This window comes from Cheilinus undulatus, linkage group 1 (genome assembly GCF_018320785.1).
Source record: "Cheilinus undulatus linkage group 1, ASM1832078v1, whole genome shotgun sequence".
Lineage (NCBI taxonomy): Eukaryota > Metazoa > Chordata > Actinopteri > Labriformes > Labridae > Cheilinus > Cheilinus undulatus.
In genome coordinates, this window is record NC_054865.1 from 29,839,802 (window position 1) to 29,911,890 (window position 72,089).

At 39.3% G+C, this 72,089-nt stretch overlaps 4 protein-coding genes across 4 annotated transcripts in view; 2 read left to right on the forward strand and 2 right to left on the reverse strand.

Moving 5' to 3' along the window:
* The first annotated feature begins 14,133 nt into the window (after window positions 1–14,133).
* chrnb4 (cholinergic receptor, nicotinic, beta 4 (neuronal)) lies at window positions 14,134–31,979 on the forward strand. Its single transcript, XM_041786745.1, has 7 exons — window positions 14,134–14,202; window positions 14,293–14,351; window positions 18,172–18,317; window positions 26,310–26,354; window positions 26,586–26,695; window positions 27,273–28,332; window positions 31,292–31,979. Exons 2-7 carry the CDS (start codon window positions 14,348–14,350, stop codon window positions 31,454–31,456), a joined length of 1,530 nt encoding a protein of 509 aa, XP_041642679.1. The 5' UTR covers window positions 14,134–14,202; window positions 14,293–14,347; the 3' UTR covers window positions 31,457–31,979.
* A 4,389-nt stretch (window positions 31,980–36,368) lies between these two features.
* Window positions 36,369–47,114, forward strand: chrna3 (cholinergic receptor, nicotinic, alpha 3). The gene is made up of 5 exons (XM_041787709.1): window positions 36,369–36,458; window positions 41,490–41,534; window positions 44,872–44,981; window positions 45,584–46,781; window positions 46,860–47,114. The coding sequence occupies exons 1-5, from the start codon at window positions 36,438–36,440 to the stop codon at window positions 46,986–46,988; spliced, it is 1,503 nt and encodes a 500-aa protein (XP_041643643.1). The 5' UTR covers window positions 36,369–36,437; the 3' UTR covers window positions 46,989–47,114.
* A 13,498-nt stretch (window positions 47,115–60,612) lies between these two features.
* Window positions 60,613–62,100, reverse strand: LOC121503770 (UDP-glucuronosyltransferase 2B13-like). The gene has a single exon (XM_041778358.1). It carries the CDS (start codon window positions 62,083–62,085, stop codon window positions 60,613–60,615), a length of 1,473 nt encoding a protein of 490 aa, XP_041634292.1. The 5' UTR covers window positions 62,086–62,100.
* Window positions 62,101–64,597: 2,497 nt separating this feature from the next.
* The window catches only part of chrna5 (cholinergic receptor, nicotinic, alpha 5), a 9,522-nt gene continuing 2,030 nt past the window's right edge, over window positions 64,598–72,089 (reverse strand). Inside the window, exons 4-9 of the mRNA XM_041787831.1 lie at window positions 69,797–69,948; window positions 69,593–69,637; window positions 68,318–68,427; window positions 68,022–68,199; window positions 67,240–67,935; window positions 64,598–65,823 (exon numbers count right to left, since the gene is read on the reverse strand). Of these exons, the coding sequence (XP_041643765.1) occupies window positions 65,665–65,823; window positions 67,240–67,935; window positions 68,022–68,199; window positions 68,318–68,427; window positions 69,593–69,637; window positions 69,797–69,948 (1,340 nt within the window). The 3' untranslated portion in view covers window positions 64,598–65,664. The remainder of the gene's footprint in view (window positions 65,824–67,239; window positions 67,936–68,021; window positions 68,200–68,317; window positions 68,428–69,592; window positions 69,638–69,796; window positions 69,949–72,089) is intronic.

Here is a 72,089-nt window from a genome sequence, read left to right on the forward strand (position 1 = left end):
TTTCTCATCTTACTAGATGTGAATAAAATTAATCCTTTTCCTGATTTGTAGAAATATTGTTAGACGATAGATTGGAGGGAATAGTCACAGTATTCATTTGTTACCATCTGTCTAATAAGAGCATGTATCATTTTCAGAGACAACATGTGGGTTGATTTCCTTCTTTGCACATAACTCATGTAAACAATATCTGGAGGAATATGCAAGAGAGCAACAAGATGAAAAGCATCTGTGTGCATGTGTAAACACCATTCAACTCTCCACCCCCAGTAAACAAAGTACTCACTTCACCTGGATGTGTTTGCTCTCAGCTAATTGATGAATTGTTGGATTTCCAAAGGAGGAATGTAGTCTCGTATCCAATCTGTTTCACTTATTTTGGAGTAACTACCAGCCAGGCTGCCTGTGGTTAGTTGATTATCTTTACCCAGGATCATTAGCGGCCAGTCCAGACAGACACTCAGCAATCAGTCACATCGCCATCTGAGCCCAGCCCACCATGATGAGCTCCCAGTGATAATGATGAGGGCCTCTGTGGTCTCCTGGGTACCCTAGATGACAGAAAGGCTTCATCCTCTCCATCCTTTTCCCTGGAGAGTGGGTTTAATGGTAACACAGACATAGAATTGAATCATAGAGACATAACACTGGCCAAATGTACAGATGTCATTAACTCAAGATACTGTATCCAATTCTCTGCGGTAAAAGGATTAAGTTGCATCATGAAAGATCCAGTCAGGTCTGAAACATTAATCACACAAATTGTTTTTTCTGTAATTAAATTTCAAGGTAGTCCATATGGTATTAGGTCTCTGTTTTAGGGATTATTATGAGGTTTTCAGCATAAATTCGTTGAAAGAAGAAACATTTTGTATCCAAATAAATGCATAGTTAGATTTGCTCTTATCTGACTTCATTTTACTAATACATATAACACCCTACGATGGACTTATTTTGTTCTTAAAGATACATCCTCCCACTGGGACCCTCCTCATGGTGGTGTATTTCCCATGTTACCCTGCTGCTCAGGTTCAGGCAGGTCATTTTCATGTCCAGCGTTGATAGGCATTGATAGAATCTGCACCGCTTTGACCCTGCTATGAGCCCCAGGAGAGGAGTTTAACATCAACTGTCCAATACCACCAGAGTTGCAATGTCAGTCTTATTCCATCATAATTATCCAGCCATGACCAATACCTCCTCTTCTTCATCCTGTTCAACACAAATGAGCTCAGGGGATTGAATGTAGCAAAAGGATCTTTAATGCTAAAGTGTTGATGATAGACTGGAAAATTCATATGAAAAACGAACAAAATGGTTGTGTGCAATGCATTACCAGAAAACACATTTTCCAAATGGAAAAATAGGATTATAGATTTTTATGTGAAAACTTATGTCTGTAGTGTAAAAGATAGATTTTACCATTTTTGTTGTAATATTGTAAGAAGGTTGGATTTACCTTCACAGTTAACTGATAGTAGGAGGTATGTTAATGGTGAGCAGTGAACTACCTCTGCAATTTGGGATTTTGAAGCTTGTCTGATTTTGTGCAGAAAAAAAAAGAAGAGAGCCAAAGATCTCTGTTCCACTTGGCCACGGAGTCTCCCACATGCCTTTTATCGAACTCTACTTGAGATTTAATTTGAATTTTCTTCAACAGTGGCTTTCTCTGCCACTCTCACATAAAGCTTTGACTGGTATGAGCCTGGGCAACAGTTGTTGTCATGCAGAGTCTCTCCCATCTCAGTCTCCTTCTTGCTTCAGGCTGTGAGGCTGGCCTGATCCAGGCAGATTTACACATGTGCCATATTCCTTCTATTTCTTGATGATGGATTTAACTGAACTCTGGGGGAAGTTCAGAGCCTTGGATTTTTTTGTATCCATTCTCTGACTTAAATTTTTCAATAACCTTTTCTCTGAGTTCCTTAGAGTGTTCTTTTGTCTTCATGGTGTAATGGGAGCCAGGGATACTAATTAACCAGTGACTGGAACTTCCAGACTCAGGTATCTTTATAACACAACCACTTGAGACACATTCACTGCATTCAGGTGATCCTCATTTCACTTATTGTGAGACTACTAGCACCAACTGGCTGGACCTCTATTGAATTAGGCAACAAATCAGCAACTTTAAAGGGGGTGAATATTTATGCTATCACTTATTTTACCACACATATTTTTATTTAATGGACATTAATCTGTAGAAATCTGTTTTCACTTTGACATTAATGGGGTTTTCGGCCAAAAAAAGCCAAATTAAAGGATACAACATCCATGAGGGTGAATATTTTTAGGCCCTGTATCATTGTTTTTCACCACATTTGGCCCAAACTTTGAGATTATTCTGTCTCAAGGTGTCAGGTGTCTTCTACTGTAGTGAGTTGGTGTTTAACTCCAACTGTCTGAGGACAAAGGCATTGAGTTTTTGATAAATGGAATTCATGAAGAAGTCACAGTTCCTCAGACAGCTAGGGTTAAGCAGTGGCCAGGTGGAGTCTTGAGATGCACCTGGCAAGAGCACATTTTAATCTTGACATTTTGAAATACAATGCCAAGTATACTGGCCATATTCCCCTAAGTTTCTAACTCTGTAAGACGTAACTGAGTTCAAAAACAGAGCTCTTCGGTTTTTGTTATGTTTTTGCTAGGGTGCCACATTTTTGTAACCTTGCAAAGCAGATGGATATGCCAGTTTCCTTGTTTTACACTGGTGAATCCATTTTGCAAAGCTCCCATCTGGACCGGTTGGGCCCAATTAGAAAGTGACAGGACCAAGTGGAGCCGTGACGAAAACAAGCAGCAGCACGAGGCCGGTGCAATTATGGCGGAAGAGCTTAATGTGGATGCTGCTAAAGCACCAGTTTTATCAGAACTTGACGACATTTCTTTGTTAAAAGCAGAACAAAGAACAGCAGTGAGTTGTTTTCTTTTCAAAAATGACAAAAGTCGTGTACTTAGCCTACATGTCTATAGTCGCTATGTTTCGCGTTATTCCTCGGTAGCTGCGCACGTGCAGCTCGATAGTGGCCACGTCACGTATTATGTTGCTCTGATTGGCCTGTAGAGATGTGACAGACAGAACATTCATCCAATCACACTCAGAGCTTTTTTCAAAGCCTCTGCCTTTTCCCAAACGTTTCCTATTGAAGCTTTTCCAGATGGATGTGTGAAACAAATCAATCTGGCGTGTCAGGTTAACCAGTGTCTACCATGAAACACAATTGTTGTTATTATTGTTGTTTTGAGGGGGTTTGATGTGCCTGAAAAGATATGAAGCCTATCAGAACAAAAACCAAGTCATGAGGTCAAAGGAACTGCCTGCAGAGCTCAGAGACAGGATTGTTGCAATGCACAGATATGGGGAAGGCTACAAGAATTCAGGCTGTACTAAAGGTTCCCAGGAGCATGGTGACCTTTATACTCTCACATTGAAGAAGTCTGGCACAACCAGGGTTCTTGAAAGAGCTGCTTACCTGGCCAAACTGAGCAATTTGAAGAGAAGGGCCTTAGTAGGGAGAGGTGACCATGAACCCAAGGTCACTCTGGCTGAGTTCCAGAGGTCCTGTGTGGAAATTGGGCAAAGTCCCAGAAGGACAAACATCACTGCAGCCCTTCACTGATCTGGGCTTATGGCAGAATGACTGGGTGGAAGCCTTAGGTTGGTGCAAAACACATTAAAGCCTGCTTGGTGTTTGCAAGAACCTGCATGTGAAAGCCTAGGGGGCTTTAATGTGTCTTGCACAGAGGAGAAGATTCTGTCTTGCCACCTTGCCATAAAGCCTAGATTGGTGGAGTGCTGGAAGTTTAGTGGCTACTGTATGTCCATGTGCTCCATGTACTGAGGTTGATGTACATGATCTGAAGGCTGGGTTCAAATCTGACCTGTGGTTCCTTTCCTGCAAGTCATTTACCACTCTCTTTCTTTCTCTCTCTCTCTTCAGTTTCCAACTCTATTCACTAGCTGTCTCTACAGTAAAGCATTTAAAACTCATAGTTCCCAATGAGGATATTTCATAAAATTTTCAGTCAGGTTGCAAAAATTCCCAGGGAAATTCCAAACATTTTTTACCAAATTTTTTAAAAATATATTTTTCTACCTCGATGTGAACTATTTTTAACCTCTATTAGCATCCATTTCAACACCTCTAACTCGTGTGACAAAAGCAGCACAAAAGAAGGGTAAACAGACTGACACAGTTTGAAAGGCTTTGCTGTGATCTGGCTCTTGTTATAGACACACATTTACCTAAGCACATCAGGATCTCATCTAGGGCAGAAACAATCGATTCATGTCAGATCTGATTTTATGTGAGCATGTCTACAAATAGTGCCTACGTAAGAGAGCTCACACTGGCACCAGGAAAAAAATTAAATTTGAAATATTCAAAGCAGAGTAAACATCAAGGTGTTTCATCATGAAACTCTATCTTCTTCAGTCTAATGCGTGCATCAGCTTCTTAAAACTTCACACACAGTTTGGAAAAGTCCTTTCAGTCCGCTCCAGAAAAAAGGCCTTGGTTGACTATGGACCCGAGGAGAAGGCTAGCTGTAAATCAGACTTCAGGGAGAAGAGGAGCTCTGAGAAAGCATGGACCAATCAATCTCATAAGGATTTGTGGGGCAAAACCTAAAGACAGGTGTGGTTTAATACCCCTCCTGAGCTGTAAAAAATGTCACTGTGGAGCACATTCAGGAGGTCACATTAAGTCCTGCTCTATCTGCAGGTGCCACTTAAGATAATCTGTCTTCCTCACCCTTGCTGTGTGACATACTGGGTGGTTCACCTTCCTGTCTATCATTGAGAAGCTGAATGCATTAATGAACAGGCTAATCTGTCTTCCACAGAGACTATCTATTACTGACCGCTCAGTCTAATGCAAGACATATGGACTGCTGAGATAAATCCTCATACAGGGGAATACTTCCTCATTCTTTTTCTTTCACAATTTCAACGTTTCTTTTACAACTAAAAGGTACATGAACAAGGAACAACTCATGCTGTGATCATGTGGCCAGCAACAGAAACACATTAACTTTGGAAGTTCTTCAGCATTGTTTGAAGATTATGATTCAACTCTTGACATTACATCCATACAAAACCTAATGGGATTAAGAGAAACAATGTTTATTGAACTCTAAAAATGAGCAGTCTACACACCTCCACATATAGGGAGAAAAGTTGGTATCGATACCAATAGGTCTTAATAATAAAACATCTCACATGAACCAATGGGATGGGCTTTACCTCCCTGCAGGCATGGGCAATCGATATCCTCACATGAGGCTGCGACTCCCAAGTACAGGATCCAAGCACTCCAGGTAATGAACTGCCTGCTTGATATATTTCCCTCACAGGGTTGGTTTGCAGCGGTGCAACATGGTACTGCAACAGCAGCAATTCTTTGATTAGCCATTCCTCTTCCATCACGCTTCCCTGGCACGCAGAGAAATCTCTCACTCAAACACATACGCTAAACAGTGAGTTAACATGTCAGCATGTCCACTCTGTCAAACTGTTGTGTGGTTCAATGCGACTTTCAGATTGCAGAGGAAGAGGGACGTCAAACAACTCCTTCAGAGAGGAGAGTCATTAATTTGTAGAATCATGATTTTGAGGCTGTGTATTTATAACAAAAATCTACAAGACTTTTCTGAAAACTCTTCTTCTCATTAGTTTGTCTCAGTGCTTTGTCAGCCTGCTAAATCTTTGGATCCTGGAGCTGCTTCCTCTTTTTATTGTGTCCATGGAGAGAAAAGACAGGCTCCCCTGCAGGCTAAATCATTAGGATGATTTAAAGACATGAGCTAAAGTCTGTTTAGGAAGATAACAGAACATTTTTATATCAGGAACAAAACAAAGCAGGGACACTGCAGACAGACAAAGAAGTAGCTTGATGTATGCTGACCCTTCAACTTCTTATAGCTGCATGTTGCTGAACATATTGAATTATTATCAGTTTTTTTTACAAAGTTTACTTGGGTCTGCATTACAGTCCCCTTTAAAACAGCAGGACTTTTCTGACTTTTTCTTAATTGTAAATGTCACAGAGGTATGATGGTGAAGTGAAGTTGTTTAGACAGTCAGCCTCAGAGGCTTAACAGGGCTGAAACACTTTTCCGTACGCATAAACAAATGCTATGTGAACTGGTCAAACTCTGCATTGCGGGATGGCAACAAGATGATATTCAGCTAGCTAACCTAGCAACAATGAGTGATGGGTTGACTTGGAGCAGCAAAGGAGGTCAAATATCTCATCAACATTTGAGCTGATGAGCATATTTGTCACTGTCTGTGACATTGTTTGACACCACCCACAAACATACAAAAGTTTGAACAAACTTGTGAATCAGTGCATGAACAACAGACACTTTCAGTGTTTTGGTGTTAACTAAATATCTACCATGTTATTCAAATCTGCTATTGAATGGTTTGAACAGTTTGTTTTGATGTTAGTATGAACAGTTAAAGGTATTTTGAGTGTTCTTATCAGTTTCAACATGTTTCATAATCTAAGGAGACTTGGAGGTCTTGAGGTCGCCAGTTAACATGGTAACTCTTTAAACTGTAACACCAGTAAGTGGTATATACAAAGAAACTCAGACATAACTATCATCTTGCCATACATACACAGGTGCATCTCATAAAATAAAATATCATGTTAATGTTGATTTTTCCCATGATTTACTTCAGAAAGTTACATTTCCAAAAATTCTAGATTCATCTCATACAAAGGGAAATATTTCAATATTTTTAAAATCTTGATTATTATGGCTCACAGCTCATGATAATCAGAAATCCACCATCTTAAAATATTAGAATTATATGGAAAAGTCAATTTTGCAAAGGTTTCCTGAGCCATCATTCTTGTTAAAGACAGTGAAAATCATGTGGAAGACTGCTGACTTGACGATCAACAGGGTTTCCCGCAGAAGGTCACTGGTGAAAGGGCAGGCTGTTCTCAGTGGCTTTATCAAAGCACATTCATGGAAAGTTGACTGGAAGGGAAATATGTACTTCCATCTGCTGAGAAGCTTAACAGAGATACTGATTTCCTTTTCCAACTGGACTTGGCACCTGCCCACGGTGAAGCTAAAACTGCCAGAACTGTTTTGTCAACCATAGTATTATTATTGTGTTTGATTGGCAGGCCAATTGGCCTGACCTAAATCCCATTGAGAATCTCTGGAGTATTGCCAAGAGGAAGATGAGAGACACCAGACTCAAAAATACAGACAAAAGGCTGCTATCAGAGCAACCTGGGCTTCATAGCAACCCAGCAGTGCCACAGACTGATCGCCTCCATGCCACGCTGCAAAAGGAAATGCACCTGCATATGAGTGTGCATGTGTGTGTTATTTCAGGAGATTTGTTAAGCACAACCAATCCCATCAGTTGTCTTGTATACCTCAACCCTTTGAAATATTTGGAGTAAATACTTGAAACTTGGCAGTTATTGTTTTACTTTATTTATCAACTGATTCAAAAAGTAATGAAAGAAAAGCTGAATATTGTTAATGACCTGTGACATGAGCTGTTCTCATTTGGCCTATTTAAGTAAATGAATAATTATCTATCTTTTGAAATGTCAAAGACAATACCCTGTTACTGACAGTTTCCTTGGCTAGAGTCCCAAGTCCAAACCACTCTTGTGCTCTCCAATCAGAAACGATATAGGAGATATTTACTATTTCACAGATTGTGTCCCTGTAAATGTTCATCACTGTGTGATGTGGTAAAGCAGGCAGCCATTTACAAAATGAGCTGGCAGTGGTTCATTTTTATACTGTATGGAATTCAGAACTGACTACAACTGCTGATTCTTCAGATGCCAGTGGAGACTTGCATGAGAAACCAATCAATTCACAAATTAGCTAAATTTTCCCTCTTTACATCAGAAATAATCTTGTTGAAAGCCAAACAAAGCATTTTCCCCATTTATGACAACTGTTGAGCATGTCTTTTAGTTCTCTTTTGCTGGATGGTATAGAGTATTTGCTAAATATGAAAGGCTTAATGCTGGAGGAGGCCTCTGGTAAAGTCTTTTTTTGTTCATAAGACGTCTGTTTTGCATTGATTAGCTGTGAACAGTGCAACTGCCAACACTCCCATTTCCTGGGGTTTCTTCAGTGTTTCACAGCCATCTCCTGCCCCTGTCCACTTTTTCAGTTTCTTTCATGAAATTACTATGAATTCCAGATGATACAATCCCTAATAATCCATACACATGGATCCATATGTTTTGTATGTTTGAAAATACCAAACTCACTAGAGCATCTAAAAAATCATAATATTCACAGTCTACAACAAAAAAACATTCAACCATCTGTGTTTATAACCTGGAAACCAATAATGATTCAAATGTGTGCTTTACTTTATGGACAGTGTTTCATTAAAAAAAACTTGAAGTACTTTGGCAAATTTGGGCAAAGCTGCAGTAATCAATATCAGTGTAAGACCAAAGGTCACCTGGATAGTATCCATGCATTCTGTGAAGTGTGCTTGATGGATATTAATAAAGGACATGGAGGCAAAAATGACGTCACCCAGCATATTAACTCTAATGGTTCACATGTGGTATTGTATTGAATGAAAATGCAATACAGTTTATCTTATTTATTAACTGATTTAATTTAAACATGCTCTTGCACCTTTTTGCTCCACCCACTTCCATGTTTGCTCATGTAAGACAAAGGTATCTTTTGAAGGCTTTAAATGTAGAAGGCCTCCATGTTGGTTTGCTATTTGTATGGGTCCATGTTTCTGTCCCATGTAGCTGAAAGATGCACTGTATCATTTGCTATTTTGATGCTGCCATCAGCCTGTGTGTAAAAATCCTGGATAAAATTTGGATCAGTGTGTGAACTGGTCCACAGTTCTGAAAGGATCACTTACTAGAAACTGGAGGGCTAGGAAGGATTTTGGAAGCTGCCCTTAAGACCAAAGGACTGGCAGAGGACAGGTCAGAAACTGTGATTGGGGTTGTTTCATGAACTTAAGGCAAAGAAAGAGCACTCCTTTATGTGAAGCTCACAAAATTTGCCTGCCTGAACCTGAATCTGTTGAACCTAAATTAGGGCTGAACGATTTTGGAAAATAATCAAATTTTTTTTTGTTGACTATTCTAAAAAAATGGCACTTGAATAATTGCATGATATTTCATGCATAATATCTCTGCTGCAAAAAAAAGTTAAAAATTGTATTTTAACACAAATTTCAGGTCAGGGAAATACTGCATCTTTGCAATCTAGAAATAGTAGCAGGCCATATTGCGATTTAATCTAATTTTCAATTAATTACCCAGCCCTAATCTGAATCTCTCTGAAAAAATCACTGATGTGTTTAAAAGGTTTGTAAAAACACATACAAAAATGCTGTTGAAAGTTGGGGTACCCAGAACTTTATTGTCGGATTCTTAAAAAAAAAAACTATCTCAGAGATAGCTTGGATGGGTTAAATAAGAGATGTTTCAGGATCCTGAAATGATTGCATTCAGTTATTTTGCACCAAAATAATTCTTTGGTAGAAAAACTTCCTTACAATATATTGCTTGGGTTGTTCTGAAGAGCTCAATGACTTTAAGAGTACTCACCTGTACTCAGGTGTCTGGGCTGTATTTTTTAGCTTTAGTTTGACCAGTGCTGTGAGGATCAAATCTACTGACTTGAAGTTAAAAGAAATAGCTCTCAATTTTATTCTAAATCTGCAGGAAGTTTAAAAAACATATATTTTAAAAATCATGGAGGGTTTACAAAATGTATAATGATTGTGTGTCGTTTTTGTTGTGGTACTGTGACGGATGCCATCTTTGTAATAAGACAGTTTGTTTTCATCCCTGCTTGATATTCCACAGTCAAATGTAAGTGATATTATTAGAAAGTGGAAGCGTTCAGGAACAGCAGCAACTCAGAATTCAGTCACAAAGTGGATTTGCACAGAGAGACGGAGCTATCGAAGGATGTGTTTGGCTGTAGATACAATTTTTAAGATTAAGACACCAATAAAAGTCTATGTGATTGATATAAGAACTGCATTCAGGGTATATACAGCGACTGACCTATATGCTTATTTCAATGGTTTCTAATGTTGACTTCTGTATCTGAGAGTTACCCCCTTATATGTATAGATTATTCATCACATCTTTTACATGGCTGTTACAGATACATTTACATAAAGTGCATATGCAGGTGCCGAGTCAGAAGGTTACACATCTGATGAAATGTAATAATTTATAACAATATAATTCTACAAACAAATAAGCAAACTGCACAGTCCATGGCTCTGTCCCATTCAACCTGATAAGAGACAAGCGAGGGTCAAAACCTAATCAGCTCCCATTGATCTGCTCTCAATGATCCAGAAAAGAGTTCAAATTTATAACCCTGCAGGAGTCCTTGAGGCTGCTCCTCCTGCCTGCTACAGTTCCTTTGCTGGCCATTATAATGAGGCTTTAAGCAGCATTGTGACTGTAAATCTGCTACGCTAAGATTGCACCGCTCCAGGTCTGACTGGACCTCAGCACAATAAATCTTACATCCTGGACCAAGGAATAATTTACTGTCAACTCCTCAGCACACTTGCCAAAGCAGTGTGAAGTCAGCAAATTATCACAAGTTGCCAGGAATATAAAACTAATGTTTGTTGGTGGGGAGAGAATTAGGGCCCAGATGTTTAGAAAAACATCTGTACTCAGGTGTCTGGGCTGTATTTTTTAGCTTTAGTTTGACCAGTGCTGTGAGGATCAAATCTACTGACTTGAAGTTAAAAGAAACAGCTCTCAATTTTATTCTAAATCTGCAGGAAGTTTAAAAAACATATATTTTAAAAATCATGGAGGGTTTACAAAATGTATAATGATTGTGTGTCGTTTTTGTTGTAGGGAAGATGCTGAATTACAAAGCCATTAGAGGGAATGGCTGCATTCATACAATCTGTTTAATTCTGATTTCCTCATCATAACAAGTGACACCCGTACCAGTAAAACTCTTGTTTTCTTCGCAAAACAATTTACATTAATTTCTTTTCCTGTGATCTCAGGAAATTCATTAACATGGGGGAACATTTTTGTTACCAAATGAGTCAAGATTTTGAGAAAACATCCATGAATAAATACTCATTATTACAGGAAAATGGAGTAGAGTATATTGTATCATATGTTTGCTAATTTAAAGTCATTAATGAAGCTGTGAGGGCAACAGATATGAGGGAAGAAATATGTAATGCTGGGTGCTTTGACTGCAATTAATGAGGCGTCTCCCTACCAAAACCCAAAAGTAACAAAAAAAAAAACATTTGTTTATTAAGACATTAAAATGTCCTTTTAAAAACAAAACAGCACACAAAAATGCGAACAGTGTGATTCAGCCTATATTATATTACCTACCATCATGTGCTGAGGCGGTGTAACTGTAGTTGATGTCAGTCCTAGGACCTGCATGACTTGCTGGGGGACGGGGGAGAGCAGCGCGCGCGGACAGGCTGCTGCGCGTCGTTTGTCTCGAGGACACTCTTGGGATGTTTATGGCGCGATTAGTTGTTAAGTTGCCACGCGGAGCAGGAAAAATATCTCACTAATCGGTTAGACGTTTTCTGAGTCTGGCACAGTGCTGGTCAGTGGTTAATGTCCAAACTACGAGACGTCCGGCATGTCCGAAAGGAAGCGCGCTGCTTACCGCTGCTTTGAGGCTTTATCAGCGACAACTCCTGAGGAGCAGATGGTGCTGAAACAATGACTCGGGCTTTCCCCATCCTGCTAGCTTACTTTTTTTCTTTGCTCCACGGTAAGTGTGACTTTGGAAACGTTTTCAAAACAAATTGTAGAAGTTATTTGGTTGGTTCTGTGCTTGTATCTGTGTACCTGCTCCAAATATGGGTTAAACCATCGTGTAATTAACAATTAGTCTGTGTGTTGGCGGTTAAATGTGAAATTTTAACCATGTGTGCAGCTGAACTCTCAGTGCTTTGTCCATGTGCGCGCTCATGTGAAGCCTGTGCGCGTGCAGAAGTCAACTTAAAGTTTTAAATTTACATTATTTCTTTAATAAAAAGTTAATCCCGGTTTTTAAGGGGGTGGAGGGGTTTTATTATAATTATACTTTAATATAAACTTAATTTAAGCAAAGGCATGGCCCCTTTATTTCATCTAGACTAATCTGATGGGTCAGTTCTTCCATGAAAGGGGGCCTGTTGACACCGAATTAAATGAGACTGCCTGGCTGCAGACCTGTACGCCGGGGCAGACCTCTACGCTGGGGCGACTGACGTCACACAGGGTTTGTCCAATTCTTTCAACAGTCTTTGGGCGTAACGTACATTGCCTGAGCCGTGGACCTCTACACTGGGGCGATGACGTATATTACCCAAGCTGAATTTTCTGCTCTAGCCCCTTGCCCACTGACTTACCCTAAATCTAACCACTCGGGTTTCAATGCCTAAATCTAACCACTTGGGTTTTAATAGCGTGGACCCCGTAAGGGCCGGGGTCTGCTGCTGCACGCCCAGCATACGGGGCTATGCTAAGGTCTAGTAAGAATCAGCGGTCCAGTCATGCTAACAACAGCTAACACGCTGCACGCCCCAGGTCTGCTGCTGCATGCCCCAGCATAGAGGTCTGCGGCTGAACATCCCAGCGCAGAGGTTTTGTTGAGGTCTGCAGCCAGACCCTCTTGAATTAAATGAGAGGGACCTGGATGCAGCTGAGAACCTCCACCCCATACCGGAAATCGGAAAATCGAAGCCATATCTTGTCTTATAATAGCGGAAGTCACTTGAACTGAACGTCTTCTTCGTTGTTTACTCCATGTGTCGCCGCCATATTAATATAGCCAGGTTCGCCACATAAAGAAATACAAGTAGAAGAAAAATATGTGAGTTTTCAGATGAACAAGCACAGCGATCACGTAATATTGATTTTAATAAATCGATTTATGATCCAAATTCAAAAATCACTGAGAACAGACATAACATGTGCCGGGAGATTGGCTGGCTGGCCGGACGCCAGTGTGGCTGCCATGTTGCCAGAGGCAAGTCGCCTACTTCATCCAATACAGTAGACAAGGATTGTACAAGTTTTCGGAATAAATAGCTCAAACAACGGAATTACATGGATTTGAATTAATTATTTATAATAAATGATCCATATTAAAATAGTAACTGATAGTGAAACGTAAAAGCAGAATCCACTTTCTTGTATTTTCTCAGTTAAATAAAAACATGTAATCCATGATTTAAAATGAAGTAATTTTATATATAATACAGTTTCATATATGTATTGAAACAATGAAGAAGACGTTCAGTTCAAGTGACTTCCGGTATTAGAAGGCGAGATGGCGGTGATTTTCCGACTTCCAGTATGGGGTGGAGGTCCTCGGCCGCATCCAGGTACTCTTGATTTAAATAGGCTACACAAAGGGAGGTTAAAGATATCAAATATTCAAGAACAGTTAAAATTTAGAAATGAGCTTAAAACTCTGTAAAATGATGTGAAACCTCTGAGCTGATCTTTCTTTATTTTTTCAACCAGAGAGCCAAATATTGGCTCCCCAGTTAAGAAAATGGGATTTTTTTATGAATCACAAATTAATTTAAGAAAAGAAAGTAAAGTGTGACACTCCAAATTTGAATATTTCATCAGTCAAATAAGTCATTATGTCAAAGTAACACAATACATATAACAATATGTTAAAGGTAAACTAGGAACAGAAAAATGTATTTGCAGCAGCATTCAACCTTTGCCTTGTTTTGGTTCATTCACTGACTTCATTATACTCTCAGGACTCAGACTGTATTAGTTTTTAGTAGAATCATGTTTTCAGTTTACTTCACTGAGTGACCTTATCAACTCCATAATGGCTGACTCTAGCACCGTATTAACACGCCTGACCTCAGCTTCAATCAACATAATGTCAACACACAACACTCACTTTAGTACACACACAGACACATACACACACCTACAGTGGCAGCTCAAAGCAGGCTCTGACAAATCTATATGGTTTTTAAGATGCTTTAACCCCATGTGAGCTGGCCTCACACTGTGTATGTCTGAAGAGTTGAAGGGCTTTGTGAAGATCAGATGGTGCTTGATGGGACCTCAGAGATATGACTGACAGTATTCTCTGACACAATGGGCAAAGCTGCACCCTGCAGAGCTGGAGTCTGTATGCCAACAGAGTTTGGAATTCAGTAAAAGGAGGAACACTGAGGTTAGAAGCCTTACATTGCTCTTGACTTATCATATGAAGCTGTGCTGAATGTTTATGTGCTGATTCTCAGTCATGAAAATCTCTCTGCAGAATATTGACAGCTCAGGCCCATCAGTGAGAGTCTCACTTCATTGGAGTGTTTCCCATGAGTAAGTCGACTTAGCTACTCCAGGCTATATGCAGGGGCATTAATAACCAGCTGCATGTAAGGAAAATAGAAGAGGTAGTACCACATGTATTCATTCTGCTCCAGATGAGAGGCAATGATCATCAGTTTCAATCAGGCTTGTCTTCACCTTCAACGTAGGCCTCATTTATCAGAGATGGAAGGAAGTAGGTGCAGTTTAAATGCTGGTATTTTGAGCTTCCTCTAATTTGTAACATCCAATAAGCATCCAAAAGTTAGTTCCAAAAGAAAAAAAGAGTTCCTAACGTGGTGTTTAATTATCTACCCTCCCCCAAAATGTAATTACTCTGTAATGGCTCTGCAACCTTTCAGTGTAATTTCCAGAACACAGTAAAGTCTGGCTTTCCCTAATTATACCTGCTATTCTCCAGAAGACCTTTAAAGTTATACATGAGGTTAGTAAGGGGCCATTTGTGGTGCTAGGTGAGCTGCTAAAGAAGGATTTGCCTGACTAATTTGTTCATTTCCTCTAAAAGTGTCTGAATTTTAGTCCAGAGGCAGGGACTTGGAGAGATATTATACACTCCCCTCCAAAAGTATTGGGGCAGTGAGGCCAGTTCCTTTATTTTTCTAGACTAAAAACATTTGGGTTTGACATCAAAAGATGAATATGAGACAAGAGATCAAAATTTCAGCTATTATTTCCAGGTATTTACGTCTGGATCTGACAACTGAGAAGATAGCACCTTTTGTTTGAACCTACCCACTTTTCATGTGAGTACAAGTATTAGAACATGTGACTCACAGGTGTGTTTTATTGGCCAGGTGTGTCTTATTACATTGATTATTCAAACAATCGATAGCGCTGAATGGCTGCACTCAGTTTCAGATTTGGGTTTTGCCTGTGCAGACTACATTTATAGTTAGAGGTGCAACAAACATGAAAACCAGACAGCTGTCTATGGGTGAAAAACAAGCGATTGTGAAGCTGAGAGAAAATGGAAAATCAATCAGGGCCATTGCACAAACACTGGCCATAGTCAGTACAACCATCTGGAACATCCTAGAGAAGAAAGAAACCACTGGTCAGATGTCAGACGGGTAGACCAAGGAAAACGTCAGCTGTTGACGACAGCAACATTGTGAGAGCTGTAAAGAAAGACCCTAAAACAACTGTTAGTGACATCAGCAACAACCTCCAGAGGTCAGGAGTGAAGGTATCACCATCTACTGTTCACAGAAGACTTCATGAGCAAAAGTACAGAGGCTACACCAGAAGATGCCAACCACTCCTTAGCAAGAAGAACAGGAAGGCCAGGCTGGAAATTACCAAAAAGTACAGAGACCAGCCTCAAACATTGTGGGACAAAGTTTTTAATGACTGATGAGACAAAGTTAAACCTTTACCAAAGTGACAGAAAGACTAAAGTTTGTAGAAAAAAAGGACCTGCTCATGATCCCAAACATACAATTTCATCTGTGAAACACAGTGGAGGTAATTTCATGTTTTGGGCTTGCATGGCTTCTTCTGGGACGGGCTTGTTAGTCTTCATTGATGATGTAACACATGATGGCAGCAGAAATGAACCCAGAAGTTTACAGAAACATTTTTTCTGCCAATTTAAAGAAAGATGCAACCAAACTGATTGGGAGATTCTTCATCATGCAGCAAGATAATGACCCAAAACACACTGCCAAAACAACAAAGGAGTTCATCAGGAGCAAGAAGTGGAAGGTTTTATACTGGCCAAGTCAATCTCAAATGGTGTTCAAATAATGATATCTTCTAAATTGTGTATCAGGTTCAGATGTAAATACCTGGAAATAAAAGCTGAAATGTTGACTTACTGTCTCGTCTTCATATTTTGATGTCAACCCCAAATTAGTTTATCAAATATACATTAAAATAATAAGAACAATTAAAAATAGATCTACACTGTCATTCTTAAGCTACACTTATTATTTTTTACATTCCTCCCACACACTCCCCTCGCTATCTGCCCATCGCTGAGGAAGTGAAAGTGGTGTCTGATTTAGGCTCTACAGCCAGACAGAGAGGAAAGTCCTCAGTTGTATGCCCCCTTGGGCATTGCATTGATTGCTGTCCAATGTCCCATGTTAGAATTAGAATAAAAATCTAAGCAGCCTGGACTCTTATATAGTCTGGGCAAATCAGTGGCTCTCTTTCTATCACAGCTCTCATTATGAGGTGGCTCTGTGTCTTTTAAAACAAAATTCAGGGTTAAAGTAAAACAAAGATAAAGTAATTACTTTCTGCATCACGCTAAACATGTTTGTTTCTGCTGGACAAATGTGTGCTTTAATGTTCGGTATAATGGGGTTTCTGAGGAGCTTCCAGTCAATCTCAACTGTGGAATTGTTGAGTTTTGGCACAAAAGATTTTTTGTCATCTTTAAACATTGGAAGTTTCTGCTTCTGTACCCCACACTTTTTGTTCCACTCAGAAATATGTCTTTAGACAGCTCTCAGGATGATAGGATTTTTTTTGCTTTGTGTAAGTACACTATATTGCCAAAAGTATTCACTCACCCATTCAAATACTTGAAATCAGGTGTTCCAATCACTTCCATGGCCACAGGTAAAATGACAGAGCAGGGTTAGCGGATGCTGAGGTGCATAGTGCACAGAGGTTGCCAACTTTCTGCAGAGTAAATCACTACAGACTTCCAAACTTCATGTGGCCTTCAGATTAGCTCAAGAACAGTACGTAGAGGACTTCATGGAGGGGGTTTCCATGGCCAAGCAGCTGCATCCAAGCCATACATCACCAAGTGCAATGCAAAGCATCTGATGCAGTGGTGTAAAGCACGCCACCACTGGACTCTAGAGCAGTGGAGATGCGTCACTGGAGTGACAAATCGCACTTCTCCATTTGGCAATATGATGGATTAGTCTGGGTATGGCAGTTACCAAGAGAATGGTACTTGTCTGACTGCATTGTGCCAAGTGTAAGGTTTGGTGGATGGGGGATTATGGTGTGGAGTTATTTTACAGGAGCTAAGCTTGGCCCCTTAGTTCCAGTGAAAGGAACTCTGAATGCTTCAGCATACCAAAAGATTTTGGGAAAATTCCATGCTCCCAACTTTGTGGGAACAGTTTGGGGATGGCCCTTTCCTGTTCCAACATGACTGTGCACCAGTGCACAAAGCAAGGTCCATAAAGACATGGATGAGAGAGTTTGGTGTGGATGAACTTGACAGGCCTGCACAGAGTCCGACAAACACGACAAAACACCTTTGGGATGAATTAGAGTGAAGACTGAGAGCCAGGCCTTCTTGTCCAACATCAGTGTGTGTATATGTGTGTGTGTGTGTGTCACAAATGTGATTCTGAAAGAATGGTCAAATATTCCCATAAACACACTCCTAAACCTTGTGGAAAGCCCTCCCAGTAGAGTTGAAGCTGTTATAGCTGCAAAAGCTGGACCAACATTATATTAAAACCTATGGATTAAGAATGGGATATCGCTTAAGTTCATATGCAAGTCAAGGGAGGTGAGCGAAAACTTTTGGCAATATAGTATAAATAGAGTGCTTTCATTATAAGACATTTTTGATGCTTGAAGTTTATGCTATTTCAAATGATTTTTTAAAGAATTAACTGATCAGCTGTTATCAAGGTGACTTCAAATGTATTTGTTAACTGTTCCATCTCTGGTAAGAACAATAAATCCTCACCAAAAAAAAAAAACGTATCAAACCACATCTTCCGCATCTCAGTTTCCTCTCCAGAAAGCATCAGTATCCATGAGCTTTTACAAGAAACAGCATTTTAATCGTCTAATGTGTTGATCAGCTTTATTTACTCTTATTCTTCACCAGGTAGCAGCTGTGCTGACTCAGAGGAGCGTCTCATGAACTGGCTGTTGGGAAAGAGTCGCTATAATCCGCTGATCCGCCCGGCTGTCAACAGGAGTGCCAGAGTCACAGTGAGGCTGCAGGTGTCTTTGGCTCAGCTCATCAGTGTGGTAAGGAACCAAATACTCCTGTCCTGTCCATTATGAGTGTTTTAGGAAGAGAATCTGTACAGGGCAAACCAAAAGGGAAAGACAGAGTGAAAGAAAGAGGATGATAGAAAAGATAGAGCAGGAGACACAGAGCTTTGAGAAAGCAGTTAATTCCATGGCAGCCTGCACAGAGAGGCCGTAGCTCTAAAAGAATGGATGAAGCCTTGGATGGATGTGGTCAGCTGTGATCTCTGCCTCTGTCATGTCGAGATTGAAACTTCAGCACATTGGATTAAAAGGGGCCATAAAGCTGTTTTAGCCCCAGTGAAAGAGGCTGTCCTCTGATTTACAGTGGAAACTCATCCAGGCTGCGGATCAGGGCAGCAGGGTGCTTTCACAGCCTCAGTTTATTAGTTTGCATTGTATTACTTGAAGTAATTGGCATTTGATATCAATTTATAGAAAGTGTATGTCATGGCAGTATGATGACAGTGCAGTCAGTAAACATGTCTACACGCATGCTGTGAATGCATAAAGGTTTGAATTGTGTTTGTCGTCACCTAAAAGTAAATGCTACCTTCAAGATGACAGTCAACAAAAAGGTTCACCTGACACTTTCTAGTATCGCTACTTCTCTGCCCTCGGGTAAAACAATTGTTACTTCAGAGTAAGACTTGCTTTAACACCTGAGTACTTTTGGTATAATCAATGTTAAAAGATGGAGTGCTAAAGCTATAGATCACTGATTAGTCAGACATCAAATGCCCACAAACCATTACAAGTGTACAACAAGGGAACATAGGCTTAACAAAACATGAACATAGTCTCAGTGACATCACTCATTGACTTCTGGAGTGCAGTTGAACCAAATTAAAGCCAATCGATGGCAGTCATATAAATTCTGTCTCACACCAACTTTGAGTCAACCAAGCCACGGGAAAAGAGGTGGAGTCGAGTTGTGCATTAAGCCTCCTGGTAAATGGCTAAAATGTGATGTGCTTTTCATCAGATCACCCATGTCAGCTATCATGATTGACTTTAGCCTCATAAAACCAAAACAGATGAGTTATTAAAAAAATATTCACCTCTGCAGCATTTGTCAAAGAAAACATGAGTTATTCAGACAAAAAAAATTGAACCAGGTTGTAAACATGCTTGATTCTGCTGCAAAAAATGGCATTTTAGTACAGGTGTAGTATGGACTTGTAAGACTTCTGTAGTCAGCCTCAAGCAGACACTCAAGGAACTGCTGTTTTGTTTGCACTTTTCCATTGGATTTATTTTTCAACACCAGAGATTTCTACTTGCAAGGGTCACCCTACAAGGACAATTAAGGCAACAGTTTTTGCCAGGCTAGATATGCCAATATGGGAAATGCAAGATGGGCTAAACCAGTTTGTCTGATGTAAGCAATGCCAATAAAAATGGTCCAAAAAAGAAACAGGGTTTAAAATGTGCATTTGCATTCAAGATAACTGCTTGGGCCTCTTGATAAATATAGTTGGCGAAATCAAAATATAGTGTAAAGATTTTAGGACTGTTTTTGCACTTTCTATTACAAAAATATTGGTTCCCTTTTAAACCCTAAGTGTGGGGATTGCATCTGCATGAGGGCAACCTGAAGAACCCTATCCAACCGTGGCCTAAATTGGCCAATGAGAGACAGACCAGGTACCAGGTAGCCCGTCTCCGCCCACTACTCTCCTTCTCTGCTGCTGAAACCTTGATCCATGCTTTTATCACCTCCAGACTAGACTATTGTAATAGCATTCTCTATGGTACATCTTCCAAAGTTCTCAATAAACTTCAGTATATCCAAAACTCTGCAGCACGCCTCCTCACCCATACCGGATCCCGCGATCACATCACCCCCATTCTCCAAAAACTCCACTGGCTCCCTATCCCCTACCGGATTCAATTTAAAATACTGCTCCTTACCTTCAAAGCCCTTAATGCTCTGGCCCCACCCTACCTCACTGACCTCCTTCATGGTCACACTCCCACCCGTAGTCTTCGATCTCAGCTTGGAGGTGAGCGAGCTCCCTATCCAAGGTAAAGGTGGGTTTTTCCAGCCTCATGATACGGTACGTATCACGATACACAGGCAAGAATACGCATCACATTACATGGTGATTTGAAACAATAAACATCCTACAGAATTCACCACAGCAGCTGATTTTTATCAAATAGAATAACAACAAAGGGATAGTTTGATAGTTTAAACGATCCTACACTTAAAAACACTTAATTTCAGATCCTAAGAGAACCATCAATTCATCCTTCAATTTTCTACATTGCTTCCCTTTTGGGGTTGTGGGGGGCTGGAGCCTATCCCAGTGGTCACTGGGCAAGAGGCATGTACATCCTGGACTGGTTGCCAGCTAATTCAGGGCTGACATACAGAGACAAACAACCAGGCACTCTCACACTTACGGGCATTTTAGGGTCACCAATTAACCTAAAAAGCACGTTATTGGTCTGAAGGAGGAAGCCAGAGTACGCAGATCCAGGCAACCCATTAAGCTAGGGCCCTATGAAATCCATTTTCTTTCTTCCCAAATTCCGTTTTTTCCATTTTAATTTTTTGGAATTTCGTTTTTTAACCTTTCCACTAATTTTACCATAAAAAAGAGTGTCTTGTTTATGTAAATGATTAAAATGTTAACTAATTAAATAGAAATAACCTTAAATTTATTGAAAAAGGGCCACAGTTGGCCCAAGAGCCGTTGTTTGAATAACCCTGATATAAAATAATTATAACCAGTGTAACAGTCAGATATTTCCAACATTTTAAGACACATCCACGTGTATAATCACATCCTAACTGATGTTTATAATGTAAATGAAGAAATCCATCTTTTCTCTCAAACACAGAGTGATAGTGACTTAATAAGAAAGTCACATTAAAGTTAAATGATCAATAGTAAACCTGTTACCTAAACTTTTCTTTACTCTCACAGTCTGTAACAGTCCATGCAGTTTGATGCTTCATTATGTTCTACTCCTGACTGTAACGGTTTTCATCATCTCCATCCTCGCTGTCTGTCTCATATCAGACATTACGTTAATGCAGACATGTGTTGACTTCTTAAGCAACCAAAGGGAACTACAGTATCTACGGGAGGAATTATTAAGCTAATTGTTACTTGAATGTAACATCATTTAGACTACAGGACTTTTTAAAATCTCAAGTCCGTCCTACTCAAGTTTGAAGCCCTGGAGGAGTGAGTAGGACTTCAAGTTGCGACTTCAGCTGTGGCTCGCGCACAGATACACCTCTCTCTCTCCGTGACTCTCTGGTGTGGTCAGGTAAAATAACTCCCAAGCATGGATGAGTTTCCTTTAAGGTGCAACATTATGTCGCCCTGTACTGCCCCGTGTTGTGCTACCTGCATAGACTGTAGAAAGAATTGGACAAACCCCGTGTGACGTCAGTCGTCTGCTTACAATAGGCGGGCTAAAACAGTTCTTGAAGCCCATTCGTGGAGGCCTCCATATTGAAATCGCGGTCTCAACTGAACTTTGGATCAACCTAATGGCCCGCCCACTAAGCGTGACTTCCTGTCAGCCTGCTAGCTAGCATTCCGGTTGACAGACACGGAGCCTCTGCCTGCTGAGCTATCTGTCAATCAAATGAGACGTGCCAATCAGCTTTCATCCTAAACATAATCCAAACAATTGTGGTACAAAAAAATTCACCCCCCGTACAGTGGGAGCACAATAAGACACTAGCTAATTAGACACGTTTGGTGTTTTGAACCAGGCTGTAAACTAGTTTATTTTGTGTGTCAAAACCGGCTGTTTAACATGTGTGCAGATGGAACTTCCAGCGTTCCTGTAGCCAGCCTCTAGTGGAAACTCGCGGTATAGCAATTTTTTGCACTTCCGCATTGGCTTCATTTTTCAGGACCGGAGGTTGCCACTTGGCTACCTGATGTTTGTCGGTGTTTTGTGCAGCTGCTTTGACATGCTTTGTATTGTTGTTAGGAGGGGTTGAGTGTTTGTGAAGTGAGGCACAAGTTGTGACCCGCTTTAGTGATCCCCCTGAACATATCCCCCAGATATACGTTCCTCTTTCTTAAAAAAACATAGCATTTCAGTCAAATTTATTCAATTCTGTGATTTCTGCGTTAAATTGTAAATTCCATTTTTATTAGCCAATTCCGGAATTCAGTGAGCAAGAAACACGCTCTTCAGTAGGCAGTGCAGGCATCCCATTTTTCAACCAGCATTTGTCGCAAGTTGGCCAGTGTTGTTGTGTTGGTCACTCTGGCACGAACTGCACGCCCAAGCTGATCCCACAATGGGGTTGAGGTCAGGACTGCTGGCAGGCCATTCCATCCTCTCCACTCACAAATTCTGGAGGTAGTCTCTGATAAATCCCGCTCTGTGGGGTTGAGCGTTGTCATCTTAGTTCGGTCCCAGACTGTGGAGATATGGGATTGCCACTGGTTGCAGAATCTAATCTTGATATCTCTTTGCATTGAGATTGCCTCCAATGATGACAAGCCTCTTTTTTCCAGTGAGGGAGATGGTGTTAGGGCTCACTCCAGACAATGCTGCAACTTGGTTTTGCAGAACATCAGCTTGAAGTTGCCCTATCGCATGGGCCCTACCCAGATCAGTCAAACGTGGCATGCCGATTCTTGGAGCAGACATCTACTGACCATTGTAGCTGGGCCCATGCTCTCAGGGGGTACCAGAAGCTCAGAACAATAGTCAATAGCAACAGCAAAATAAGCTGTTTGGCATTGGCAGACAAGATTTGGCACATTTTTCATGGGCACAACCCACATACTCAGCTCTGCTGACAAATGTGGCACCATTGAAAAGGGTAATAAACAGGCTTTCCAGTGGTATAAGATTTATTACCAAGAAGCATTGTTAAAACAAAGAAATAACCTACTAAACACAGATTTACTTACTTTTTTTGCTAAGTTTATATAAAACGTGTGCTAACAAAGGGCTAAGGTGACGTATCATTCTAGCCCTGTTTACATCCATTAAATACCTGCCTTACAAGGCCCTGTAGTTAACATCTTTTTCTCTGCCCCTTTTAGCATCAAACAAGCAACAGTCTGATGATGCCTGTTTTATTTATGCATGTTGAAAGGACGCTTGGAATATGCACAACAGATAAGCTATTTATTTTACTAAACCAAGTAATGAGGAGGTTCTTTGCAAGGAATGCCCTTCTTACTGGATAGTTGAAGCCATCTTATGTTCCTACACCTGCACAGGCATAAAAATGCCTGATGCTTTGCACATGCACTCCACCCAAAGTCTGGCCATATCTTGGAACCTTTATAAAGGGAATTTAGTAGAGGAGGTTTGCTCCAGAGCAATGTGTGGAAGTGACATCTCAGGGTGTCACTCAGCAGGAAAGCAATATGGACCACATCATTACTGCTGTTGTGCAAATAGGCAAATAGAAATGCTGTCAGTCAATCTGCAAAGGCATTTCAGTTTTGTTGGTAAGTCCCCATACTAACTGAATGTGCTGTACTGGATTTACCAACCAAATGGAGCTGAGACTGCACAGGCTATTAATAGAGGAGTTAGGATTTCTCTGGTCTGCCACAGCCTTTTTGGCAATTATAACCATTTTGATAAGGTTCTTCAAGCTGGTCTTACAAGGAAGCAATCTCATATGTCTGTGTTGTACATCGGTTCAATCTCTTCGGGCAGGGGTGTCCAGATTTTTTCTCCGAGGGCTGCAAGTGGAGAAACTGAAGGCTGGCCAGGCCACATTGAGAAAGCTTACCTATAATGTATTAAAGACAGTGAATCCAACGTTAAAATGTTTAAAATATTTATAGAAAATATCCTGCATCACAGCTTTCCATTAATGGCTTTTTAAAATAAAAAGCTCATAACTGTTAAGGATTTTGGGATTGCCAGTCAGAATTCAGGGGGTCTTCCCCTCTAGATCCACCCCTGCTAAGGATGAAAAGACGCACCTTTCACAGTGACAGCTCATCTTCACATTCAGACTCAAAACAAGAGCAAATTGCAGGAAGCTGTGTAACTTTATAGTAGTGATGGTACTTAACCCTTTAAAGCCTGTTGTATCATATTTGATACATACTTTTGTGATACCTCTATCTAATCAATATGATCAGTATATTACTAAAAATATTCTGAATACAATCTGATAAATGATAAAAATGCCCTCAAGTGAATAATCACTTACCAGAAACACCCAATGTATCAAATGTGATACAAAAAAAAATATATGTTAAATTTTATGGAAATTTGGATTTTTTTGGATCTCAGTAGAAAGTAAAATAAACATTTTAGTTCCAAAAAATTAGAATTTTCTGGCTATAATTTGTTTATTCAGGCTTTAAAGGATTAAAGATGATTAGAGCCGTCTGCTTTCTAAACCAGACCAAAAGACGGCGCTCGATCCACGCTATTTTCTGCTGTAATCCATTGTCTTTATTCACCAGGGTGCTATGAATTGGGTTTTTAATTTGCTGGTTAATTTTTCACTGTTCATGTTTTGAAATATAGTGATGTAAAAAATAAACATGTCAACAATTTCTTCGCAGCAGATGTTAGTTTACAAATGAACTCCAAGCCTATACAAATAACGTAGTTAGGAAGGATTATATACAATTAGAATATGCTACCTTCTTTCTTTTAGCAAAATGTCAAATTTATTTTATTAAGATTTATGGCTTTTAACACATAAATACTGGGTGTCATATATTTTAACTCACCCATGACGGGAGCGGGGCTGCATTCAGTGGGAGCAGTGCTGCTGCACTTTTGACTGGAGGATGGCTGGCATGTCCGGAGCAAGTTTGGATGCTGAGATGCAAAGGATATCACATAGATGGCTGTTATGTTGGTTCTTAGTTCACTTTTGTTCAAAGTCATCAAGTAAAATTTTGCTCACATGTGTATGTTGAGCCGAACAGACACAGTATTCTTTTTGCATGGCGCGTCATCAGAGGAAACTTTTCCTTTTCCAAGCTTTGGTAGAAGTTGTGTAGGGAGAGAAGCTGGTGTTTGTTCTTCAGTGAAGCCGCTGACACATTCAAAAATGTCCTTACCCGTTGTTGTGCCTTTTAAACTCATCAGATCAAGCAGCTCCTCCGTAATTCAAAAGCTGTCGTAAATTCCTTGTAAAAAGATTAAGAGCTGTGCGGTGTCTGTGGCATCGGTGCTCTCGTCACATGTGAGTAAAAAATCGAAAGCACAGGCTTTGTCTGAAACTTGTTGTTTTAAGTTAGCCGACAAGTCTTGATTTGCCAGGCAACTGTGTTCCTAGACATGCTAACATTGTTGAAGTCCTGCATTTCCTCTGAACATATTTTATGAAGTTTCCCTCAGACAAAAGCTTTCCATGACGGGCAATAAGATGAGCTATCTCATAGCTGGCAATTGTGGCATTTTCTTGAGCTTTGTTGGCACGGAAAAAATACTTTTGCTGAGCTAGCAAGCTGGCGGTCATCTGCTTAACTTTCTGCTCTCACTCGGCACCGGTATATGAGGTGTAAGACTGATGCTTGGTTTCATAGTGTTGCTGAAAGTTATAATCTTTCATCACTGCAACGGTTTCATCACAGATTAAACAGACACACTTCCCCTAGACTTCAGTGAAGAAATACTCATTTTCCCACCACGCCTGAGACTTTCTACACTCACTTTATATCTTCCGTTTCTTTGCTTCTGCCATGTTTCATCACCTATCAACTCTTTGAGTGATGGCACCTGTCTTTTGACATGGATAAGCTGCCTCTTCAACAAAGCTGCACCTAGTGTCGAAACTAAGAAGTACAATACAGTCAAGCACAAGCCTTATGCTCTCATGCAGGCCATATTTTGTTTTATTTTTAGAATGTGCCGCAGGCCAATAAAAAATGGGCCGCGGGCTGCAGTTGGCCTGTGGGCCATAGTTTGGACACCCCTGACTTAGGGAATATTTGTTAGATGCATTAGATTAAGATGTTTTCCATTATATTTCTGTCTGAATCAATTGTCTTCTCACTTGTAATTTTCCAGAATGAAAGAGAACAGATTATGACCACTAATGTCTGGCTCACTCAGGTAAGTTTGATGTGGCTCAGTGTCATAAACTCCATCAGCCTGTTTTGTCTTAAATGTCCTTCTGTCTGAACTTGAATTAAACCATATCCTTTCTTCCTCTTTAAACCTGGAACAATATGCCTCTATAATTGTGCTCTAAACATATTTCACTGATAATGAAGCATGTAATGAGAAATAGGTTGGTCCAGGGAAAGCGTGTCAATAAACTGGTCTCTTTCTGATTCTCAACAGCACTGGGAGGATTACAGGTTATCTTGGGACCCTGCAAAGTATGAAGGTATCGACAAGCTACGAATTCCTTCCAGACACATCTGGCTTCCAGATATCGTTCTGTACAACAAGTAAGGAAGACGGAGTCGATAATTCCACAATGACTGCATTAATAATTTAAAAGGACAAGTACTCTTTAAAAATGTTGCTTTACAGCAAGGCTCAGTCTTAATTTTTGATGTAAGTGGAACAAAAATATGTTTCTATTACTTTACATTTAAGAAGCCAAATGGGATGATTTCTGTATTTTAGGCATAAAAAAGTTCACCATGGATTACTCAAGTCCCTGTAGAGTTTATATTTGATGGAATTCTGTGTGTATCTTGAAAACAACAGTAAATCTAAAAGATAGGGCTACACAGTTAATGTTACATTGTAAGATTAGCAGTAAAATCTGTGAATAATACATGCCTTTTCTATCTCTTTCATCATTCTTAATACTAATGAGGAAATGGCTGAATACTATTTACCATGTTCTGATGGTAGCTAATGGGCTATAAAACTGTTTTTTAACATGAAATGTCAGATTTTTCTCTGGATTTCAGTGTTGTGTTATCAATTAGGAAGCAATGAAATGAAAACATCTGTCAGATTCTTTTAGCTTATATGACTTCTACACCTTTCTGTCTCTTTTTCTCATTTCCATAGTGCTGATGGTACCTATGAGGTTACAGTCTTTACCAACGCTATAGTCCTCTCCAATGGCACCATCAACTGGCTTCCTCCAGCGATCTACAAAAGCGCCTGTAAGATTGAGGTCAAGCATTTTCCCTTCGACCAGCAGAACTGCACCCTCAAGTTCCGCTCCTGGACATATGACCACACAGAGATTGACTTGATCTTGAAGTCTGAGGCGGCCAGTATGGATGATTTTACACCCAGTGGGGAGTGGGATATTCTGGCGCTTCCAGGCAGACGAACTGTCAACCCTTTGGATCCGACCTATGTAGACCTCACCTATGACTTCATCATTAAGAGGAAGCCTCTTTTCTACACCATTAACCTGATCATTCCCTGTGTTCTTATCACCTCTCTGGCAATCTTAGTCTTCTACCTACCATCAGACTGTGGAGAGAAAATGACCCTCTGCATCTCTGTGCTTCTGGCCCTGACTGTCTTCCTGCTTCTAATCTCAAAGATCGTCCCTCCCACCTCGCTGGATGTACCCCTGATTGGCAAGTATCTGATGTTCACCATGGTGCTGGTGACCTTCTCCATTATCACCAGTGTGTGTGTACTGAATGTGCACCATCGCTCCCCTAGCACTCACACCATGCCCTCATGGGTTAAGATGATATTTCTCATCAAACTACCCGCCTTACTCTTCATGAGACGCCCTCACAATAACTCAGCACGCCAGAGACTTCGTCAGCAGCGGTGTCTGCGAGCAAGGAGAGCCATTTTGGGCGTGAGTTACCCAGTTGCGTCCAAAGCAGGTATCACCATGTCATCTGCTGCTCTGCTGTCCCCTGACTCTGCCTTCTCCACCCCTGGGCACAAAAATGCAGCTCCTTCACTGAGTCACAGCCACTCCTACAGGAGAGGGGAACTGCGACCAAATGATTACCTTCCAAGTTTTGCTTCTGCACAAGATCTTGATCACAAGATGCAGAGCAGAAATTCAGACTTGGCTGCTGAAGTCCAAGAGGCAGTAAATGGGGTCCGCTTTGTTGCAGAGCATATGATGGGAGACGACGATGATCAGAGCGTACGTATACACATGTTAGCTGAATATTTAATTGGAAAAGTGCCACTAAAGAGTTTCACATATGAACATCAAGCATTGAGTAGACATTTTTTAGAGAAATTAGATATTTATATCTGAGGCTTTTGTAAGAAAAGGCATAATGAGCAACTTTCAGGGTAGATATCCTGTACATTTCACACTTTTGAACCAGTCTCTCAGAGAAAAACAAAACTGTCTATCAGAGGTCCACTTCTCTTCCTCCCTGCCCGTCTTTCCTTGCTAAGTGCTGAGTGAAGCCGTTTGTAGGACTCTCCATTCAGTGAAACTCATCAAAGTTGATCTCTTTAGTTGAACCAAAGAACATATTTTCTTCAGTTTGGAAACTCTGTTGTTTCTCCTTAAGTTGTCTTCTTGTGCCTCTACAATCAGCGGAGCTGTCTCTCTTTCTCCACTTGGTGGCAGAGCAGACAGTTAAAGACGGGGCGTATACGTGGATATAAAAAACATATATGAAACATGTTTGAGCCACTGACTCACACAAAAAAACGGCTACATATCAGGAATGAGTACTCATTCAGAGGGCTGTAAATGCAGAACTGAGAGCAACAAAACAAGAGGAGTTCAATCAGAAAGTAGGAATTCATTACTCAGCAGAATATTTATATTGATTATATCCGATTGTTGCAATATTTATGTCGAGAATGTGATATATCATAACTTCAATTAAATTTAAAAACCCATACACTATATGGACTAAAGTATTTGGCCACCTGACCATTACACCAACGGGGACTGAAATGACACACTTTCAAAAAAATGTTCTTTAATAGGGATTTGGTCCCCTTTTGCAGCTTTAACATCCTCTAGTCTTCTTGGAAGGATTTCCACAAGACTTTGGAGTGTTTTTATGGAATTTTTTTGCACTTTCATTCTGTAGAGCATTTACAAGGTCAGGGTTTGGTGTTGGACAAAAAGGCCTGGCTAGCAGTGTCCGTTCCAGTTCATCCCAAAGGTGCTCTGTGGGGTTATGGTCAGGGTCTGTGTGGGCTTCAAACCATGCCATGTTTCATCAAACCTTGCTTTGTGCACTGGGGCACAGTCATGTTGGAATAGAAAAGAACCTTCCCCAAACTATTGCCACAAAGTTGGAAGCGTAGTATTGGCCAACATGTCTTTGTATGTTGGAGCATTAGGATTTCACTTCATTCATAAGGGGCCTAGCCCAGACCATGAAAAACAGCCCCACACCATTATCCCTCCTCCTCCAAACCTCACAGTTGGGAAAATGCAGTCTCGTGGGATCCGCCCAGACCCGTTCACTTGACTGCTAAACAGAGAAGCGCGATTCATCGCTCCACAGAACATGTTTCACCTGCTTCACAGTCCAGTTTCGGTGTGCTTTACACCACTCAATCCCACCCTTGGCATTGGACTTGGTGCATGCAGCTGGTAGACTATGGAAACCCATTCAGTGAAGCTCCCACTGCAAAGTTTTTAAAGTCACTGAGCTCTTCAGAACGACCCATTTTGCTTCACAAATTTTTGCAAATGGAGACTGTATGGCTTGATGCTTGGATCTGATTGAAACACCAGGATTTAATAATAAACCGGTGACCAAATACTTTTGTCCGTTTAGTGTATAGTGCACAAAAGCTCTCTGATTTATCTTGGTCTTCCTGACCAAAGATTTTAACATTTTCCATATCTTACTTGGGTCTAATGTGGAGTTTATAGTGCACTGAATGGCTGTATGCATGCATGCCCAGAGCATCTAAGTCATACACCAGTGAACCACTCTGTTCTTCCAGACCCTGCTTGTGATTTTCTGTTTCTGCCTGAGAAGAACATTTCCTAAAGTAATGATGATGATAAAGTAAAAAAAAAATATTGGTTTATACTTCGGTAATAGAAATCTATTGCATAAAACCTTACATAGAATGATGATAAAACCACTTTTTAATGTTGGTCACCACATTCAATTGAACTGATAGTAAAGAAATTGTTTACTATTAGAAAAATCATATTTTTTGTTTTTCTAAAAGATAGATTGATGCCATTCACATGTCTGTGTAATGTTGCTGTCATTTCAGTCCAAATGCTTATATGGAAGTACTGTATTTCCCACAGGAATCTGAAATACAAGAGCTTAACCAGGAAACTTAAGCAAATAAAAAAGAAGAAGAAGAAGAACATTGTAATGCTACTTGAAACTTGCAAGAGAAAAAAAACGTTGAATTTAGAAGCTAAAACTGGTAAGATAAGTGGTTTTATTGACCCAATAAACTGGATCAATAGTGTTTGCATTGACAAGATAACATTTACTGTACTTTTTGTGACCTCTGAGGAGCAGGAACAAATACTACTAACCTTAAGTAGTGGCGGTGACCCAGGAAATTAATGGCAGACTTTAGGTAATCAATCGCTTTCGCTGATAAATCAATACAATAAGGAGGAGACCAGGAATGAGGAATGACTTGCTTCAACAACTACCAAGGACAGGAAATGGGGTTAAAGGGTCAACAGCAACTTCAGTGGAGGTCTATGCAACAATAAAAAACCCTACATAACATAGTATAAATTCTAAAAATGATTTAAACCCTGAACATAGGTTTAGTCAAACTAAATTGTGAATGTTACATAGATAAAAAGAGTAATAAACATTTTTATTATCATTCAGTTAAATTCAAAAGCTTGCATACACAGTACCATACTAACGTGCGGTAAGAATCGTCATTTTGGTTTTGCCATTGTAGTTGAATGCAAAGATCCTAGAATTATAGAGAGGATCACTCTGGCACTTATTCACCATTCTTTTACTTCTTTCTGCCCTCGAGTGGCTGCAGAGAGGCATGGCAGCCTCCTTCTACTCGTCTCACTGTTCTGCAATACTGATATCAAAATTAATACCCCTTCTTTCCCTTTTTTCTTTCAAGAAACATACACAGTTACTAATGTAAATGTGATTTATGTATGCTTTCAGGTAATAGAGGACTGGAAGTATGTGGCCATGGTGGTGGATCGGATGTTCCTGTGGATCTTTGTGATTGTGTGTGTAGTGGGAACTCTGGGATTATTTCTTCAGCCTGTCTTCCAGAGTCAGATTGTGCCAAGTCAGCAGACCAGCTCGGAAATGCCTCGCATGTGATGGAAAACAAAGAGCACAGGGCAAGTTGTAGTTTATCACAAGATTGATGTGTAAGGAGCTGAAATATCTCAGTTGCAAGGTGTTAATTGTTTTCTGGAACACAGCCTGGTCCAAACCTTAGAAAAAACACCAGGAAAATGAACTTGTAACCATTCATCAAATGAACCAATAAGATACTGGCACCTGACTAAAATATATGCTAATGACTAAACCAATAAAGTTGGCAGCAATACAACCCTCGCCCACATCTGAAACATAAATGTATTGTACATTTGAGGGGCATAAAAGGACAGCTTAGCACAGGGGTTGTTTTTCTTCATTTCTACAAAAGACCTCTGCAGAACTGGAATTAATGCAACAATCACTGCACTTACTGTACCAAGAAATGAGATGAATCTGACTGCTGTCAGATGTTTCGCCCCCTATTTGTGCTCAAGTTGAAATGTTTGATTAAAGAATGGATAATAAAGATAAACTGTGCCCTCTTTCAGTTTGATTAAATCTATGAAATCACCAATGAAGTCTTTAAATTGTCAGGATCCAGCCAAAGTGCTTAGCTAATCTTTGTTGCCAGTGATAAAGTTTATGCTCAGAGCCAATACATTAGCTGAAGATGTGCCAGTAAGAACATTTCATCAAATGCTGTAGGTAAGACAGCTGTTCACTTGAAATGTGGGAATGTGCGACCGGGCAAAAAAGTAAAAAATGTTGACAAAACAAAACAGATAACAGCTGATTTTTGTCATGACATCTTGTGTGTTTAAAGCCACAGAACTGTTCCATAAAAATCCTTTAAACATCTCTTATACGCCTTTGAATCTGTGAGTCGCAAATAAGACAAAATGTTCTGTTGTTTCAACTAATGAATTGTTAAGGGTGCTATTTGTGTCATTACACAAAAGTTGATCTCTGCTAAGTGCTTGTAGAGGGGCAAGAGCAGACAAATACACAGTAAATGATGCTTCACATACACACCATAGAGCTGAACTTTACCCGCACACACATTAACCGCTCAATAAACATTGCTGAGTGAGCTTGTTACAGATTCTGCCCACTGCTGGTTTTTAAGTTGATATCTACACCAATAAACACATCTACTTTCCTTTAATCTTTGTTTCAACCTGTCAAGATCATTCACATTCTTTATCCTTTGGTTTACCTGTTAGCTTCCTGCCATTAGTGAAGGGAGAGCCCCGGCAATCCATCATGTTTCAATCCAAACAAAGCAGGAGGAGTCGTCGTCATTCAACACTCAGCGGAAGGTCCCATAAATCATGAGGCTCGTGTCAGCAGCCGTTTGTCATTAGTGTCTAATAAGATATGCATGGAAACATTGCTCTGAGAACTGTCCTCTCTCAGGGGCAGGCGAGGGAAGCTTTAATGTGTCTACATTACAGATCTACAGTCCTTAAAGATAAACAGGAGTAGGATTAACATGTCTGTCTCTATTGATGAGATGTTTTCCTATATGAATCCCCCCTGGGAGCAGCTCTGTTTTCACTTACTCCACTTGGAGTTGACGGAGCACAGTGTTACACACAGCACAGCATCTCTGGAGCTTCAGAAGATTTATCATTTCAGGGCACCTCTGCAGGGCAGGAAAGCACTTGGACCTCTCCATTATCCAGCTGAGGGGAAGAAGTGTGAAACCACTGGTCCTGGTAATGGCCACCCTGCTGGCTACCGAGAAAAGAAAGAAATACTACTATATGATGACAAAAGAGAGAGGAAAAAGTGTGATAAACACCTGAGCTCTGATAGTTTTTTGGAGATAAAAAGGTGCATGTAAAAATTTAAACCAATTAAGGAACAATAAACCAATCAAGAATAAGACTGTTATGTTCTAAAGCTGATGGGCCACCTAAACCTGAACCCAGCAGCACACAGAAGCTTTTGATTTATTTTCACCATAACAGTCTCTCCTAAACCTGACCCCTACATACACTCAAATAAGTGTTTGTCTTTTGTGTTGTCTTGTTTTCCACTCTTCTGTAAAGCGACCTTGGGTCTCATGAAATGCACTATATAAGTCCAAGCTATTATTATTATTATTACAAAATATTGACCTATGTGTTAGAGATGTTACAGCTCAATTAGTGTGCTCATCTGCTTCACCAAGAATGTGGTTTGATATGGTTTGATTCATTAAGCAGCTGACTTAGTGTGATTACATTTATACAGAAGCAGAAAAAGGCTGTCAAAGGTTGTTATCTAGAAATCACAAGATAATCAGTTCTTATCTTGGGGTAAAAAATCTTGTTATATCTGAACCTCTGGTTTATATACTGTTATTTCAAGATTCAAAAAATATTCGTCATAGTTTATATTTTCTTATGTGGATGGAATATAAATGGAGAACATAAGAATGAGTGTTTTGTAAATCTTCATGTATAGTAACTAATTCTTAATGCTCATTTAGCAGCTTTTTTATTACATAAAGCAATGGTTCCCAACAGGGGGTCCCAGAAGTCTGGATCCTGATGATAATGTGATGATTCTGGACTAAAATCTCATGTATTTGCTTACTTACTCCCAGTGATTAGTATTTATATCTATTGGCTATCAAATGCAGTACTTGCACGAGACAAACAGCTTCACCTGGTATAATTTTCTTCCACTGGATAGGTTATTTTGATACAGAAGAGGATTAAGTGCGAGAGATGAGGGAAAAACTAATAATTTGCACTTTGAGCATAAGGTCAAAATGATAAGGAAAAAAGTCTAAATGCCAAGAATAAAGTCAAAATTTTAGCTTATAAACACAGTGGGTTGTTCAAGGTCTGCTTGGTTTGTTGTAAGCTAATAAGGTTTTATTTAATCATCAAAATTTTGACTTTTTTCCTGATAATTTATTTCAACTTTGTTCTTGAAATTTCAACTTTTTGCTCACAATTTTTTAGTTTTTGCTGGTCATTTTGACTTTATTCTCCAAGTGCACATCATTAATTTTTCCCCTCAATTGTGTCCCTACTCCTCCTCTGTATTTTTTCATCTTTATAGCCTCACAAATTTGAAATTTTGGAAATGTATGATTTTTTATTTAAAGATTCTTTTTTTTCTTGTAAATTTAAAACTCATTAATCTTAAAATGTTGAGTTTTTTGAAAAATAGATTTAAAACTTTTTAAACTTAAAACATCTAAGTTTGGTTTGTCAAATATTCAAACCTCTATAAACCAAAAAAAATGTGTTTTTTTTTTTTTCTTTAAATGATGGATCCTCTTTATTTATTTTAGAATTGCTCTGGTATGCAGAGGTACAGTAGGCTTATATTTGATGCATGACTCAAATTGAAACATTAAACTTTCGTGTTTTTCATCCATTGCAATTCTCCCTTATGTGTTTCACATATTTGAATCTGAACAACCATGCCATCAGTAAGTAATCTTGACAGTCTAAAAGTAACGGAATCTGGGGATGTGCACTGTGATCCAGTCGGCGTTTGTTTCTTGAACATCATTTTAGGAATGTTCTGACTCCTTAGGTGGGACTTATCTAACTCAGAGGGAAACTTCAGTCCTGGTGCAAACGTAGCTAGTGCCCAAAAGCATTCTGGGAAAACTATGTTCATTAAGGGGTAACTGTCATATAATTTGAGTACAATGAGAAAAAATACTTGGAGTTATCAAGCACTGTTTACTTAATACTAAAATGTGATATCAACTCAGAAAAGAAAGCTGAAATAGCTTGTTTTACGTCCCTTTACTGTTCGATTTTACAATGTAAATTCAGACTGAGGTACTACGTCACGTCAGCGTTTTCCAAGACCCGCCCATTTCAGGTAACTGGGCTAGGCAAGAGAAAGCAATGTATGAGCGTGTGAACTACAAAACAGATTTTTTTTTTGATGAACCTTTTATTACGTGGAAACCAAAGACGCAAAGAGGCTCACTGATTTTTTTTAAGGACAGGACTTCTTCTTTCCCTCAAAACCTCCACTTTAAGGAAGTCTAATACAAAGTCTGTTTTAAAAATGAAGATAGATCTTGTTTTTTAATTTAAAGGAGCGAGATAAACCCGACTACAGAAGTGATCTGAAGTCACATGAAGTCGGCTGTGATGTGTAGTCCAGGTAAAGAGACTATGTTGCCCCCCTTCGTTTTATCGGATTGTGTCTCTGCAGGCTGCATGTGTGTTCTCACTTAAATGTATGACTCCTCTCCGTCACATGCGTGGCTCTGCCTTTCTCTCCCTCTGCTCTCTGCTGCTCTCTGGAGCTGCTTTCACTCTCACACTTTCTCCTGCTGTCTGCTCGGAGGAGCTGCTGCCTCTGACCCTGCGTGGATTCATGTTCAACTCGTCTGTGGAGACACGATGGAAGTATACTTCTTCTCCAGTTTTCCCGCGTGGTTATTGCTTCTTTTTCTTCTGTGCCTGCTGCCAGGTGAGATAAAAGATAGCCTACTGTTTAATGTTCTGTCTTACTTGTTGCTCTGCATGGCGTTCTTAATAATATTGCAACAGTAATGATGGAAATATGTAAGGTTAAAGGCTAAGGCTAGACTCATGCAAAATTAGCTATTTAAAACCCACATAGGCAACTAAAAACACCTTCATTGAGTCCACCTACATTTTGCAAAAGGCAGACATTATGATAAATCATAAGATAATATAGGAATTTTTTTTGGGGGGGGGGTTACTCTTAAGAAAACCTGAGAAAACGAACTATCATAATTTGATTTAGCAATATGCTTGTAAAAAGTAGTTATTTGTTTGAGTCAGGAAAGTTAAATGTGGTTAAAATGAAGAACCTACCCCTCAGTGTGATGAGATCTAACAAAGCTTCATCCTGCTGTTATCCTCACCTTGTAAGCAGGCTGTAAAGTGAAAGAGTCATCTGTCTGACCCTTTGCTCTTCATCAGGCAGCTCCTGTTCAGACGCAGAGCACAAGCTCTTCCTTGAGATTTTCTCCAAATACAACCAGTACATACGGCCGGTGGAAAATGTGTCTGACCCTGTCATTGTGCAGTTCGAGGTGTCCATGTCACAGCTGGTCAAAGTGGTAAGTAACAGGTTTCTTTTTCCAGTGACTTATTACAAGCCAACTCCCCATGGTCAGCATTTATCACTCTGCTGAAGGAGCAGTCAGGACCTGAGGGGAAAACAAGGGATAACATAAAGCCAGCATTAAATATGGAAGGTCTGAGCACAAGAAGAAATATGAGGACATGGAACAACAAAGTTTTACAAACAGGGGGAACTTGGCGAGTGAAACACTCCCTGCCAGTGCATAGTAGCCCCTGGTTTATAATCCCGAGGAGGGGACTTGATGAAAAGAGGCAGTGTGGCTGTTTGTCTGGACAGGACAAGATGGAAAGTGTCAGCTGTGTGAGTGCCTCTCAGCGTAGGGGATGCCTCAATCACTCGATCACTACCACTTCACATGAGCACCTCAGGATTCAGTAGCAGGTTGGGATGTTGCTTGTTGACTGCAGGCTGCAGGGCAGACAGGCGCCTCTCCCTGTCGTTAGACTTAGACACATCCGGAGAGGATGTTCGACAATTAAGCAAAAAGGCTTGCCTCAGACAGAAAGGACAGCTCTACTTGCAGAAACATCACGACTGGACAAATTGTACCTCATCACATTAGCCTGTCTGTGGATAGTGAGTGACAGGGGTAGGCCTGTTAGTTATTTTTAGCAAAATTATTGAAATCAGGGGGAGAGCTACAGACACCTGGCTTTGTCAAAACAGTGAAAATCCATAAACTACAGCATTTCCTGTGAATGACTGACTCAGCAAAAGTTGATAAGCTGTTTATCAGAGGGACATTGTTCCTTTTATCTAACTGTGTAGTACTGGTACCTGTTCCAATACCCAGATCTGCCCAGAGAAATGGCTCTTAAAAACAATGTCAACAAGCCATTCCCTGAATGTAATTTGTATATAATCAAAACATGTTGGATCAGTAGCATTAGTGCTAGCCTCCTGGCTACTATTCACTTTCTTTAAGAGCTGAAAATATCTTAACAAGCAGTAATTTTGGGTTCAGTATTCCCTTAACAGTTGCCTTAGTTTCCTTTCCTTTTGTGCAGGTCATGGCACCCCTATGAAGTTTTCTATGAAGAGCTCAATGGGCACATCCATGTTATTGAATAGGGGTTAATGTATATTTTCTTGTTTTGAAAAGAATGGTGAATAATTAAAAAAAATAGCACTGTTATTGCAACTTAATGTTACAATAGGTCATGTTTTTGCTGCCCCCCCCCCCCCCCCCATTTGAAAAGGTGTTATCAAAAAAATAATTGATCCAAAATTTTGACAGTTTTTATGTCAAACTATTTTTGGAAATTTCAGTATTAAACCAAGACTGTATAGCCTTGAGTATTAATAGTATGCCCATATGAGTCTGTAAGCAGCCTGTTAGCAGTCTCTATTCAACAGTCCTAATAAACGTGTGGGGTCTGACACAGTGCCGCAATCCTCAATCTGTTTTCCTTTGCCTGTGTGTAGGCAATCCCTGTGTTGATGGATGATGGTTATTCCCTCACCACACCTGCTGCTGCTAACACAGATGCGATCGGTATTAGTCAGCCCACACCAATTACAGCCGGTCTGTATGAGCTCATTCAGAGCATCAATAGCTCATTGGGCGTGTTGGGTCAGCCATCATCTCACAAGCAGGGTTCATATGACAGGCTCTCTGAGTGAAGGGTGAAGAAAAGGTGACAGCTCTATAAAATAAGGCTTGACATGTCAGGAAATGGCCTTGTGCACTTTTACTTGCAAGTGTTAGAGGAGGTCATCAATCTAGCTTCTGCAGCTATCTTTCAGGGGTCTGATTTTTAAAACTTTGATACAATACTAGTAAAAATCTGAGGATATCTGCTTCTGTAACAAGACAACAAAAACATGCATGTCCAGTATTGTATACTAGTATAATATGTGTAATATGTGTAGTTTTATTTTATGACACCATGAAGTTCTAAAATATATGATATTGTAATGTTTTAACCCCCACATCCCAGCATCCTTATATGAGGACATTACATTTTGGGGTCCCTGCATCATTACTCCTTATTTAGATGATTTTTTACCTTTTGGCCTTATTCGTGGACACTTTGTCTGCCATCTTGTGATTACAAAAGCTAGTTACAATTATCAGTGTCAGATGGCCACCATTCTGAAATGCTCTATAGCCAGTCTCAACACAAAACTGTTCAAGATACAAAAACTTCAAATTTTACGATTTTAACTTTTCTATGCTTGGTAACATTTGTAGTTAGCTTTTATTGTATGGCTGCAAATTTGTCAAGTTTTATCATCAAAGCTACAACAAGCTACAACAGCGCAACACAGGAAGTACTCATATGAGGGCATCGGGAATTTTTTATGGTGTAAAACTGAGGAAATATAGCTAAGGCAAATTTTGTAAGTATTTGAATAAAATGCTAGGTGTGCAATTTCACCAAAATTATGTAATCTATAGTCTAGAAACAAATACAAGTGTAAAACTGGTTTTATCATAGAATAGTTATTAGAAGATGAGGATGAGATGAGAGCAGCTGACGCTGACGCACAAGAAATGCGCAAAAACCCCTCCTCTGCACAAGACAAGCTGTCAGTGTGGCTCTTAACAAGAACAGCGGTTCAGAGTAAACTGCAGCAGTCCTACTGCGACATCCAAGCTAACAGCTAACGGTGGAGAATACTGGACAAGCCCACCGCTACGATCGGGACGCCATGCCGAAACAGACCGGGGAGTAGAGCGAGAACATTTTTTGTTTCACAGAAAGCTTTCAGTGTTGCCCTCTGCACTTGTTTGGATAAGACACGTTGTCTGGTTCAGACAACAGGCAGATGCAGCTCAGTCCCAGCTAATGACTAGCAGGCCTGCTCGTTCAGTTATTAGCTGGGACACAACAACTCATTAGCTGTGTAATAACTTATCCTGTCCCTGTAACTATCATATAGTCATGCCAAAGCGAGGCGGCAGAAGAGGGACAATATTGTTTTTGTCGCAGAAAGATTTCTATGTTTCACTCGGCGCTATGATGAAGAAATGTGTTGGTCTGGCTAGGGCCGAGCTTACGTTCGGCTAGCAGCCGTTGTATACAAGCACAACAAAAAACCCTTTCCCTCTTTAACTATCACACTCATGCTGAAGCAGTTTGGCAGAAGAGCAAAACACCTTTCTGTTACAGAAAGCTTTTAGTATTGCTGTCTTTGCTTGTTTTAATGAAGAAATGTCCAGTTTTGACTAAGTGCTGCTGTGACTAATTCAGAGCTAACCACTTCTCAAGCAGCCATTGTGGACACAAGCATTCACACAAGAAGTTACCTTTACACCCTTAACTATCACATAGTCATGCCAAAGCAGATCAGCAGAGGGGTGGAAACATCTCACCCAACATGAAAAGCTTACAGGGTTGTTTTGTTCTTTGTCATACAGTAATGTGGACCAGTTCTGGTGAAACAGAGGCCATGCTAAAGCTATATCTGAGTATTTACAGCAGTGGAGGCAGCTACTAGAGGGCTTTCAGCACAAGTAAACCCCACCCATAAAGCAACTCAGTAGGTATGGCTCTAGTTAACACAGTGGAGGCAGCCATCTCTGCCAGCATTCAGTACAAGCAAATGCAACTTTGTTATGTTAGGGTCCTAAAAGTAGCATCACTCACTCATTCAGTCAGTCAGTCAGTCAATCAGACACGGACAGACCCATCTGTAGGGCTGACCTCAGTGGTCAGCCAAAAAACATATATGGTATAGATTTGGGGACTGCTGTCCACTTCAAAAATGTTTAATGAAAATATGGTGTTAATAATAATTATTTAGAAAAAAGTAATCTGCAGGTAGATTTATACAAAAACTATAAAAAGCTTTGGAAGATCGTTTTTATGCTCTCATTGAACTTTTTGTTTCAGTAGTGAAAAATTGAGAAACTGAGAAAACAATACCAAGATTTAAGTGAAAGAAAGTAGAAATGGGAACCCTATGGATTTATCATTATGCAGGCATAAAAACAACAGGAAATAAATGTTGCCTCTCTCTGTTTTTGCATCAGTTTGGTAGAATTGCCCATATTGTGCTACACAATGGTGTCCTTAATGTGTTATACAGTAAAATAGACCCACTGTCCTTATATGACAACACCATGCAAAAAACCCTACTACTGTTGTTGAGATACGATGTTTGTGTTGCTTTGCCTGGCATAGAGACTCGAAACAGCTAGCCTATCCTTATCCACATAAGCACTTTAAAATACCATTAAAACATTACATTACCTTGATGGTTAATTCAAGGAGGAAATATTTAAACAAAGACATGCCAAGCAAACTTCTGCTGCAGCTTTACATTTAAATTACAAATATTATAGTTTTGTCATCCAGCATTTGGCAAGGAGGAAAGACTGACTATTCTCCAAATTTCCATACACAAAAATCAAGCTGCAAGGGAAATAAGACCTAAGTTATAGCCCTTCTTCTAGGTTGTAAAAAAAACACAGTTCTAAATAATTCCTTATCTAATCTGAATCCCATCACTTCCTTGGTGCCTCTGCACTACGCCTGATTTAGTGATTAGATACACAATGTCCTCTTGCTACCAAATCAACATATTTCCAAAGATATCAAATAAAGTAAGCCCTATGGTGTTGTTTCCACCAGCGCTTGCACTGGCTATGTACAGCCCCTACTGAATACTACATGTTAACATGAATGCTTAATGCTATGCACTGGGTCATGAGATTTGTTCATTCACGGTCTAAGTCACCCACAAACCCCTCCCACACACACAAACACACATTCTCCCTGCCCCCCTTTAGTCCCTCTGCTTCAGCTTCACCCCTGAGTTGTTGTGATCAAAGCAAACAGTGTGCTGTGACCCCAAAGTGTCATGTGGGTTACACTGCAGGCGTACAGGACTCAGGTGTACTTCTGTTAATCCTCTTGTCTAACATACGGAGAGGTGTGACCCTCTGTGCTCACAAACTACTACGGATAGGATGTTGGCTTGTAACACCTGAATGTTTAAAATCTGTACTAATTTTTCTTTGCTTAAATGTCGTCATCTTCACTCTTCTGTTTTCTAGGATGAAGTCAATCAGATCATGGAGACCAATCTGTGGCTGAGGCATGTAAGTTTATGGTGCGTGACTGTGCAAATGGACCTTGGACAAGGACATCAAGTATGGATCCAGCCTTCTGTCATACATGATTCTTGGTGGCTAGACTGACAAGATGAATTATTCATGGAGGGGAGCTCTTTAAACACATTGATCCTGCCCTCTTTTTGGGAAAAAAACATTCCATGAACCAAATGAACCTAGTTTACATGATCAATATGAGGGTTTTATTTTTTGGTTTGACTGAGGTCTGGAATTTATCACACTTGCCAAGGTCCATAATTTAGTCTTTGACATCAAACATTAACAGCATGGGGATTCTGAAGGATTTTACTGGTAGATAGATGGTAACACAGAACATATCTACATCATAAATAAACCAGTTTCAGTAAACACTGTAAAGCTGGATGTTTTGTCATTTGCTCCCACATGTTGTCTCCTCTCTTTTGCTGCATTGTGCAGTGAAACAGTGCAGCATGAAATGAAACAGGGCAGCTTTCCAGGTCCCATATTATGAGTGTGGAGCGAATAAACATCTGTGCTGGAGCCATGCTCGTGCTACGGTTGTTGCTTGGTGCTGAGAGATCAGACACATATTAAATGTTGTTTTTGAGTCTTTGATAGCGGTGTAACAACAGCTGGCCATTTAAATCTTACGATACATATGGGTACTTTCTGTTTCTTGACTCAGTGAGATTTTTATATCTCTGTGGAAGCTTTACATGGTTGCACACAAAGATCGTTCCCATAAGGATCATTTGCTGTCCTCAAGGGAGGGTCACAAACAGGGTCCACAAGGTCCATAAAACACACTGGAAGCTGTGAACTGTTTCATTCAGTTTATATCCTGTGAAAACTCTGTTTATATGCTGCAGCTGGAGATGGCAACTTGTCATTGTTTTTATGAGGGACATTTTAGAAGTGAATACATTTAAAATCAACCAGTGTACATTTTTAATGTAAAAGATAATTGCCAAGAGAAAACAGCTGGTATTATTTGGGTTTTATATTTGTTTTTAGCTTAATAAAACTATTTAGGACACACTTTTAGAATATATTGAATGGAAAGAAGCATTCTAAAAAGCTAGAGATGCTAGAGATGTATGTTGGGATGCTGGCAGCTTTAGCCATCATGTAAACTGCCATTCTCTCATGTAGGGATATTGTGATTTTCAAATTTTCAAGTTAATACAAAAATAATTTTGGAGTGTTCATTTGACTTATCGTAACTTGAAATATTTTTTGAAGATAGTCATCACTTTTTGTGGTGCGTTACTGTAATGAATCTGCATCTGTGTGAGCTGACACGACTGTAAAGATGCAAAAAGACTAATCTGAGTTGCGCGTCCCCTAACTTCTGGAATAATGTGTTGTACTCAACACCGCTAGTTTGTTAATTATCATTTTCATTATGTGTAAGCATCACGCTAACAAACTAGGATGTACAGTGTAAAAAGTATTCATGTCCTTGGATATTTTACCCTTTAATTGGTTTTATAAAACAAAAATGGTCAATGCAGTTTGGCTTTGCAAAATACTTTTTTCAGCCTTTTCTAACAAAAATATCTACCTCTGACCTGTCCACAATTCCCCCAGAATCAGAAAAAATCTATTTCCTCCACCCTTTCTTTCTCACCTTTCAGAAAATGTGTGCTGAAACAAGCTGTTCTCAGGTTTTCCCCTCATGATGTCATGTGGGGAGTTAGCACCAGCCCCAGTTTTGGTTGGCCCTCTCCACTTGGAAGAAAGTTCCTCCCCTGATCATCTTTTAAGCCACATCAATTTCCTGAGAGGGGTGGGGTCAGACAGCTCAGTAACATTTAAATCCACAGACACAGAAACAGCTCGTTCTGAGCAGGGCTGAAACAGAGGGTTTTTAAGACATGCAGAAATCCAATACTGGAGTGTTATTTCAGCAACAAACTTCACAGGCATGTTTTGGGAACCTCTGAGAACAAAACAAACTTGTCTTTAAGGGTAAAATATGTGACCTTTCAAGTCAAAGTGAAAACAGATTTCTACAAAGTAATGTCAATTACATAAAAATTATGAAATGTAAATTAATTGACTGCATTAATATTCACCCCCTTTAAGTCAGTATTTAGGAGATGCACCTTTGGCTACAATCACAGAACTGAGCCTGTGTGGATAGGTCTCAATCAAGCTTGCACATCTAGACACTGCAATTTTACTACATCATTTGCAGAACTGCTTTAAGCTCTGTCAGGTTGCACAGGGATCAGGCATGAATAGACCTTTTCAAGTCCAGCCACAAATTCTCCTTGAATTGAGGCCTGGGGTTTGACTCTTACTGTATGCTTCAGGTCATTGTCTTGTTGGAAAAGAAATCTTCTCCCAAGCCATAGTTCTCTTTAAGACTGAATAAGATTGTCCTTTGGGATTTTCCTATATTTTGCTGCATTCATTTTACCCTCTACCTTTACAAGCCAGGGCCGCTGAGAAGCATCCTCACAGCATGATGCTGCCACCACTGTGCTTCACAGTGGGAATGGTGTGTTTGTGGTGATGTGCAATGTTTGGTGTCCACCAAAAATAGTATCTTGTCTTATTTGATGGCCCAAAAGCACCATTTTTGTCTCATCAGACCAAAGAACTGTCTTCCCCTTGACCATGGAGTATTCCACATGCCTTTTGGCAAACTCTTGTCAAGATTTATATGAGTTTTCCTCAACAGTTTCTTTCTCTTTGACACTATCCCATAAAGCTTGACTGGTGAAGAACCCAGGCACAAGTGTCTACACTCCAGTCACTTGAGACACATTCACTGCACTCAGGTGATCCCCTTGTCACTAATAGTGAGACTACTAGCACCAGCTAGCTGGACCTCTGTTGATTTGGATCAGTCACTTTAAAGGGGGTTAATATTTGTGCACTTATTTTACATGACATATTTTTTTATTCACTTGACATTACTTTGTAGAAATCTGTTTTCACTTTGACATTGACGAGTTTTTTTCAATTTTTTTTTTGTGAAAAAGCCAAATTATATTGACCATGATTGATTTACAAAATCAATAAGATGGTAAAACATCCTACTTTTTTGTTGCTGTACATCTCATCCCCTCTGTGAGAAAATGAGGCCCTAGCAATAATGCATTTTTCTTAAACTATTGCCAGTGGCTTTAAAACAGCACTATCTAATATGCATCTTTAATAGATTTGTGGCCAGAATTTAGATAAAACTTTAAAAATGAACCCAGAGAAGGAAGTTGCTCTTTTATAGTTTTTCCATCAAATAATTTTTTTAGACCCTCAAACTCACTCATAAAATCAGCTATTATCAAGTTAATGCTTTTTTTAATTATGTAAATTCTCTTTTGTGTTTCAGATCTGGAATGACTACAAACTAAGATGGAATCCAAAAGATTATGCAGGTGTGGAGTTTATACGAGTCCCGTCTAACAGGATTTGGAAGCCAGACATTGTGCTTTACAACAAGTAAGTCAAAAAAAACAATTATAAACCTGGCTCAATGTCTTTATTGAATGTTTGGTCCATTTGCCATAGATGACTGCTGATGATGTTAAACAACATAAGCTGCCACTTCATATTGTGTATGGGTCATCTTTTCTTTTCACATAAACCTACAGGAGAGTCAAATACTGACTCGCTAAGCACTAAGCAGACATACAGCCTAAATTTGACTTAGTTTTCCTGTCATAATAAGTAATTTTCCATTGTTTTCTGTAGATTTGGGCTTACATGTCTTGTTATCTTGGCATAGTAATGCTGCTACTCCATAATAATGGCTTAATTTCTCAATATCTTGAGAAAAATTAATATTAACTCATAATCACAGGACAGCAGAATAAATAAATTGTATAGACAAATGCCCTCTTAAAACATTTGTCAAACATGACATGATATTACACCCTAGTACATGGTTAAAAGCATGATAGAGTCATTAATTAAACTACAAGACATCTTTTTGGATTATTTCCTTATAGCACAGTAATCATTTGATCAAATCTTTCAGCTTTACTTTTAATGACTCAATGGTCTCCAACCGTCTCTCTTCCTCTCACCTTCTCTTTCCACAGTGCAGTGGGAGATTTCCAGGTGGACGACAAAACAAAGGCCCTGCTTCGTTACAACGGTGATGTCACCTGGATCCCCCCAGCCATATTCAAGAGCTCCTGCAAGATCGATGTCACTTACTTCCCCTTTGACTACCAAAACTGCACCATGAAGTTTGGCTCCTGGACATACGACAAGGCTAAGATCGATCTGGTGCTCATTGGCTCCACAATCAACCTTAAAGACTTCTGGGAGAGCGGCGAGTGGATGATCATTGATGCGCCAGGCTACAAACATGACATTAAATACAACTGCTGCGAGGAGATCTATACGGACATCACTTATTCTTTATACATCCGCCGTCTGCCGCTTTTTTACACTATTAACATGATCATCCCCTGCCTCCTCATCTCCTTCCTCACTGTGCTGGTCTTCTATCTCCCATCTGACTGTGGTGAGAAAGTCACTCTGTGTATTTCTGTCCTGCTGTCTTTAACTGTCTTCCTTCTCGTCATAACCGAAACAATCCCCTCCACCTCGCTCGTCATCCCTCTGATTGGCGAATACCTCCTCTTCACCATGATCTTTGTCACCCTCTCTATCGTCATCACTGTTTTTGTGTTGAACGTGCACTACCGCACGCCAAAGACCCACACAATGCCCTGCTGGGTGAGGACTGTCTTCCTTGGACTCCTGCCTAAAGTGATGTTCATGACCCGGCCAGAGAGGGACCCCGAGAAGGTGTCAGTGGCCGGCAGTGTTCATATGATGCACTCAAGGCCCTGCGCCATTCATTCCTCAAGTACCTTACAGAAGCAGCACAAACCTCAGGCCCTGGCCTCCAGCGTGGTCTCCACCCTGACGAATCGCCACCGGCTTTTCAACAACACAGAGCTCTCCAACCTCAATAACTTAAGTGGAGACTCGGGCAAAAGTGCAGGCTCTGCGTTCCTGTGCCGTGAGGGACACTGCAACTGCTGCTGGCACCAGAGATCCAGCAAACTGCCTGCAGACTCAGGAGGAGGGAGCGGAGGTCTGGGCAGCCTGGGGGCACTGACTGGAGGAGGCAGTGCTGTCGGAGGGGAGAGTCAGTGTTCCAGTTCAGAATCTCTAGATGCAGGATTAATGACGCTGTTGCCACTTTCTCCTGAGGTCAGAGAGGCCATTGAAAGCGTCAAATACATCGCAGAGAACATGAGGCTGCAGAATGAAGCGAAGGAGGTGAGCAAAGCCAGATCTATACATTTTAAGACCTTTTACCACATCCCCTTACATTTTCTCTCTGTTATCCTCTCTCAGGTTCAGGATGACTGGAAGTATGTGGCCATGGTTATCGACAGGATCTTCCTCTGGGTTTTTGTGCTTGTGTGCATCTTGGGAACAGCTGGCCTCTTCCTGCAGCCTCTCCTACTTGGAGAAGACGTTTGAATCAATGAGACAAAACAAATACTCCAGACTGTTGAACGAGATGGCACTCATTCCATGTAAGACTCTCAACCTGGCTCAGAGAGAGAAAACAGAGCAGGTCCAAAGGAAGGAAGAAAAAGTGACAGTGTCTGCCAAATGTTGACTCATATGGGTTGTTGTTTGTTTGTGTGTTTGTTTGTTTTTTTGCACACAGAGTTGATGATTTTGGTTTGCTGAGGTGGTTTAAGGGCTCTCTGATGCTGAGGACTTAGCTGAATGGCTATGGCAGAGACAAGAGTGGTTACTGATCTATTGTGTGAAATATAGCTATGAATGATGATTGAACCCACAATGCCATGCTGATGAGTAAACATAATAGATTTAATCAATCCTGAGTACCTATTTCAAAAGCATGTAGATGCATTAAAATGTAACTTTTATGATGCTAGAAAACTAAGTATATGAAATACCGTTATGATCTATTTAAGCCTTAAAGAAAGGCTTCATTTGAGATCTATTTTGAGTGTCATGCCAAAAATATATCCATCGTTCCAAGGTGGTTATTGTGAAATTTTTCCAAGTTTAAAATGGATTCATTGTGTCTGAGGGTGGGCAAGAAGGGTGTCTAAAGAGTGCCATCATGTGGTCGATCTATGTAACCACAAATAACAAAGGGTGCAGCCTGTTTAAGGGGAGTTTTAGTTGTCAGATTTTGTTGAGACATTGTCCTGAGTGTAAAACTTTATAAAAGCTATACTTGCATTTTTTTGGCATTATTCATATTTATATTCATTACTTTTACATTATTAAATGCATAAAGACAGCTAAAGTTTGATCCATGTATGATTTTTCAGATCAGATAAGAGAAGAAAATGCCACTTTTTGATCATGTAATACGTTTAATGTAAGAGATGTGCAGGAGTAATAGATATCTAAAATAACACATTTAAGTGCTGTTTGACCTATGTCTGTAAATAAATCTTTTAAAACTATATCAGCTGAGATAGATCTTTATCTTGATTAGTTTTTCTAAACCACTAGTGTTTCTGCTTACGCAACAATAACTGTGAGGAGGAGGAGGGGGGCTCAGTGAAGATCTGTGTATTACTCTATATCCTCCATGCCCCCTATGAGCTAACTCAGCTTATTGGATCTCAATCAATAGAGAGAGTAAGTACACTTATTGGATAAATGAAGGACTTATTGGATTTCCCCCTTTTCTGCATCAAACCAGGCCAGAATGCTTTGACTACATGAGGTCTTGTAACTGTACACTATAAAAAGTAAACTGATTCGGTTGGTAAAAAACAAATAAATTCAGTTTTTCAGCTCAACCTAAGAAGTTGCATTAAGTAAACTTGAGCTGAAAAACTGAATTCAATTGCCTTTTACCACTTTCAAATAGTTTTTCACAGTGTACTTTTAAAGTAAAATGATGCCATAGTTGCTCTAGATCGATAGATAGATAGATAGATAGATAGATAGATAGATAGATAAATTGATTGATTGATTGATAGATTTATTGATTGATTTTTATAAAAAAACATAAGTTCTCTAAAGATTTTTTAAACTATTTTCAAATATTTATTTAAATGAATTTCTGTTTACATAAACATAGCTATACAAATCGCAGTGCAAACCTTAACCTTAAGTCACAGCCAGGGGTGGAAAGTAATTACATTACTACTAATTACATTAAGTTGATTTTCCCCCCCAAAGTATAGTTTTAGTTCCATTCTGAGTGAAACGGTCTTTAGTGTTGGAGTTACTTGACAGTGCTGATCCACCAGTGTTACTTTAACTCTGTAAAGAGTCAACCAATCTAAGCTCTGCCCTCTGTGGTTTCATATCTGGGTGGATGTGTGGGTGGAGTTTCCCATTGTGCCCTTGGGCAGAGTGTTTTAAATGTGTTTTGGCATTGCCTGTTGTACAATGATCCTTGCTGGGGTTCTTTTGCTTGTGTTTCTGGTGGGTTGTTGTTTTAATGTGAGACACATTACCCATAAGTAAAGTTATCCACTGAGTTAAAGTCCCCACCTGTGACTTCAGGTGTTCCTGAAGGAAGCATACCATATCAGTATGCATTGCCTTACCATGAGGTTGACTCTGCTTTGTTCTTGCCACAGGAGACCCAGCTTGCCACAGATTTTCTAGAGTAACTGCAGCTCTGTCATATTGTAAAACATTTAACCGTTTCACAAGTTTAGTTTAACTATGGATGGACACGTAAAGATGCTTTGAAATGGCTAAACTTAATCAACACTGTCAATTTTGCAGTGTATTTGACTTTGTGATAGAGGTGTGACTTTACCTGAACAACCTGGTTGGAGATCTAGTCTCTTTTTGATCTTGCCACAGTGGTAATTTTGACAAAATGTCTTTTAGTTTTAGTCCCATTCTAGTAATTTCTAACCTTTTTAGTTTTAGTCTAGTTTTAGTCGACGAAAACTCAAGACATTTTAGTCTAGTTTTATTCCATAAAAAGTCTTCATGTTTTAGTCTTTACTTTTAGTCCAGACATTTATTTTCTTGCCGTAATCTGGTACCAAATCACGGTAGTGTGCTCTATGCACCCCGCCAAACCTGGGGTCCCTGCTCTCTACAGCTGAGAGGCAGAATAACTACAGCTGCATTGTTTTTTGACAGATTTACCACCAGTAGAGAAATATCACAGATTTTGAATGTCTGATGAAAACTACATTACATTTTAGTCTAGTTTTTGACAAAAACTAAACTTACTTTTTGTCCGTTTTAGTCATCACAGATCTATTTTTGTTAGTCTTAGTCTAGTTTTCGTTATGGAGAAAAGGCTGTCGACAAACATTTTTAGTCATAGTTTTAGTCAACGAAATTAAAACTGTCTTGCCAATAAGGAAAGATTGCATTTTTCTGTACAACTGTTCAGTAGCTGCTCGGCACTTTAAGTCAACTTTGAATTGGATACTTTTTACTTTTACTAAAGTAGATTTATAGGCCAGTACTTTTACTTAAGTCATTTTTAATGAGAGTAACTTTACTTTTCCTGAAGTACAATAATTGTGTATTTTTTCCACCTTTGGTCACAGCCGTCATGTTTGATGCAGCTAACACATTCTCCGCATGTATAAGGAGGCAGACTATAAGAAACAATTAAATCACTGTAAATATTGATGTCAAAAGCCTCCTGCATGCGTGGGATCTTTCTGTCATTATGTCACTGTCAGGATCTCATTATTCAACCTCAAATCAGAGCAGATGGGGAGCTCTGTGATTACAACAAAATCTAGCCCCGTATTAATTGAAAGCTGGCAGGGCGGCACAGGCAGATAGTGTAATCCCTCTCTGTCACATCTGATAAGAAATCTTGCTAATGAATTTAATTAAAGCTCACTCAGGACTCATGTGTGGCTGATGTGCAGAGGAACAGAAGATCTCACACACAGCTACTCTGTGATATCAGAAATACAGGTACTTTAAATAACGAGCCCTTTGAAGAATTTGCTATGTTGTCTCTTTGCGTGGAGGTGAAGGAAGAACAGTTAGAGAAAAGAAAGCACATGCAACCAAAACTTGTGGTTAACTGTGAAGCAAAGGGGCCCCAAAGTGATTAGATCTGACCAATCAAACAGGAAGTAAGTAAACATATTGTGAGCATGTTTTCTCTTGCACTTGTCTGTAGTTGAAGACAAGATCTTGTTTCACAAGGTGCTGTGAGGGTGTCTGTGGGCTTTGTTTTGTTTATAATGAACTTCATCATCACTGTTCTCTGTAAGTACATCTAAAACTTATCTATTTTACTTATTTGATGGTTTTTTGTTTTTTGTTTTTTTTTTTGCATGCAAATGTGCCTAAAAAAACTTTTTTTTTCTTACAGGTGCTCTTATGAATTATGTCACAAGCCAAACTGATGGTGAGCTCTTCATTCATTAGAAAACTTTTGGGCTCTTTCTTCTTAAAAATATTTATTTTTCATCACTTGGTTTTTCAATACCGTATCTATTTGTGTGACAGATTTTTCCCCTGCGAGGATCCTGGCCCATCAGAAAATGATCAGCGAGAAAAGTGACCTTGAGTTAACCTGCAGCACGTTTGGGAAGAAAAACACCCAAGTTTATGTTTATTTATGCAAAGATGATGTTGCATATGAAAAAATACTGCAGAAGCCTGATCAAATAGATACCACCTTTCTCATACGTAGAGTCAATCATACACACAGTGGGAATTACAGCTGTGTTTACTCCTTAAGGAATCATTTGTCCAGCAAGATGACCAAGAGAGGACACAACATCCTCCAGATTCTGGTTATAGGTACATATTTTTCATTTCTATTAAAGCTCCTTGTGTGTTATTCACCTCAACTCATTTTGTCTGCCTGTTGCACAGCCAATTTTCTCCCTGCAGATATTTCAGTACCCAGGCTGTCCTCTGTCAGAGAAGGAGACGACGTGGAATTCAGGTGCACTCTTTCTGTCACCCTGCAAACGCTGAGAGAGTGTCAGCTCATCCACTCTTACCTGTGGAAGAATGACTCCATCCTGCAGGTGGAAACATTTGATGTCACAAAGATGGAGGCCACTTTCACCATCCAGGGCGCAGCCATGAGGGATTCAGGTCATTACAGCTGTGTGGTACTGCCGTCTAGCTGCGTCCAGGAGCATGAAGAGATCATCCGAGGAAATAATGCAGTGCTCCTTGAAGTCAAAGGTCAGGGAATCAGTTAAGAATTGTTCAACAAAGAGAAGTGCATATATTTAAAATAGATACAGTGCCTAAAAAATTTATTAGACCACCACCCAAATTAAGGTTTATGCCACAGCTGCCCTAAATTAACAGCATTGGTAATTACCAAGATAATTTTTTATGTTACTGCAATGGTTAATACACCAATATGTAGAAGTTCTTTAACCGAAATGATATTTTTAATGCTTAATTATTATTGTTATCCATGAATTTTCAAATTTACTGATTTACAAAAACCTAAAAAAAATAGTAAAGCACATTATTATTTCTTGATTCATATGTCAAAGTATAGTTATTTACTTTTATTCCTGAACAGAAAAATTAGTTTTAGCGGTTGAATGTTATGCTTGATTCATTTCTGTCTTCTCAGAGAAGCCCAGTGAGCCGGCTCAAATTTGGGTATAAAAAGGGGAATTCAGTTTGAAATTCCTCATTCCTGTTCAAAATGGTAAAACGTGGAGAGCTCACTGAAAATGAAAGAGTCCGCATTCAAGCACTTCATGATGCTGGATGGTCTTTGGGACAAATATGACAGGTGGTCTAATAAATTTGTTAAGCACTCTGTATGTTGATCATGTTATGTCTGTGCTCTTTTTCAGCTGGTCACATGCGAGTGGTTATCTCTGTTGTGGTGATAACTGCTGTGATCATTCTGGTTTTGTGTCAGTGGTGGATCAACAAACACGGTCAGCACATTTAATACATTTGAAAAAGATAGCCATCAAATTTAGATTTGTCAGTTTACCGACAAGTAAGTAAAGCTTCAGTCATGAAACTCATTGAAATCAGAATTGATGCCTCTTCATGGCACCATCAGGAATAAGACTGATGATTAATAGCTAAATATAAAAAGCATTGGATGTTTTACCCTCTTGGTTTTATAAATCAATCATGGTCAATTTGGCATTTTTGACAAAAGAAAATAGAAAAATACCTCCTTCATGCCAAAGTGAAGGCATTTCTACAAAGTAATGTCAATTAAATAATGGCAAGGCATGTGGGAGACTCCACGGTCAAGTGGATGAAAGTTCTTTGGTCTGATGAGACAAAACTGGTGCTTTTTGCCTTAGAGGGTAAAATGAAGCAGCAAAATCCTGTAATTCAGCCTGCAAGAGAAAACAAGACAATAGCCCAAAGCATATCGCTTGAGAGAACATCGAAATGGTTCAAAGACAAGAGAATTTGTGGCTGTACTTGAAAAGGGCTGTTCACACCCAATGCTTGTGCAATCTGACACAACTTGAGCAGTTTTACAAAGAAGAATGGAGTGAAATTGCAGTGTCCAGATGTGCAAGCCTGATTGGAACCTATCCACACAGACTCAGTGCTGTGGTTGACATTTAAGATCTTAAGATCTTTTTGTTAAAAAAAAAAAGATTATATTGATTATCATTAAAAAAAGGTAAAACATCCAAGGGGCTGAATACTTTAAAGGCATGTATAGTGAAAAGTTTTTGGCAACACTGTGTATTGTGTCCTGTGTACAGGACAAACTCAAACCGAAAGTAGCTTTATAAGAGATATTGATATATTTTAGCATTCACTTTAAGCTCTTCAACTCCTCATTACTGTATTAAGCAGAGAACAGTGTAATAATGGTTTATTTACCCTGAAATTGTGTTTTTCCTTGTCAACAGAACCAGCTTTAGCTTTGTGCAACCAATGGTGAGTGTTGATTCAGTCGATTAATTCAGTCTGAAGAATAAAAGCAATTCCAAACATATAAAAAATAAAGTATAACAACACAAATGATACCAGACCATTTTCAGACATTTTTAGGTGAGATTTCTCCACAGTGAACAAAAAGGGGAAAAAGAGAACACAAACAAAAGAATCTGCTGTGATGTTTGTGTCAAACAATGCTTGCTGGATTAAAGGGTTTGTTTAAAACCATGGATTGTGTTTTCCAACAGTGCAGAGAGTGAGCCGGCAGATTCAGACATGCTTGAGGAGCAGCAGGAGCAGGCAGAGGCCAGCGATCTGGAAACACAGGACGGTATGTTGAAAATAGAATTACAGTAAAGACATTCTCTGGGGAGCATGTAATGAAATTATCTTTGATGACCTGAAAACATCATCTGGATGCATTTTGCATTGTCTGAAAAAAAAACAATAGCATCACAACAAGCTCATGTATGGATCATAGAAGATATGACCCTTCTTTATTTAAGGCTGAACAGATTATTCTTGACAGTCATTTAAAAATGCACTAAAAATTCAAGCCTTAAGAGGCATGAATAAAGCTATCATAGTTACTGAAAAAGAGCAATAATTTTGCATATTTTTAAAGTTTTTCCCAGTAAATTTATATGACTACATCCTGTACATTGTGGTCATTTTGATTTTTTTTTTTTTAAATGCTTTACACTAGGAGTATGAACTGTGAACCATGAAGCTCTGAGATTCATCCCTAACTTTAAAGCTCTCACTCATCATCGTTTGTTGTATGCACATTTTGGTTGGTCTTCTTTGTCATCTTGTAGACTAACCACCTGGCATATTCTTAGCTACAAGGCTGTTCTTGGTCTTCCTCCCTCTCACCTTCTGACCTACTGTGGAACTTATAAAGTCTGATCACAAGATCTTTTCTCACGGTCTGTTCCAAGAGTCAGAGCTGATCTGGGGAAAATGTGTTTAAATTTGCTGCTCCTTCTACCTGGAGTGATTCACAGGAAGACATAAAATTTGCTGGTCTTGGACACTTTTAAGAGGAAGTTAAATGAGACACATCTGGCTGCAGATGTTTTGAAGATGTCTTTTGATTGTAGGGGATCTTAACGAGTTTTTGCTGTTTTACTTTGTGATTTGACTGTGCTGCTGATTTTTAATCTCAAAAAGTTTTTTCTCCTGGTTAAATAACAGTTAAATATAATATAAAAAAAACGGTGTTGTAAAGGATATTTACATTTGGCTTAAAGTCAGTCACAGGAAATTGGCCTGCACTGTCTTTGGATCATTTTTGCATTATGCTTTCTCTTGTAATGTACACTTGTACAACAAACCTGGTGTAAAAATCAAGAATGTTTTACAGCAAACTATTACATTAAATATGTCAGTGTATGTCAGGCTTGTATTTGTAAATGCATTTGTTTATGTTTATTTACAATATTCATTCGTAAAGTATATTTTAAATGTTAAGAGATTTAGAAGAATAAAAGGGTAAAGGTATTATAAGGTATTGTCTGTGAGTAGAATAAGTAAATACTGATGGACAATTTGCATAGCAGACTCTGCCATCAGTGTGTGAATGATGAGTAAATGGGTGTGAACTGTGGTGTAAAAAGTGCTTTGAGTATGATGAGAAAACACTATACAAGCTCAAGTCCATTTACCATTTTACATAATTGCAAACATGACTTCTATTTTTTGTTACTTGCAGAAAACTTGGAGTTTTTATCACCATGCAGATGGAAACTATAATTAAAAACAGGATTTAGATATCCTGTAATTTCAATCTTTCCATTTTATCACAGTGATAGCATGTAAAATAGTTTGAATTTGGGTTAAATTAAATTATATAAGCTCAAAAGAAAATATTTGTGTTTTTAAAGTGATTTTGGGTGGGTAGATCGAGCTTTTGTTACATCATATGTAATATTAATCCTTAAAAGACTGGTGACCACTTTTTTAAACAACCACAATGATAACTGCTCATAATTAATAATCTACAACTCATAATAATTGTCTTACTATTCTGAAAATATAAATGTTTCAAAAAGTGTTAACCTATAAAAGTACCCAATAAGTTTCTGTTCATTCAACAACAAACTTTTTTCTCTTTTTTTCAGACAACTCTTTCAGTTCAGTGGAGGAAGAACAGTAAGAAATTCATCACTTATTTAACACTTTCATGCGCAACATAATACCCCCCCAAAATGCGCAACATGGGTCAAAAATGACCTGTACTTATTTCCATGGCTATTTAATGCTGGCTGGTTTATCTTTGTTCCATCTTTTTAAATAAATTCATTTTATGATTAATCACTACAAATATTCTTTCAATATGCTTTTTTTGATTGCCAAATATTATTTTGATTCGTCCCTCTTTATGCTATGAAAAGAACCAGTTCTTTTATTACGACGTCAAGTTTACACACACGGGTCAAAAATGACCCATCCTTCCATGTGTGATTTATTATTGAATGATTTGATCTTGTATTATTACTTTAGCAGTAAATGGGGCCAAACACTTTTGTAGTCAATATTTGCAACGTGTTATTTTGTAAATTTGTCACACATACACAGATAACGGATTCAGTTGCTGAACTGAACTGTACTTTTGTTTTATAACAGAGAACTGCTGAATTGTGTTCTGTCTGTGTTCAACTAAACACAGCACTTCAGTAAAGCACAAACTGCCATCCTAATTTTTGCATGCCTCACAAAGGATCACAGTCTGTTTGGGCTCCTTGCACACAGTCCTGGTGCACTGGGATAACCAGCTGCTGCCTTTTCTGTCTTTAAAACTGGGCAGATCGCACACCTCTTCCTCTTTCTTTGGCCCTCCTGCCTGATGTCTTCTTGTGGCTGAATGGGGGCTTTGTTGTCTTTTTTTTTTTTTTAACCCACATCTTCCCATTGTCTCAATGACATGCTTTTGAATTTTCAGCGTGCCCTACATGCACCTCTTCATACGTGGCATTACAAGTTCTTTGCCTAGCTCCTTGATGAACAAGTGGCGTGCATTGTTCACACCTTTTTGACATAATCATTTTAAGCTTAAAGTATCACTTGGTTTATCAGTGGAGAAAAGAGTTGGAAAGCTAAGCTTTCTGGATTCTTTAAACCAAAGAAGTCCATAATCACGTCAATGTGATGGCATCTTGTGCTATTTTCATTTCATGGTAGCAAGTAAACAAAGCAACATTTTGCATTGTAATCACTTTGTGTGGAAAGGGTGATTTTTAAGCTCTCTTTCAGTTGTTTTTTATGTCAAAAGGTCAATAAGAAGAGGAAACAATCATTTGACTTTGATATCAAAATAAACTTTACAAATAGGGGACGTGTACAGGACGGATACTCCTAGTTTTTTCAAAATTTCAACATTTTATGTCTTTTTTTTTAGTAGGAAAAACCCTCCTATTTTTATGATCTGCTAATCATTCACTCTGCAAAAATTCTGCCCTTGTGATTAAATTCTCCTTGTAATTGTGTTCATAAGATAAGCAGCCTAGCAATGCTAACTACAAAGGTTAGCAACTAAATAATAAAATAAAATAAAACATAAATAAAATGGATCATGTCAACAGCAAGCTAGCTAACTAACTAGCTAATAGTTATTACTGTCACTCTCTGACAAGGAATGTATTCTCTCTCTCTCAAGGTAACCTAAAATTAATAACATTATTTACAGTCATCTTTCAGAACTGTCATTTTATTTTTTCAGACATAAGGTTGTAACAATTGTAAACAACAACAACATGAAGCAAGTTCTTACATCTCCCAGCTGTGTTGAGCTGTGAAGTGTCTGAAACACATCACAGTATCCCACAAAGTACTTTTATGTGTGTGGGTCATTTCTGACCCGTGTGTGTAAACTTGATGTAGAAATACAAAAAGTCTGATTGTTCATAAAGTAAGGAAGGGAAAATAAAAATGATGATTTGTACATTACAAAAACCAGATATTTACTGAATAATTGGAACAGTTGCAGATTAAAAAAAATTCTTTAAAGAAATTTAGAAACTCTCAGCCCTATACATGAAATAACACAGGAAATGGATACGGGTCATTTTTGACCCATGTTGTGCATTAGAGGGGTAGTGATGAAAAAGTGGTTTAACTCAAAAAGTAAGAAAGTTAAAATTAAATAAGGATTTTTGATGATTAAAAACAAGTTAATTGAGGAATACCTGGAGGACTGAATGACGAAATTAATTTATTCCAAAGATATAGATAATAGAAACTCATCCGGGTCACTTTTGACCCATGATGCGCATCAAAGGGGTAAAAAAAAAAAGAAAAAAAGTATATTCTAGTGCCATTAAATGAATGAATAAGGAAATAACCTTATTATACCAGTAGTGCTGTTATCATTGTTATTAATAAGCAACATTTTCAGGAATCTACATGGCGTGGTTGCTGAAGAAGCTGAACCCTTAAGCCCTGAAGATGATGATGATGGACTTTACAGTGTTGTTGGTTTGTGTTGAAAATCTTCATTTGAATTCCTGTTGTTTTTTATCTAGATAAGAGAGGGTGTGCTTTCTGATTTATTCTGATTTTTAAAATTAGGGTAACTGGGAGTTATATTTATTTAGTATTCTCATACATACTGGCAGAAAAGTTACCCATGAAATGTCAAGGCACTTTCTTGTTAATTGTTTAGTATTTCTTTCCTTGCATGGTTACATTAACAGCTACATGAAGAGAAACGATCAGGGTCTGAGATCAAAGAACAAGTATTTTCTGTCAGTAGCTCAGTCTAACTTACAGGAAAACCTCAATGTTATTTATAGCACATGTGAGTTGATATGAATAGAGCTTGGTGGTGAGCCTTTGTATCTCTCTCAGCGTATTTATAGAAGCTAGAGTAACTGAGCGAGAAATCTTGATGTGAAACAGATCACACTGACTGTAAACTTCTCAACCACAGGTGAACCTGAAGGACATCAATATGTGTACGCCAAGTCCTTCAAAATAAAGAATCGTCAACTTGTATGATTTAATTTCAGTTTAGTGCTTATTTGTAGTGCCTGTGTGTGTTACACTACTGTAATGGTAATGTCTGCTTTTTATGCTAACAGAATGGTATCCTGTTTTTCTTTTGGTTTGTTGATACAGTACTTTAACCGTGGTGTAATATTCTAGTTCTATGTTTGAACATATTATAGCAGTTATGAACATCACACACTTAATGATTTGTTAATGTTTTTATTTTTAAACCTGTTCTTTTACACCCTGTGCACTGCCTATCAGCACCTGTCTGATCAGACTCAAAACTCATTATTAGTGCTTACTGTGTTTTTTATTGTGTAGCTACAACTGACATTTCTCCTCCTAACCTAACCACAGTCAAACAAAAATAATTAAAAGCTTTGATAACTATGAATTCTGCCTCTAGCCCCTTTCAAACTGACTTGATAAATCTGCAGCATCAAAACAACAATAAACAGGAATTTAGAAAGCAAAACAACAAAAACAAAAAATATTTCACCTGTTGCTGGCTCCTGGACCTTTTACCAGATGAAAGCTCGAGAGGAGAATGACTCACATAGGTCAAGTTTAAAAGGACAGTGGACTGCAGGTGGTTATGTTGTGTAATCCATGTACAGAGGCTGTTTCCTCTTAGCAGACAGCCTGGGATCATGTCTGGCCAGTGGCTCCTTTCCCACATGTCTTTCTCCTCTTTCTCTCTCTCTCTCTCTCTCTCTCTCTCTCTCTCTCTTCCATTTTTGATTCTGTCGAAATAAAGGCATTAAAATGATTCAAAGTCAAAAAATCTTCAAAGAAAAAAAAATGATTTGCACATTAATGTGGATTACTGGGGTAACTTTTCAAAATGTATTTAATGAGCTGATCAAATATTAGGCTCAGCTGTGTTATTCTGAAATGAAAGTTTTATTTGTTTTATATGGTTATCAGTCATGTTGATTACTAATTTCTTAGTTCCACCTTGTAGTGTTGCAGTTATTCTTGTTTATATCCTCTCATTCCTGGATGACACATGCAGTGCTCTCCACTTCACGCTGTAAAATGTGATTAAAAACAGACTTCAACATGTTTCTAGATACCAAAACATGTTTTAATCATGCTCTATAAATGTACATGCCAGTTTAATAAAGGCTTTTTTCCCCCTTTTTTTTTTTTTTTTGCAAAGACAAGTGTCTTGTTTTCCTTGATATTTTTCTGGACTGGTTCATGCCCTTCACCAAATAGCACTGTCTGTTTTTTATTTAACCAGTACTGCTAGTTTCAAAATCCTCTACAATCGATTGTTTTCTCTTATATACAGTATGTTTGTGTGTGTAGGGTAAATAATCTGCCAAAGACAATGAATCGCACTTCATACATGTAGCTTTTGCCTTTTTGTGTCAATTAAAAACTGTTAATCATTTCATAGAATAAACCCTTATGAAAGCTCAACCAAAGAGGTTACACTATTTATTTTTGATAAAGACAATCCATAGAAGCACTGGTTCCTATAAATATGATGCAACTTTCTCCACTGATGAGCTGTATGTATCACCATGCTACCTGCTGCTATCTTTCTTTACTACTGCAGCTCCTGCAAGAATACAGCGTGTGAATAGGCAGCTGAGGGAGGGACTCGTCTGTCAGAAAATCAGAAGAAAACTGTGTGCATTTTTGATGGCGCCCCCCAAACAAAGAAGCTTAAGGCATTAGAGGCATCGTAAAAGCTTTGGTCCTATGAGCTTGAATTCCTTTTTCATAATTTTTCCCCTGGTTTTTCAGTCTCAGTATGTGAGGTCACCTTACATAATGAGTGAAAGCATAACAGGAGTCTGAGCTCACGTTGAAAAGAAAAATCGCCACGCGGGACATTGTGACTCAGGGTTTTCCTCCAACCTTTGTAAGGGGTTGGCCGGTTGTTCTTATGTGTTTTTAAGAAAAGCTGCATCAAACCAACCACTGTGTTAGTGGAGAGAGCTTACTTTGGTCTTCACAGAAATCTTACATCTACAAATTAACCATGAATCCTTGTACTGCAGAAACTTTATTTTTTTATTTAAATCTGAAGGGATGAATTCTGATGGCTTCATGTTAAAGGTTAAAGGCAGTATGTTTAACAGAAATTTATAATTGCAGAAAGATTGAGATTAAGATCCATTCTATCTCCCTTTTTCAATTCATTGCACAAATTACGGTCTATTTTAGTCTAAAAATGTCCAAAAATCCTCCTCATGTTTAAGCATATTTTGTTTAATAAAAATGAAATACACAGGGCACTATATCCCTTGAATGATCAGTCACGCTTTACTTTATTTTTACTCACAGCAGTGCATAAACATCTGATCAACATAAATACTGGTAGTAATAAAACAAGCAGAACTCCTGACAGGAATAAGATTACATCAAAGGAGTGGTAGGAATACCAGGGCATCTTATAGGACTCTGTTCTCAGGTGAGCTGCACCTTTGTGTCTCATGACAAAGTCTATCCAGAAGAGGGCGCTGTCCATAGGTTTCATGGGAGTATCTCTGTGCAGTCTGGAGAGTCTCTGCATGTTCATCCTGTAGGAGGGGTCAGACAGGACCTCTTTCAGGGTCAATAAAAAGTTTTCATCTTTGTCTACAGTGGCTAATGTGAGAATCTTTGCTGCTCCTCTCTCTTTGAGGCGCAGCAGGTTGTCATATTGGTCAAAAAATACAGGAAGACCCACAACTGGAACTCCATGATAGATAGCTTCTTGAAGTCCGTTTGTTCCTCCATGAGCCACAAAGAGTTTTATCTGTGGATGTCCTAAAAGATCATTCTGTGGCATCCAGTCCACCAGCAGAGTGTTGTTGCCCAGATTGGCTGGTTTGTTGCCTTTATGTCTCCAGATGACTTTCTGAGGGACCTTAGCAAAAGCTGCAGCAATCTTGCTAGTCATGTCGGCAGGAAGTTCACTCACAAAAGTCCCAAGAGACATGATGATGACTCCATGCTCTCCAGAACTCTGCACAAACTCCTCCAGGTCTTCAGGAAGAGGTTTTGCAGGCTTACACTGGAAACCTCCAACATAGATGACATTAGGCATGGTGGGACGAGGGAATTCAAAGACAAAGTCTGCCCTCATGAGCCACAAATCTGCTCCCTGTAATAAGTGTCTGTATCTGACTTGAGGGCCAAAGACCTCGTCGCAAACAGCCTGGTACTGTGGGTTAATTAGGAATGCATCCTGAGCTTGCCAAATGAAATAGAATAAAAGGTTTTGAAATCTTTGTATGAAGCTCATTTTGTCTGACAGGCCTGATCCAGTCAGAGGGATGTAAGATAAAGGAGAAGGTGCGATGGCCAAATGTCCCTCTCCACTTGTTATCCATCGCACGTTATAAACCAGGGGAAGCTTCAGAGCATGAGCCAAGATTATACCTGCACCCCATGCAGGATCAGTGAAGACCAAGTCATAGTCATGCTCCTTTAATCTGTTCATTAAATCTTCATCTTTTAACATGCTCCTAGCCATGTTGGTGATTATTCTATGCATGTTAAACATGGCATCAAACATCTCCAGTTGCAAACTTGCAAAGCTTAAAAATGAGCTCTCCCCCCTCTCAATGGCAATGATCTTCTCTAAGATCGGTTTGATGAAGTCATGGTTGAAAGCTTCAACGACAGGAACAGTAATTGTTTTGTAGTGTTGGAAGCCGTCCTGAATGTACCAGCTTTGATTTGTCCGGACCACATCCACTGAGTGACCTTCAGAGTGCAGAGCTTTGATCATAATGTCCATATTCACCCAGTGGCTTCCCTCTAAAGGAACGATCAAGATTCTGCCTCCATGGCATATTCTACATGAGAGAAACACTGTGCACAGCAAGAGAAGAAATGTTGGATTTCCATTTTGTTGCATCTTCAACCTGAAAGAAAAAAAAACATTTGAATCATCTTTGTAAGAATATGAGCTGACAAATTCATAGAAACTGTAGTGTCTGTGACATACCTGTTCATTCTCTGTGCTGCATGTGCTCAGATGTTAGTGTGGACCACCATATGCAACACTGAGTAAATACAAATTCCAGGAGGGCTTATGTAAGTGGACTTTGGATTAGAGCTTCTTTGGGATTTTTTTTCCCCATGAATATGCTACAATGTGGGGTCTTTGTTAAAGCTTTGAGTTGGGACTTGTTACATTTGCTCATTAGTAACCCTTTACCCCCATGGGGACCTCTTTGATAAATCACATAAATAAATGATTAATGTAATGCAAACTAAAACTGGAGTTGCTAAGCTTCTGACCCTTGGGAAAGAGCCAAGGTTGTTCAAATAATAGTGGAATTCTTAGGTTAAATCTGCAAAGGGGCCTAAAAACACAAAGGAATGCCAAATAATTTTCCAGAATAATCTACCCTTACTTTTTTAGATATTTTCATATATGAAAGAAAATTGTTATTCCTTCAACCATTATGCCTCTGGACTTATCCTGTAATTCTGTTGATTCATTTAGCAAGCATAACACCTGCAAAGCTCTAGATCAGAGGCAACAGTGGTAAAAAAAACAATCCTTTCTATCTATTTAGTCTTCTTGGTTTGTATCCTTCTTACTCCAATCTTCTTTGCAGCACTGCTCAAGCTCTGTCAGGTTGCACCTTTTCAAGTCCAGCCACAAATTCTCTACTGGATTGAGGTCTGGGCTTTGACTCAGCCACTCCAGAACATTCACCCTGTCTTTAAACCATTCTGTGTAGCTTTCATTGTATGCTTCAAGTCATTGTCTTGCTGGAAAATAAATCTTCTCCCAAGCCGTAGTTCTCTTGCAAACTGAATCCGCTTGTCTTGCAGTAAAATCTTTTGTCCTATATTTTGGCACATTCAATTTACCCTCTACCTTTACAAGCCTTCCAGGGCCAGCTGCTTAGCATCCCCACAGCATGATGCTGCCACTATTGTGCTTCACAGTGGGGATGGTGTGTAGTTGATATACACTTCCTCAAAAATGTAATTACATATCAAAATGACTTCAAAGTTTGTGACTGGTCCACTGGAAGGCACCAGGCAACTATCAGTCTCTGAGTAATATCTAGGAGCATGTTTTGTCTACTTTGGTGTGAGATAAATGTACAGATTATGGTCAGATGGTTTGCAGCTGAGTGCAAAGCAGTCGGGATGAGAGTCAGAATCAGCACCTCCAAGTCTATGGCCATGGTTCTGGGAAACCGCAGATAACTCCCTCCGGGTGGGGAGTGAGCCTCTGCCTCAGGATAGGGAATTCAAGTATCTTGGGGTCTTGTTCATGAATTAGGGTAAAAGGGAGAGTGAGATTGACAGGCAAATTGGTGCAGTATCAGCAGTACTGCAGTCTGGATTTCTGTGGTGAAGAGAGAGCTGAGCTAAAAGGCAAAGCTTTTGATTTATCAGTAGATCTACGTCCCAACCCTCACCTATGGTCATGAACTCTGGGTAGGGACCAAAAGAATGAGATCACAGATACAAGTGGCTGAAAGGATTTTTTCCTGAAGGTGGCTGGGCTCAGCCTTTGAGATAGGGTGAGACCATTAAACATCTGGAAGGATCTCACAGTGGAGCAGCTGCTCCAACTCATTGAAAGGAGCCAGTTTAGTCAGTTCAGGAATCTGATCAGGGTGTCTCCTGGGTGCCTTCCTTTGGAGTTTGTCCAAGCACGTCTGGCTGGGAGAAGACCTTGGGGAAGACCCAGAGTGTGCTGGAGAGATTCTATATCTGGTCTGGGAACGCTTCAGTACCCCCTTGGAGGAGTTGGAAAGTGTCAGTGGGGAGAGGCATGTCTAGGTCAACTGGATGGACGTCCATTATTCTTGAACTCCAATACAATACGCTTGGTTTCGGTTGCCATAGTTTCCTGGACACAAACAAGCAGAGAGTAGGCAGAGTGTTGCAGAACTACACAGTCGAAATTTGGGTATAGATTTAACCACTAAGTATAAACCAAGCTTAACATGGAAAAATTTTTGGAAACTGCCAAAATTTTTTTTCAAATGTTCAACGATGCATGTGTTAAAACTGCATAAAACCCCACCGCTTCATATTGGACTTTCCTGCATATTTTTTCTGTTCATATGTTTCACACATTTAAACAAAATCTAAACAAAAAGCCGAAAATTCACAGCATTTTCTATCTGCTCATCACTTTTTATTTATACTCTACATTCAATGTAGTATAGCAACCACAACATTAGTGCAGCAGATGTCAAAACCTCAGTCACCAACGTGTTCATGCTTGTCATTGTGCCTTTGTTTCTTCTCATCAAAGCTGCAATGTGGTGGCATGGCCATGCAGTGGCAGTGCAGGCTCAACAAAGGCTGACAGCGACTTCCTCGTTGTTGATGGTGGTGAATATAGAGAACCTCTGGCCTGTTATTACTTGTCTCTAAGTCTTCTGAGGTATCTGCATGCAACATCAATCAAACAACAAGGCCTGCCTCATTTTAACTGACGCTAGGTCTTAATGCTAAGCTACAGTAGGCTAAAAACATCCTGGATTTATATTATCTTTGTACCTGTCTCATACAAAGGATAGTATTACAGTCCACAGAAGAATATGTCCTCTTGCTGAGAGGAAGCTGTGCTGGAGAAATTCAAGTATTGGCAAGAAAGTCAACCTCTCCTTCATCCCACACACAGTCAAGTGGAATAAATAGAGAAATATTAAACCATGTGGGTATCTGTGCTTGACCTGCATGCACTCAGAATTATCATGTGTAAATTGAGATTATGTAACTGTAGCGACATAGGTGTTTTTATAGAATTTTCTGTAGTTCTCATCTGAGAATTGTGCTCCAGCTCTTACATCAAATTTCAAATGATTACCTTCCAGAATATTCCACTGAATTTCAATATAAACATGACAGTTGCTGATGCCATGATATCAGGGTTGAATCATTCATTATATTTAAAGTATGTACTACAGATAAAGTGGTAAGCTTCCGAATCAGAGACTATCATAGAAAGTGAATAGAAAGATGTAAAGCTCTATGTAAAATTAGAACAAAAGTCCCCTTCCATCTATTGTGTGTGGATCTATTTATCTTATTGATGAGCTGCCATGACAGGGACAAAGTTGTACTGAGCTGAAATAAATCTGTTTTTATCATTTTTCTCACAAATACAGAACTCTAAATCCCCCTCAAAGTAAAAACATGTTTCTGCGAGATAAACTCAGCAAACAGCAGCCTGATCTCTGGCACAGCTTCAGCTCAGAGAGTGACTGCAGATAATCACAGCAGGGCCAGTATCTGAGTGCTAATCTCACTATTTCAGTCCCAACTATGAGCCATAACAAGCTGTTTTATGTGCTTTGCCTCCATCAGTCAGTTGTGAGCTGGAGCGTGGTTATTAGAGGATGCTTCCAGCGTGGTTAGGGACGATGATGTTGGCCCATTTGTAAATAACTGGTATGAAGAGGAGAGCAGAGCCCAGGATAGACACCAAGAGGAAAGCCCAAAGAAACATTCGATCCAGGACCTGGGCTACAAACTTCCAGTCTTGAACCACCTGGGACAAAAAAGAAGCATGTTAGTTTCCAGTTATACAAATGTTAGAAAAAGTAACAATACAAATGACAATGACAATGGAAAGCAACTTACACACATTATCATGAAAAATAACAAAGCTGGAATGTGGCCAATGATGACAGTATAGCCATGACTGTTACTAAACATAGAATTTTTGATAGTTTTTTGTTGTTCTTTCTATACCAATTCCACTACAATGATTTTAGTACTGGCAGATACTGTACCTAAAGCATACATCCCAATTACTATTAAAATATACAGCATATTATAACAATGGCCATTTTATTTTGTAAAGGCTTTTGGCTATATCCCATAATCAATTTGAGTGCTATTATTGTTGTATGGGTTGGTCATGCTCATCATAAAAATATTAAACTATATAAAAACATCGAAGTAGCAACAAGCTAAGCTAAAGTAAGCCACAGCTTGGCTCACTGTTTATCTGAATGTTGGAGAAACATAAAAATCTTTAAATTAAAACATAATAACTGGTAACTACTGAACTGGAGCACACATGGTTTAGGTAACTCTTGACCTGAGCTTTCTTTTAACAGTGAAATGAAACATTAGGGAGCAGTGGCGGAATGATTTTTCATCACTGTGGCTGCAGGGAGATGATGCAGTGGCTTAACCAGTGTTTGATAAAAGGGACAAACAAGCATGCTATTAATAGTGATTAAAGAAATGAATGCACTAACTGTAGATTGCAGTTAATCGCAATTAATATGATTAATCTTGATAGCCCTACAAACACAAAGAGGTCAAAATCACAAATTCCTGCAGACCTTTTTGAACTAGTCACCTTCAGGCAGGCCAAAAAATGATTGTTAATAATCAATATCTTATTTCTCTTATCTTATTATAAGATCTGTAATTGGAGGAGTGGATGTGGATGGTGGTAGAGCACGTCATCTCTTATCAGTAGGTCAGGTTTTGATTCCCTGCTCCTGTAAGCAGCTTAACCCCAGTTTGCTTCTTCTGCTGAAGCAGTGGTGTATAAAAGTGTTTGAGCAGGCATGGCTAAGACTAAGGGGTACTTTTCATAGCAGCCTCAACCATCAGGTTGTGATCATAGAGTGAATGGGTAGGCATTACCTGGTGTAAAAAGCACTTTGGGTAGTCAGATTAGAAAAGTTCATACATGCTCAAATGACTTTACAAAATTAAAAGAAAAGTTTTGCTAAGATTTATGGGCTTTGATGAATGTTTCATTCATTAATTTTGTGTTGCTAATGTCATATGATACCTTACCTTAAACTACTTTCTCTTTTGCATCATAATTTAGGAATCAGGATGGGTGTACTGACTACACAAAGGCCTCTAAGATATTCCCAGTTCTTGCTCTGGAATTGGATCACCTTTACAGCGAAGTAAACCCTTAACTCTGCATACTCACCTCTCTGACCTCATTTTCTTTAACCACATGCATGGTGATATAGCGAATTGAATCCAAAGCAGCTTCGAGGCTGTGTCTGGTGTAGAGAAGAGGAGTCAGTTCAGGTTGTGGGTCCTTGATCAGACCCAGTCCTACTGCACCTCTGGCTCTGGCTGCTCCAGCTGTGGCGTAGCGATCTGCATGGCTGCGCATGCACAGCAGCTTAGGCAGCTGGTGCAGAAAAATCCTCCTCACCCAGGGTGCCATACCATGGTGTGTAGAAGAGGAGCGATGGTGGATGTTGATGGCAAAGACAGTGATGATGATAGAGAGAGTGACAAAGATCATGGTGAAGACCAGATACTCTCCAATGAGAGGGATAGCCTTAGAGGAGGACGGGATTATCTCTTCGATGACCAGGAGAAAAACCGTGAGTGATACCAGGACTGAGGTGCAGAGAGAGATCTTTTCTCCTCCGTTAGAAGGCAGATAGAAGACAAGGATGGTGAGGAAGGAAAGGCCAATGCAGGGAATGATAAGAAAGAGGGTGTAGAAAAGAGGCAGCCTGCGGATGATGAAGAAGTAGGTTATGGTGGGATAGGATGAGCTGCTGTCTGTCCTGACACCACGGCTGCCAGTGGCTTTTACTATCTCCCATTCACCGTTGTCAAAATAGTCCTGCTTGTCCACGTGGAAGTCTTCCAGTGTGATATCCACCTGATAAATACAGAGATAACTTCACGTCATTCACTGTCAATGCCTTAAGTAGTGTGCCATGCTTGTACAACAAAGTAAAAACCCACCTGGGATCCATCATACGTCCAAGAACCAAACTTCATAGAACAATTCTGGAGGTCAAAGGGGAAGAAGGTGACGTCAATGGTGCAGGCTGACTTGTAATTGGCTGGTGGGGTCCATGTTATGGTTCCATCATACTTTACAACAGCCTTAGTGACCGTTCCCTCAAATCGCCCATCCGAACTGTTGAAAGAAAAACATTCATTTATCTTGAATATATAGAACTTACAGCTAGATGACAGATTTTTTCATTATAAGGCATTTGTTAGCACAATTTCCTTCTGTATCTAATAATACATACTTATCATACAGTACAATGTCAGGGAGCCAGATGCGGTCTGACGGGACTCGTATTATGGTGATACCCAGATAGTCATTAGGGTTCCATCTCAGCTTCATGTCAATCCACTCCTAAATTATAGAAAAAATTAGGAATAACAAGTAAAAATGAAGCTGAGGGGGCTTGACAAAAAGTTTTAACTTTTGGTAATCTGCCTAGTATATTTTTCCTGCTGAGAGCTTAATGGAAATACAGATAACATCCATGTTTGTATGCTACAAAGGTACCGCTGACATCACAAAGATTGTCAAACTGGCCAGACAACAGCTTGCTAATAATAATTTACCAACTGATAAGCAAATGCTAACCAATTTAGCTAAACAGAATACAAGGCTTATGAATAAAAATGATAACTGTGGGTTTTTGTTGGATGTTGACTGAGGCAGAGGTTTCTCATCTTTGAGCTTTGCTAAGCTAACCCAGCCTCTGAAGCCTTTATTGTTAGAGTAAAAATATTTTGCATATTGTCTTCTACAGAGTCTATAAAAGGTATTCACCCCCTTGGATGTTTAACCCTCTTATTAATTAAATAAAACGTTATTGGTCAAAATAATTTGCCTTTTTAACACAAAAAAATTACAAATAACCTCTAAATGTCAAAGTGAATGTAGATTTCTACAAAGTCATTTAAATGAAATAAAATGTTATGTTATGTCCCAATTCTAAGCCATTGAAAAGCTTTCTTCTACATGCAACTTTACAAAAAATATTGTATCTAGATTACTAAGCACAAATGCTGTACATGATCAGTACCTTAAGATAGAACACTGTGAAGGATAAGCCATTCTTTCCATTTTGCAAATAACAGTGATAGATACATATTACTAGGTTCAATGCCCTTCATTTCTCTCTTTGCTTGATTCTATCCATCACAGTGAAAGGGAGCAGCTAACCTTCATGGTACAGCCTGCTCTGGGCGGATAATTCATAAAATGTGTGACAGATAAGACACCCATGACCATGAATTAGGGTGACAGGAGCAGGAGCAGGAGTGGAGGAGGAGGGGGGCTTGTGATGAAAGGTGCGTGGGCAGTGAGCACCATGAGGACTCATCAAGATAAGAAGAGTCGGTGAAATGCCACCTGAGCAGATTAAAAGAGGGTGTAAAGAGGCTGACCAACTGTGTCTAAGTACCATGTAAGGCAGAGGTTGTTTAAAAATATTCCACAGCAATAATCATACCCTAACCAATCTACATGCCATGTTGTATCATTTGTTTAGGTCAGCTCTACTTGCCTGTTTCATCCACACATTGGTTGTCATCCGCTGATTTTTCTCATCCTAGAACAGTAAAATGTCGACAGTAGAATATTATTTAAGAAAAGCAGCCGAGTCGACAAATATAGTACTAGATTGAAGCACTCTGTCTGCCCACCTTACTTTGTTTGTAGTGTAGTCTTTGACACACAGTCATAAACAATATCATAAATATGTGCTCACCACATCAACCAGCTGGGAGATAGCAAGTCCAAACTTCACCCGTATCGTCTGGTTTAAGTATTCTACTGGACGAACCCATTTCTGGTAGTTTCCAAAGAGGTATTTGAACAGCTTGTCCTCTGCTTTTGCATAGGAGGAGAGTTTTGGAACCCCTAAAAGGCATAAAAAGACAGCATGAACTTATAAACTTGTAGATAGCGCGGCACCTTTGGTTGAATCACTACTCCCATAGAAGACTCTCAGTAAAAGTTATAGTACTCTCACTGCATTTCTTTCTCTGACCTTACTCCAGTGTTTAATTCAAATGTTAAATCTCAAAGCAAAGCTTAAATCCAGGCGGCAATGAATACTTAACATAAGAATAATACTTCAAACGAATGAAAAGCCTGAATATCAATGCCAGAATAAGCAAATTAACACTTGATACCATGCACTCAATGTGAAAATGATGATTATAGAGTATCTGTAGGAGGCTGGATATGCCTTTTAATTTCTCTACTTTTCTATCCACTAGAGACTTTGTAGTCACAGGTTTATGTTGTTGTGTGTTATAAATCAAGAATAAAGTTGACAAAGAGGAGAATCCTGCCATCTAGTCTTTTATGAGTGTTTTGGATAAGGCATAGATTTGTGTTTTTATGCTTTGATTCTCTTCTTTACTACATTCTCACTCACCACAGTCAGAAATTCAAATGCATTTTTGCCTGTTTTGCAAGCTGACTCATTTGAGTGTTGATTAGGCAGGCATATTTAAGTGAAATCGTTAGAAACAATCACTGCTTACTGATCAAATACGGTATGTATAAATGTAGGTTCATATCGGATGTGTTTTTATGTGACAAGACTGTCAACAGCTAAAGGCCAAAACTTGACTTGAGCTTTGCACTTTATCTGCAAATATTTCTTACCCCTGCATGCACTTGTAGTCATGACGTTCAGTGTAAGAGATATGTGAGAGTTTTATTCTGATTTAAACTGCAGTCAAACTGCTGCATTGTTTTTCTGAGGCATGGCTCCTTTTCACTGCAGAACATATCGATTACAGTGTGAATTACGCACAATTTCTTTCATCTTGCTGCTTAAATCATTCACAAAGCGGTAATATACTCAATTTATGGACCCAGAACGTGGCTGGAAATCTACCACAAGACTGAGCATAAATGTTCAGTGTCACCCTTTCAGCGCTTGTGGATCAATAAAGACGAGGCCCCTACACCCCCCAATCGATGACTGCGTGATAAGAAAATTCATCATTTCTGCAGCTTCTCTGACACTATCATTATTATCATCTTTCACCAAAAAGCAACTAGCAGACGGCTGGAGTCTGCATGATTATGTTTCAGTGTATGATGAACTGAACGTGTGAAAGCAGAATTTACAAACACAGGAATGTAATGTATGTGCTATGAGGTAAAGGCAATGCTCTATTTCACCTTAAGCTGAGTAATATTAATATTTAACATGGACTGATTCCTGCATTTTTAAGAAGAGCTGAGTCAGTGCTTATTGCTGACTGTGGGTGCAGGAGAAGGCACACGATTTTCTTCATTATCAAGTATAAACTGAATTTATCACGCACGGTATACACAATTTAGCACCATAGAGGCAGCTGGGATTACCTAGGGATCCACCTTAGATGACACATATGTATAAGCAGATGAATAAGCAAAACATTAATGATGGACAGAAGGACATTTATTCAATGTGAAGCAGAAGTCAGATGAGTGTACTATCAATACATAGCTGTGCAGGCACTGTCATGGCAACAGCAACAATATTCCCTCTTACTCTACTGCCAATGGACTATACTTGACTTTATCATTTGTCGCTTTCCTTTTGCCTAACACTGCATTTAACGAATTCCTCTGTCCATCCAGCTTTGCTGTCGGTCCATAACTTAAGCTTAACACATTTTCACTTGCTGTTTCTGCTAGCTGTTGTTATTGTTGCGGTGGCTACAATTTTCAAGTCAAACTGTGGTTGTCTCAGTCAAGTTATGAGCTTGTATCAGCCTTGTTAACCTTGAGGCTGTACATATAATACTTGGAATTTCACTTTACTGGAAACTTCTAAACATTAGTCTTTATAATAAGGTGCTGAGAAGCAAAACAATTGTTGATGCACCAAAAAAGTAAATAAAATGTCTTGTTTACTGATATGAAGCCACAAAAAAGTAGAATTCTGTTACGTTCTGATAGCAGACTGTTTTAAAGAATGCCAAAAGCAGCATTGCCCGCTGTTTAACATTACTGTTTTTTTATTTTGTCTCATGTCATGAAAAGAATAACAAAAA

Coding starts and splice junctions, on each gene's coding strand:
- LOC121503770 (XM_041778358.1), bottom strand. CDS start 62,085: ATGGACATTATGATCAAAGCTCTGCACTCTGAAGGTCACTCAGTGGAT.
- chrnb4 (XM_041786745.1), top strand. Junction 18,318..26,309: donor TGGCTCAGCTCATCAGTGTG/GTAAGGAACCAA, acceptor GTAATTTTCCAG/AATGAAAGAGAACAGATTAT. Junction 28,333..31,291: donor GAGACGACGATGATCAGAGC/GTACGTATACAC, acceptor GTATGCTTTCAG/GTAATAGAGGACTGGAAGTA.
- chrna3 (XM_041787709.1), top strand. CDS start 36,438: ATGTCACAGCTGGTCAAAGTG. Junction 44,982..45,583: donor GACATTGTGCTTTACAACAA/GTAAGTCAAAAA, acceptor CTCTTTCCACAG/TGCAGTGGGAGATTTCCAGG. Junction 46,782..46,859: donor TGCAGAATGAAGCGAAGGAG/GTGAGCAAAGCC, acceptor ATCCTCTCTCAG/GTTCAGGATGACTGGAAGTA.